Source organism: Pleurodeles waltl, chromosome 1_1 (genome assembly GCF_031143425.1).
Source record: "Pleurodeles waltl isolate 20211129_DDA chromosome 1_1, aPleWal1.hap1.20221129, whole genome shotgun sequence".
NCBI lineage: Eukaryota > Metazoa > Chordata > Amphibia > Caudata > Salamandridae > Pleurodeles > Pleurodeles waltl.
In genome coordinates, this window is record NC_090436.1 from 990,091,006 (window position 1) to 990,163,094 (window position 72,089).

The 72,089-nt window shown below is 45.9% G+C and overlaps 1 protein-coding gene across 1 annotated transcript; it reads right to left on the minus strand.

The window, feature by feature from the left end:
* Window positions 1-9,653: 9,653 nt before the first annotated feature.
* On the minus strand, window positions 9,654-34,161 carry LOC138290871 (dentin matrix acidic phosphoprotein 1-like). The gene is made up of 7 exons (XM_069230276.1): window positions 34,046-34,161; window positions 21,435-21,503; window positions 21,269-21,316; window positions 19,996-20,037; window positions 18,872-18,919; window positions 16,140-16,568; window positions 9,654-15,259 (listed from the first exon to the last, which is right to left on the minus strand). The coding sequence occupies exons 2-7, from the start codon at window positions 21,486-21,488 to the stop codon at window positions 13,163-13,165; spliced, it is 2,718 nt and encodes a 905-aa protein (XP_069086377.1). The 5' UTR covers window positions 21,489-21,503; window positions 34,046-34,161; the 3' UTR covers window positions 9,654-13,162.
* Between the last annotated feature and the right edge of the window lie 37,928 nt (window positions 34,162-72,089).

Here is a 72,089-nt window from a genome sequence, read left to right on the forward strand (position 1 = left end):
TATTTCCCCTTTGTCCATGTGGATCCTTATCAAATCCGGGATACCTTTATACTGGTCACCTGGTACGCTGGCAGGTTGTGCTGCTATGGCTATACTTCATTATGAGATACAAAGCAATATGCTCAGTTGAACTACAGCCTTTATTTTCAAAGCCAACTGGCTTTCGGGTGTAATCCTTACATGGGTATTCACAAAAACTTTACAGATTCTTTCCCGTCCTTAATGTGCCTGCACATTTACTTCTTCAAACTATATGTGTATGAAGTTTCCAAACTACGAAAGGGAAGAAATGCCATACTATTACCAAGGATGGAGAGGAAGAAGTTTCTTCATAGAAAATATTTTTTCCTGTGAACAAAATCTTGTTAACAATTTTTTTTGCATTTACACAAATCCACCATACCTAACAACACAGAATCTGTGACAATAAATATTTAATTTGTATTCCTGAGGAATTCTGTAATTCCCCAAAAAGTCATAACTACGAGCACATTGAACATCTAAATGTATTATGTGTAGACTTTAGATTTTGAACCTAACTGTGTGTGAAGAGAACACTTTAAATGGGGGTCAGTCCCCATCATCGACAACAGATTGAGTAGGTCTCCATGAGCAGTTACTTCAAAAATGAGGGTTTGTCACGAACAAGGTTAAACTGCTCTAACCTAATCACAATGCTTGACTGCGTCGCCAATTTCACCAAAGTAAGGACTCTTTCTAAAGAATTTCTAGTGACTCACCATTGGCAAACAATGTGGCCATTACTCATCCTGGCTCCAGCTTGAACTAATTTAGTTCCGTTTACACCATTCCATGTAGGTCTTGCATGCGGTTTGTTGATTTAACTATTCTGCCCAAACACAATTTTTGTTCTAGCTACATGATTTACTTCAGAGAAATATAATGAAACAGTTTCTTTTCTTGTTGATTCATGCAATGCCTATTTAAAGTGAACCTTGTTGTCGATACTAGACAATATTTCACCGAGGAAGCTTGTAAGAAGATATACTGTGGGTCTAAGCCTGCACATAGAAATTCTCAGAGACAGATAAGTGATACTTTATGTAAATATTTTCAGATATCTGTCATCCAAAAGGGCTGGAATATGTGGGTAAAACCTAAATAATTTGCAGAACACAGTGGCAAAAAATAATTTTATTGTTTGTAACTGCATTGTCAAAAAAATCAAAATACGACAAGCTGTACTGGCTGCAAGTATTTATCTTAAGTTACTCTTTTTCATTTCCAGGGCTGCAGCACATTAAGCAAGCATTGGCAATACTAATTTAAAACAGATCTCGGCCACAGTTTTAGGCTTACTGGTGTCTTAAATAGTTGAAGAAGGAGCAGAGGTATTTTATCACATTAGACAATTCTAAATGATCATTTGTGTCTGACAATTTAAAGCAATGTGTTGATTATGGCTGTAAGCATAAAATAATTGTTGACAGTGCTGAATTGAACAGCACAACATAAAACAATAGCATAATCCATAGCAACATATCCATATAATAAAAACAGAACAGTTGAAACAGAAAAAACACAGCAACCACAGTACAACAACAAACATGTTCTCATAATCCATCAAAAAAACACAACAGTACAAAAAAACAACACAGTGCTTTCATGTTTGTATGCCTAGAAGTGTACAGTGACTTACTGAATTCATATATTGAAGGTAGAGAAAATATCCACTTGGGGGACTGAGTGACTTAGGTCTGGTGCCCACAGCTCGTCCCAGCCTGCACCTCAGTCGAGCTGGTACTAACATAAAAGAATGCTCAGCAAGTGTTTGTTATACTGAGGGTTTGTTTTACTACTTGACATTGCTGCTCTATTTCCATGGTAGCATTCATTTCACCTTTCTTTCTGATAATTGTACATGCTTTCTCTCACATTAAAAGTCTCTACAAATATTAAAAAATGTCCATACTTTGCAGAAAGCAGACAAATCAGTGTTTCTGTAGATGTGGACTGTTCCCAGTCATTGTGCTGTCATTGGAGAGGACATTGACAAAAGTGTCAGTTGATTGTTTTCTTTACATCTTTATGTAGCATTTGATACACGTCAAGCACATCGGCTTGTTGGATTGCCTGTCTAAGCATAGACTGCAGTAACTATGTTGCATATTTGTTTAAGCAATGTTTAATTTTTTGTACAGTTTTTTAACATAGATGTTAGGCTATTTTAGAATGGTATTTGCGTCCATGAATTTCCAAAGGACTTACCTGCTACTAGCACAAGAAGATCTGGCACCTGATCAAGCTCAATATGGATAAGATGGAGAATACTCTGCAGGGCAGTAATGAGTGATGTTTAAACTAGTGAGTTAGAAGCTTGTCCTGCCCCAGTAGTGTAGTAAAGTCTCTGATCTGACATCACTAAATATCGCTTTGTAAATGTCCTTGGTCTCTTCCTTCAATTTCACCTTCTCAATGCTCTACATAGAAGTCTTTCTTCTCTTCACACTTCAGACTTTATAAAGCGATTACATCTTCATTGTCAGTTTGGGTAGGTTCTGGACTTGGTCACAAGACCCCTTGTTCTCCCTGATAACAATTTTTTTTCTTCAGTTAGTACAGATGTTAGCTGCAAACTTTGCTTCTGGAACATGCTAGCATAACTTACCCACTCTTAGCTGTGAAAGCCTACATTAGTTTCATTAGTTACATATATCCTACTACATTCAATCAAAAGGCCTCTTTAACTAAGAACAAACATATTCAGTTATATCCTATCAGAAATTTCATATCCTGGGACATTGTCTCTAAATCATCGAAAAGACAAAGATGGACTGCCCTTTTTAGTTATTTCCCTCTCTCTTTGGAACCTTCTGCCTGTTCAAACTTGACTCATCTCAGAACATTTGTCCTTTCACAAGAGCTTACATTGAACTCTCATCCTGTTGATTTGGCACCTCTGCTATATTGTAGTTTGAGTTATATTCATACGTAAGAAATTTGAGTGTGTACCTGCACTCAACAATTACAAATAGGACATCATAGCATGAGATAAAAAGTTAAATTAGTTCAATGTTGAATAATGAAAGTTGAAGAGAGGTCTTCACCCTAAATGAGGATAAGGGATTATCAGTCAGTAATGGATTATTTTTTCAAGAGGGTGGGAGTAAACAAGTTAAAGCCATAAAATTGAATACCAGAAGATGTCTGAAGTTAAAATAGGTGTTTTTGTATCCTTTTTTTATAAATACGATAAAGCCTCTATTAAGATTTCTGAATCATCTTCTATTATATATCCTATTTTAATACACCCATTTTAATAAAGATATCCTTTTGGGTGATCTATTATGTTAATTGTCTAATGAGGAAATGTGTACATTTATTGGGGAATATCCAAATCTTTTTAAAAATAGAAATTATTTTTACATCCATTAAGCTTATACCACCTCCCTTGCAACTTGACTGTCCAAATCCTATAGATGTTTCTTTCAATGCTCAGCTTGAACACATTGTCTACTCTGGCCATACCTGACCTCTCAGATATCCTCATGAACCTCAACGACAGCACATGGAAGTATGACATTTTCTCAGACTCTTTCACATTGTCACCTTGCAGGAGAACTCAAGCTTAGTTAATGCATTGCTCCCAATAGTCATTTACCTTAACACATGAAGGATAGGATAGATTCTCCCAGTTCTAAAATAAATAGGGCCATATTTATACTTTTTGACGCACAACTGCGCCAACGCAGTTGTGCGTCAAAAATGTTAACGCCGGCTAACGCCATTCCAAAGCACCATGCGGGCGCCTTATTTATGGAATGACGTTAGCCGGCGCAGCTGACTGGTGTGCGTCAAAAAAAATGACCCACACCAGGCAGCGCCGGCGTAGGGGAAAATGGAGCTTGGGCGTAAAAAAATGGGGCAAGTCAGGGCTGAGGCAAAATATTGGGCTCAACCCAATATGTGCCATTTTTTTTTACTCCCAACCCCCATTGAAATGACTCCTGTCTTAGCACAGACAGGAGTCATGCCCCCTTGCCCAATGGCCATGCCCAGGGGACTTATGTCCCCTGGGCTTTGTCACTGGGCATAGTGGCATGTAGGGGGGCACAAATCAGGCCCCCCTATGCCACAAAAAAAACAAAAACAAAATACTTACCTGAACTTACCTTAAGTTCCCTGGGATGGGTCCCTCCATCCTTGGGCGTCCTCCTGGGGTGGGCAAGGGTGGCAGGGGGTGTCCCTGGGGGCATGGGAGGGCACCTCTGGGCTCCTTCCAAGCCCACAGGTCCCTTAACGCCTGCCCTGGCCAGGCATTAAAAAATGACGCAAAAGCGGCTGGACGTCATTTTTTTTGACCCGCCCACTCCTGTGCGCCATTTTTGCACGGGAGTTTAAATAAGGCGCACATGCCTTGGAGTCATTTTTAGACGGGAACGCCTACCTTGCATATCATTAACGCAAGGTAGGTGTCCACGCTAAATAATGACGCAAACTCCAAGATCTTTGGCGCTAGACGGGTCTAACGCCAAAGTATAAATATGGAGTTAGCTTTGCGTCGGATTTGCGTTTAAAAAAACGACGCAATTCCGGCGCAAACAGAGTATAAATATGCCCCATAATGTTTATGTGGATGAGCTCAACATCTGTAGAACTAACACATATCTTTAATTTATCCAACACCTATTGGATAAAGACATTAAAATTCTACACCAAACTAACAATCCAACTTCAGTCCCTGTGTCACATCAAAACAGTGGCCACCCATGTAGCATTTGACTCCTTCTAGATCAGGATTACTTCAGCCTTTTGTTAATGCTGGATCTATCAGGGCCTTCAACATCACCAACCACACACTCTGAAAATATCATTGTCACCTCTTATGGTTTCAAACATTATCAAAATGTGTAATAACCCTTCTACTTTTGGATCCACCACTAGTTTTCTGCTAAAAATGTATTACAATCATAAAATTTGTAAAAGTTGTTAACACTATTTTGTTTGGGGGGGATTGGTTTAAATAAAAAATGGCTTGCTGGAGCTGAAAATTTCTTGTGTGAAACATTTTCTCTTCTAACCAGTCTCCTTGATAGCATCTCACATACTTTAAAACATGCGTTATGTCCATTCGTTTTTTAACAAAGAAATAGCAAAATGTTATTGATTGAGTTTTTCCTTTATTTCCTATCACATTCACTGCAGTGTAAAACCTACAATATGTCCTGTTAAAATAACCCTTTTTGACTTCTAAAAAACTTTTTTTATATATATTAGTAGTTCACCCCTATGTAGGCCTTGTAGCTTACCAGATAGGGTGCATGGTGTTTAAAAGTGTGACATGATGAAAGTTAATATTAACATGTCTCTACAGTGACAAGGCCCAAAAAGCTTTTTTTCACTGTGTCGGGTTTAACTGTTCTATGTAGAAACTTGATTGCAATACATATACCCTATCTAAGGAATGGGGCCAGCTTGAAAAAATAATTAAACCACTATCTTGATAGTTGTTAAAATCCAATTCAATGGTGAAGTTGGATTTTCAGTGATCATTAAGGAAACAATTTAAAGTGGGGCAGTAGACACCCTGTGGCACTACACTGTGAAATTCTGTTTGTTAGGTCTGCTGAGACACATTTAACCCATGTGAACATTTGAAAGGGAGCAAACAGGATGCCGAGACAATTCTTGTGGGTCTCTTGTTTGCTTTTTGAAGGATCCTGCTTTTGTCCTACCATACTTCTGTCTCTGGACGTGTTGTGTGTACTGTACCTGCTTCTGTAGTGAATCCTAGTTCATTTTTATGGGATAACAGGAGTTAGCTTAGCCTCTGGCTTGTAGACTCGTGCCCCCGTCACCTAGTGACTTTTAACCTACTTAGCTTGCTCTGTCTTAGCCCATTTTATTATTTATTTCTTCTAAGATGGCTGCCTTGTTTATAGTCAGGCCACTTGTTATGGGTAACATTATCAGTGTCACCGCGCCAAGGCGTCAAGATCAAGCACCAAAGACAAACAAACAGTAGGTGTTCACACTCAGGGATTTTCCTACTCTATACTTTCGAGGGATTGTTGATATTAATTGCTGTCCCAAGCATGTCTGTTATCTATTGTTTAGGAACACACCTACGTCAGGGGACCTTGTAGATCTGTATAAATACATCATACTTTAGACAGATAATCAGAGGGATTCCGACCAGAGGGTATCGCCACCATCGATGATACCGATGCTGCAGTCGCCTTGACGCTGACCCAGTCTTCGTGTCCCTGCGGAGTCTGAGATAGAGACCTCATTCCAAGGTAACGACGGTTGGGGGCTCCTCTCATGGACATGGCATTGGCAGATTAGGTTTAAGAAACCCAGCTCTCCTTTAGGTAGGAGGTTAGGCCTTTTCACATTAGGGTATTAGGGCATATTACATCTCATATATCTTTTCTATGTATTGCAAGATGGTGGGGGTCTTTGTAATAATGACTCTCGTCTTCACAATACTGTTTCTTGCTTTATTCATTATCCTAATCATTGCAGCCCATGCAACTTATCGCAAATTGCAGTTATGTTATATAAAAACTATTGTAACTTTACTGCATCTGTGTCATTGCCTGTGTTTGTATGAGACATAATGGCCCATATTTATACTTTTTGACGCAAAACTGCGCTAACGCAGTTTTGCGCCAAAAAAATTAGCGCCGGCTAACGCCATTCTGAAGCGCCATGCGGGCGCCGTATTTATTGAATGGCGTTAGCCGGCGTTAGCCGACCGGCGCTGCCTGGGGTGCGTGAAAAAAAACCACGTACACCAGGCAGCGCCGGCGTAGGGAAAAATGGCGTTTGGGCGTCTAAAAATGGGGCAAGTCAGGCTGAGGCAAAAAAAACGTCTTAACCCGATTTGCGCCATTTTTTTACGATGCCCATGCCCCATTGAAATGACTCCTGTCTTAGCAAAGACAGGAGTCATGCCCCCTTGCCCAATGGCCATGCCCAGGGGACTTCTGTCCCCTGGGCATGGTCATTGGGCATAGTGGCATGTAGGGGGGCACAAATCAGGCCCCCCTATGCCACAAAAAAATAAAAAATAAAATACTTACCACAACTTACCTTCTCTTCCCAGGGGTGGGTCCCTCCATCCTTGGGTGTCCTCCTGGGGTGGGCAAGGGTGGCAGGGGGTGTCCCTGGGAGCTTGGGAGGGCACCTTTGGGCTCATTCTGAGCCCACAGGTCCCTTAACGCCTGCCCTGACCCAGGCGCTAAAATCCGGCGCAAATGAGGGTTTTTTTGACCCGCCCACTCCCGGGCGTCATTTTTGCCCGGGAGTATAAATCCGACGCAATAGCATCGCAGTCATTTTTTTAGACGGGAACGCCTACCTTGCATATCATTAACGCAAGGAAGGTGTTCACGCAAAAAAATGACGCTAACTCCATGAACTTTGGCGCTAGAAGCGTCTAACGCCAAAGTATAAATATGGAGTTAGTTTTGCGTCGAATTTGCGTAGAAAAAAACGGCGCAAACGGAGTATAAATATGCCCCAATATATCTGTGAGAAAAGGGTAATCTCCCTTTAACCACGACACTCCCTGAGATAACTTATTTTCGAGTCCATGTGTAAACGGCTGCCATAAATCACCGTTTACTATTGTGTTTCTGGTGAGGTGCTGCTAGTGAGCCGGTAAGGTTGGGACAACAGTTGCGACTTGTTGTAGGAAAGACGCAGTCGCCTACAAACAAAAGTAATGTTATCCTTAAACTTAAACCAGCAGTCTTGCTCAGAGCAAGAGTCTAAACTACGACACTTCAGACTGGATTTTAGTGTTAGATGATGGAGAAAACTAGGATTACCATAGTACACTCCCCACACACACAACCCACCTTAAAAGCTCAGGATTAATGTAGCTTAAGACTTCACCATTTTGAAAATGACATGGCATTTTTGGCATGTTTGCAGTAAGGTAAACAGGAACTGCTTTAACAGTGGTTACAGCTAACCCTGGGAAATGTTCCATCATTGGCTAGGGAGGAGTCAGGAGTGGCAACCACCCACTATCTTATGCAAGGCATTAATGTGTCATTTCCAGGCACCCATGTTAAATCTCTTTCTGGACCTGTAAAAGATCAGAAAAGGACTGAACCTGCCGTCTGGGTCCTGAGAAGAGTTCTGAAGCACTGGAGCTACTCCCTTTTGTAATCTGAACAACAAAGTGGACTCTACTGGTCAGTTGACTGACCTACTGTGGCCACAGGGAGACAACAAGCTGCAAGGAGTCTTTTCCAGGACGTACCCAGGTGATCAGTGACAACTGGACCTAGACAAGACCCTACGGTTGGGCTCTGCCTGACACTCTGTGTGTGTCCAACCTGCACTCTATTGTGGTCAGTAGGAAATTGCCCCTAGGTCCCTTCTACAATGACCATAGACTACCATAGAAGCCTAGCATTTTTGGTGCTATTCGCTCTTAAACATTAAAAAGTCATACCTCAGGTTCCCCTTATTGGATTTTTCTCAATTTGTTTATTAAGCTTTTTCCTATTCAGTTTAGGATATTTATTGTTTGGCATGTTGACTTTATTACTATTTTGATACTTCATCAATACTTTACATATTGCCCTGTATTGAGCCTCTCTGCACTGTACAATAGTTACCTGGAAATTGAGTTCAGGTTTAATTTCACAACTTGGGGTGTTCATCACGGAAAAGTTTTGATTATTCCTTGAAGTGGGCAGTCACCCACCCAAAATAATAATCCAATTTCTTACATTGACACATTATTGTAGAATTCTTTGTGAATTCTGTGGTTGCCTTACAGTAACTAGAATCCCAGATAAACATCCACAGGCTTAGATTTCTGAATTCTTTTTGTAAATTGGCTCCTTGGTTGTGGGTAGGCAAGAAATCTACTTACTTCAACATGACACAGATTATTAGGAGTCAACTGCCCTTGTTTCATCTATTGCTTTCAAAGACGATTAATCAAGCTCCACACATGCCTATTTTTTTTCTATCAGCGACGAGTATGCCCAGTTTTGGGTCCAGTGATCACTGTGCCACAGGACTCAAGCTATACCTCACTGATGAGACTTAAGTAAGGTAAGTAGGTCAAAATCTGTCTAGGGTTGCTTGTGGTCTCCTCTTGTGGTGGTCTGGCATGACACCTTGGATGAGCTGTTCCATTGAGGAGCAGGCATAGTACTGATATGATAAGACTGGCCTTTGTCTAAAGTGACTTGGTGGGTGAAAAACGTTGGGCTGTATTATGCCCTGAGTAATTGCCAGAGGCTGAGATTATTTGAGCTTTCCATCCATCACCTTGTGTTGTTGCAGTTTATGCAATGTAACTGGTATGCTCAGACGTGGGTGTCGTGTTCACTATGCCATAAGACTCAAACTATACCTCACTGATGAGACTTAAGTAGGCTGAAACTGGTCTGGGGTTGCTTGTGGTGCCTTCTGGAGAGGGCCTTGCCTTGCAGTTCATGACAGACTTTTTCTAATGCAGAAGGAGGGCCTCTCTCTGAGGTGGCATTGTGGGGGAAAAAACAACAGACTAGAATGCAGCCCCAAGCAACTGCTATTGGCTAAGATTCATTGAAGCATTCCATCCATCACCTTGTTGTTGTTCCAATCATGCTAAGGAGAGACATAGACATTTATATCCTTGATGATTGAATGAATGATTGAAAGTGAATATGAACATATTCTTGTTTCATTGTTTTATTTTTCAAAATAAATAATATTATTACACATTGTGTACATTTATTACAAAGTCACATTAACAATTCTGTAATGAGGTAATACTTCTTAAAAACTCTATACAGCCAAGTGAACAATAAAACCATACTCATTACTTTGCAACTGCTCTGGAGTTGAAAATGAAAAATGCAACCTCATCATTCCTGTATGTCCAAGTTGAAGCGTCATTAAAAATAACCTTGAACACGTGTCAAAAGTGATAGCAACACAGCAATGTATCTTGGGATGTACAAAATCAAAACTGCTATCTGTTAATAATCCCTTAAAGTCTGTGAAGCCGGAAACACATCTCTGAGCCACTGTAAAAGTGCCCCACAATATATAATAATATATTTCCCTCAGCAGATCTAGCTTATTTATATGATAAAATCCAAAAACTTCAAGGATGATGAAGGGCAATGCTGAACAAGTGTTAACTTTCTTATCAAAGCAGAAACCTTCGACCTGAGCTAATGATGAAACAGAATGATTGGGTTGCTGTTGGCTGGCCAACAAACATATTGTTAGATTGTACTAACAAATCAGAGTCAGTATGCAAAGGGCATAGAAAAGTCACCAAGGAAAAGGTGTTTCATGGATTATGTCCAATGCCCCTTCTGATAAATTGCAAGAATATGCCATCATCAAATGCCAGCTACGAGATTATGATGAAATATATTTTTCAGTTCATACATAATCCTTATGAAATGTCACCATATCCCTCTTTTCTTGACCTTAATCAATTTCCATTTGAAATGGCTTGTAGCTGTACTGATAAAATCTGTTTTTTCAGCAGTTATACATATGGAATCAATTTCAGAATGTTTTGCTGTCTTTACAATAGAAGACACATTCTATAGTTTGCCTGATGAAACACCAGTGACCACTGAAACACAAACCATTCAACAATTCTTCTAGTGGATATGGTGGTAACGTAGTATGCACATATATAGGAGTAATAATACTCCCCCATTGCATTTTATGCTATGTTTTAATCCTCTCTTCACCAATCTACTGTTAAAGAGATTATTTTGTTTGAACAGGTAATGGAGATATTCATATTTGCTGCTTTGTCTGGATCCTTCACCTTTTATCCCTTCAAATGCCCTCAATATATTGAGGTCCTGTCCACCAAAAGAGGATTCTTTAGTGAGCGTGGGATAACTGATGATAACACATGACAACCAGGGGGTGTATGATGCTATTACTATCATTTTTAAAAATACTGAAAGGATCCAGCATTGATCAACACAAGGAACAGCTGTAGGAATAGGATTTAGTGTCTGATTTTGAGTTTGGCTATCCCTCCGTAGGACCACCAAACTCACTGGGAGGATGTCACCGCCATGGCGGTGACGTCCCCACCAAGCGTATTACAATGTTCCTGCCAGACTGACCGACAGGAACATTGTAATACGTGTTCCCACTGGTCAGTCCAGTGGGAATCATGCTAAGATATGGGACTTTGCCTGGCTTTCAATGGCCTCATAGATACGGAGTAAGGCGATGCAGGGCAAATTGTTGCATAGTCTTACTCTGCGCAAGGCAAGAGTCCCATGGGTGTTTTGGTAGGTGTTCCCACTCAACACCCATGATTTTGATGCATCCCCAGATTTACAGGGCCTTGTAAACCAGGGGATGTGGCAAAACCTTACACCTCCCTAGGGGAGGCGCAATGAGGAGAAATATCTTTATTTCTCCTTGTTTTTTATTCTTTCTATGTGTGCTGCATTCTGCAGCTCATTTAGAATGAGGAAAAAGGCTCCCATGATTGTTTTTGTGCAGCTCAGTGCCCCTTTTTGCTCAAAAGAAATTCTGCCCACAACACTGACACTCTTGCACCACGGTGCAAGAGTGTCTAGGTTGGTGCTAGGCTGCCAAAATGGCATCAGCGCAGTGGGAAAGGATAGGAAGGTGCCATTATGCTTGAATATGGCACATTCTTGCCCTTTCCCTTTCATGCAGGGCAGCACAGCAAGGCGATTTGCTGCGCTGTCCTGCGCAAAAAAGCCCATTATTATGGGCCTTATTCTTTTAAAAATTAAGCACTGGAAGCTAGTTTTGAAAGCCCGTGGTTGCTGCTGGTGTCACAGAGACTTTCCCCAGCTCCATGAGGTTAATTGCAGTAGCTGTGTGGGATTTCAAAAGAGAGAGCGGGAGATGGAGGTAGACTAGGGGAATAGAAAGAGAGGATCGATGGATGAATGATAGATGGACGGTTGGACGGACGGACTGACAGATGATGGTGGACAGAATGACTGACAGTTGGACAGATGGAAGGAGCGGGACTGGGTCAAGATGTTTCTTCTGGTTCCACAGCCTGGCCATAAGAAAGGAGTGTATATCACAAGGATTTGAGTGATTATTCAAGGAAAACATAACAGAACTACACATGACCACGAATCTGAGTAGGCAGAGAACATTAGTGAGCGGTTCCCACCACTCCCTCTGAAAGGCTGACAAAAGTAGAGAGTGCAATCTGGACAGACTCACACAGGCGTGACAAATGTAACCCCAAAGAGGTACCTAATATTTGAACTGTCTGAACTGAAAACAATTGCAACTAAAAGAATATGTGAGGTACGAGTGTAAAATATAGTCCAACAGCAGGTTGTTAATAAATAAAAAGTAGTATAATTTATCTTACAGAAAAAAAGTGTATGCATTAGTAGGTTGCTCCTGCTTCAGCTGTGCACAGCGCTACTTCTCTATTTGGTGGTTTATGTATTTGTCCTATTGCCATGCCCTACGTGGAGGGGTGGTAAGAGAAAGATTCTCGACCATTATCGTCTAAAACATTGATAGCATTTTCTTTAAAAAAATACAGACGTTGATTTAAGTTGAAACACTAAGTCGAGTATTTGCCACAATTGCGCATAGAGATTTTTGCCTGGTGTTTTATGTAGTTAAGTTGTGGATTTGCAAGTCAGTGATTTTGCATTCCACACTATGCCGTGTCGGTCACATTGGACGCCGTTTTCATAAAATGTCTTTGGAGCCACGCTGATTAGACATCAAAACCTAGCCAAACTGTGTCTCCCAAGCTCAAAGATCTCAACTTTGCAAAGGGACCAAAACAACAAAAAGAGAATGAGAAAACAAATTATTTTTTCAAGTTGCTCCGAACTGCATATTTACTCAGCTGATGCAGGCATGCTCACAAACATTTCCCTTTCCATAATATTTTTCACTGTCGCCTCTTTCTATTGAATACATGATTCAGTTTTTGCACACCCATAATCACTAAAGGAGTCTAAGTAGAGAATCAGCATTTCTATTTCTAAGGCTTCATTAAAAGTCACTCCGGAAAAAGAACAATGCACATAAGTTAAACATTATCATATTATGACTGTGATCAACACAGGTTTCTGAGAAATTAACTGTACCTTATATCTTCCATAGGATGAAAAAACTAGTACAACATACCTCCCTATTATCCGAAACATAAAATCACAACAACATTGCAAATAAAATCTCAATAACCATCTTGACAGTCATTATCATCCGCATCACCAGTGGGCCTGTTGTGGTAGACATCAAATATTAGCCTCCGGCTTTCAAATTCATTGCTTTTGGACATGCTTTCATCTTCCTCACTACTGCTTTCACTGGATTTCCTGGGCATTACTTCTGCAGATTTGCTATCACTATCTTCATCAGATTTACTCCCCTTTTCTCTCTCCTCTGCTGGCTTGGCCTGTTCTTCATTGGATGTGCTATCTGCGTCCTCTCTGGAAATGTGGGTACTCTCACTTGATGAGCTGTGGGATTTGCTTCCAAGTTCAGGGCTATCTTCCCTTGAATTAGTTTCCTCGGAAGACAAACTGTCTTGATTTAAATTAACATTGTCATCATTGTCTTCTTCCGTAGATGTATCATTTTCATTGGATGATCTGCTGCCAAGCTCATTGAATTGACTCCCCTTTACAATTGTTGTTTTGGCATTGTCATGTTCATTTGACTCCTGACTTGTTTCTTTAGATTTACTGCTAGTTTCTAGGGATTCACTGCTCATATGTGTGGATTTACTGTCCTCTTTTTCTAAATCACTGCTGTCTTCTCTGGATTTGCTTGGTTTCTTTGATTCATTGCTGTCTTCTTTGGAGTGGCTTTCAATATCTTCTAACGATGTACTATTATCTTCATTAGATTTGGATATGTCTTCGACTGATTTGCTGTGAACACTCTTCAGTTTGCTTTTATCATTTTCTTTAGATTGACTGTAATGACTTTCTGTGGAATCATTGTTATCTTCATTGGATTCACTTATATCTATAATAATGGATTTGCTTTTATTTTCCAAAGATATACTATCAACATCTGCTGATTTTGTATCATCTTCTTTTGAATTGCTGTCAGTGTTCTTTGGTTCCTTAATATTCATTTTCAGTTTGTTCTCATCAATTCCAAGCTTGCCGCTATCTTCATTGGATTTGCTATCATCTTCGATAATCTCACTTTTATCTTCGATTGATTTGCTGTGTTCTTCCATAGATTCACTGTCAATTTCTTTGGATTTAGTGCCATCTTCTGTTGACTCACTATCATGCCCATTAGACTGACTGGGTCCTTCTTTTGACTGGCTGTAATATTCCTTCGATTTGCTATGTTCCTCTGTTGATTTGCTGTTATCACTTGATTTGCCATGGCCTTCTTTTGATTTGCTGTGAGCTTTTGCTTTGCTGGAATCTTCTTCTGATTTTCCATCATCTTCAGAGGAAACAGTCTTATCTTCATGACTGTCATCATCTTTAGATGGACTCTCTTCAGTTGATAGAGTGTCACCTTGAGGGATACTCCTAATATCCTGTTTTGTTACTTTGTCAGCCTTTCTCATCAGTTTCACCTTTCTCAATGGTTTAGGTGCACTGTGAAGCAGTTGGTGTCTCTTCTTCCCTGTAATTTCATTGCTTTTTTCATTTGAGTTTGTTGAAGTGCTGTTTCTGCTTGAAAAAGCATTTGGATCATCTCCTTGTATTCCCTCTTCGCCGGATTCATTGCTGTTTTCTTGGCTGATATCACTTCCATGCTGTTTGATAGACTCTTTGTTGTCAGCAGCAGCTTGACTGTCATCATTGTTTTCTTCTTCACTGCTAGCACTCTCACTGCTACTACTGCTTCTTTTGCCTTCATCAAGAACTTTCATGCTGATATGAATTACAGGCTCATTATCAACTATAATGTGTACATCATCCCCATCTTCATTATGATTTTCATTTACATGCTCTTTATTCTCTTGCTTGTCAGCACTGCCATTATTGCTGTTTTCTTCAGTACTGCTGACTGTGTTTTGATCCAAATCATCACTTGTACTGTGTTTTTCATCTTCAGGTTCTTGAGTGCTTTCCTGACTTTCAACTTGTTCGGAGGTTGAATTCCCACTAGCTTCTGTTTCCTCAGACTGATTATCACTTGCAACCTGACCATTGTTGGAAAGGTCATCTTCATTTGATTCAGTGCTATTGCTGTCACTTTCAGCACTTTGGTCAGTGGTTTCAATGTCTCTACTATCGATGCTGTCAACGTTGACACTGCCTCTGGTATCTGGACTAGAATGTTCATCATTGTCTCCCTAATTTTCAAAGAAGGATATAAATTATTACTGTTATTGTTCCAACTTCATATCACTTGTAAACAATATGCTTAACTGTAAGGCTTGCATTATGTGAGACTGATTTGCAAATCCTGATGTCAATTATCAATTGAGGATCACTTTAACTTCAGAAGCATAAAAAACCTACTGTTCTGCTCAATTAAGATGTCTGTATTATGCTATGTTATGTGCATTTATAAAGCCCACTATCTTCTGCAAGTGTACCCTGGCATCTTTTTCTTTTGTTGTTCTGGTCAATTATTCCAGGCCAGTACCTCTAGTTTGGTATATTGTACTTCATAATTGTAAATAATATCACATACATAATTCCACAATTTGTATATCCAAACAATGCTCCCTGAAAAAGAAGATAGTACTTTTATCACTGCATTTTCCAGCTACCTAGGTTTCCCTCTTTTCTAAACCCAACAGCTTCACATTTGCTTCCAGAAAACTGTGCTTTATGATAAACTCTTAGCTCCTATGATTACAGTGGACGGTTGTTGACTTTGGGAATGAACATCCTCTGTTAGGGCTTCAGGGGATCTTTTGTCCTCTAGACAATGTTTAAACCCAGTGTTATTAAGTTCTAAATACTTCCAAAGAGATGTGGGACCTAGGAACCATCATGGAAGATATGTACCCGCATACAGTGGAGACTGGCAGTACTTTGAATTAACATGAGAAAGGTGACTTCACCATTAGAGGTGCCACTTGGCACAAGTTTTCACAGTAAAAAAGAAAATATGTGGTTGTTGCAAATGTGGAAAATATAGATGCATCTGGAACAGGCACCAGCTATTTTACAAATAGTATATTTACACAGTACATCATAAATAACAACATTTCGTATACTTACTGTGCACTGAATATGTGTGTCTTGGGGAAGTGTCTGTGCTTCTTCAGTGCTTTTATCATCGTGTTCTTCTAAATTCTCTTTAGGTGCCTCATCCTCCTTGCTAATAACCGTAGCCTCTACGCTATCTTCAGTGCTTTCACCAACCACACCATCCTCTGGAATACTCTTATCAGAAGCATGTCCGTCAGGCTCTGAGTTGCTCTTTGTAGCCTCATTGGATGAGGTGTCTTCTAAATCCACTGTCACATCATCTTGATCGCCATCATCACCATTGACTCTATTAGCACCATCAGATGATCTGACTCCAAAATATGCCTTGCTTATAAAGTCACTATCGATATCATGGCCATTATAGTCCTCATTTCTTTCACTGGTCAGTTCTACAGTGGCACTCTTTTGAGTGGCATGTTCTTCACTTGATGTATCCTGCTGAAAATATGAAACAGCAGAAGGTCACAGATTTTACTTAGTTATTCCAACTGCTTACACTTAAGGGCATTAATGTTTGCAATATCATATAGCCTTGAACTTAATTGTCTACAAAGCACATATGTATAGGTACTTGTTAAACATGAACCTGTCCGGAGGGGAAAAGAGCACTGAACACTGGAAGGAGCCATGAGTTACGATTTAGGATTTTTTATAATGACTTCAGTACCTATAGTGAGCTAATGGTGTTTCCAGGGCCAATAAGCATGATTGTTACAATTTAGTACCTTTGTGAACACCTCCCTCTTACTTTTTTGAAGATGTTACTGGGTACAGAACATGGGTGTGTGGCAATTGAGGATTTAGGTGGAAAAATGCCAGGGCCTCTTGAAAACATTGAATTGGTGTCAGATAATGTTCAAATGAACAGGAGGGAGAATAGAGGTCTTCTCCTACATGGAGACATAGGGCCCTGGCGAACTTGCCTAAATATAGCATTGCAGTGCTAGCTCCCAGAAGTAGTCATGATGGCACGAATTTCCCAGTAGGTAAAATAAATTCTGCTCATATGTATGTGTATGTATGCACATCTTGTCTCTTACTAATAGACAGTTTCAAATGTACAATTTCTGTCTAACTTGTTCAAGGGAGTGGCAATTAGAGAAATTCTACAGATGTTGGAATACTGCATGTGATCAGCATATGGTCCATCGAGGTAATAGCTAAACAAGGTGCACAGATGATGGCTCTCTTCTTAGTAGAGCTACAGATAGCACAGCAAGAATAAGGAATGTTGTTGCATTGATATTGTTGCCACTGTCTCTGTCATCACTAACCAAACAGTGATGGGCAAAAGCACTGATCATCAGTGTGCAGTGCGGCGGGGCTATGATGCGAAAAATAATTAAAATTAAACGCAGGCGTCTCTACAATTTGCAGTAAATCTGTTGGTTTTGGAATTTACAAACACCTCGAGCATACTCCAGGGGAATATATCTCTTACCCCTGCTTTCTCTCAAGCCACACCGAGGATTGTGCTGAGGGAAGACAAAACTACAAGAATAACATGGAGAGAAATAATCATTCATTCGTCCTAGCTTCTCTTTGGCTTTTCTTCACATCTAACTCCAATAACAGAGAAAGGGTGAGGGCTAATGGGGTACTTATGAAAGTTAATCACAGCACTTCCATTTACTGCTAAAGGTTTAGGATTACATTTTTATTTAGGGTGGAAAAAGCATTGTAAATCTTTGAAAATACCCACACATTTACAAAATGTTCAATGCCTTTCACTGGTACTATTTAGGAACACCATTGCACCTCTGACTGTCACAACAGCAGACGGCCTGCCTATCTGGTAGGTTTAGAGATGTTCTAGGTACAAAAGGCACATTTTTAAGGTGCCCAAATCCTTATTTTTTTATTGACCGGGATCTTACAACTGCTAGTGACACTTTTTCTGCCTACAACTCACTTGGATAGGCAAAAATGTTCTATGTATCATTAGAGGGGAGCCTATGTTGCAGACAACAACTGCGCCAGCACAGCATTCTGTAAACGTCAGTACGACCTCATACTTCTTGCGTATATGAGTGTGCTTTACTCAAGGCTACATTAGAATGGGGCTTCTGGTGTCAGATCTTACACATCTCATACAGATTTAGGGCGTATTGCTGCTTTAAGGAATTGCTTACAAACAGGGCAGGGATTGGCACAGCATACTGCCTGCCTCTGCTTTAATGGCAGCAAAACTGTAGGGATGTATCTAGCAATATCGAGGCCTGGAATATCGACTCGCACAACTACTGACTTTACAACATAAAATACAAACATATCGTCTGTACTTAAGGAAACACAGATTTGCTGTTCCTAACTTCACATAGAGTTATCTTGATGATTTGTTGGTGGTCGATTTTGTGGAGTCAATGTCTGTGCAGATCACATTTTGAACTTCATCACTGTGGTAGACATAAAATAGCAGTCCTCTTCCAGTGGTCCCAAACCCAGTGGAAAAGTATTGAAAGTGGGGGAGTATTTGATATCATACATGTCCCCAGGTCGATGCAGGTCGTAAGGAAAGAACCATGTCCACATCAGTACTCTAAATTCAGCAGGCAAATTTCTGGATGAATAATCCACATTTGAAAAACAGAGGATGGACTTTGATGAATTAAGACTACATTTATCTCCCACTGAATCTTGTAGCAAATACTGCCACCGGATCGGTTGCTGTATGATTAAATATTCCACTTTTCTAATTTTAATTTAAACAACGTTCACTGCAGACACGGACATCACATTACCTGCTCTTGCGAACTGTCGCTTTGGGATTCAACTGACTCACTGCTGACCTGTAAACACACACAGACAAAAAGCTACATTAAAGCTACATTGTTGGACCTTCTGCTCATTTTGCTCCACTTAAATAGCCTACAAATACCGTGAGGTAGGTCTGTGATGCATCCAAACGCGAATAATGTTATCAATGTGGTGTTTAAAGCGAGGTGCTGCACTGATGAGTCAAAACGTGGAAACTCGGTAAATGGCACCTAGTAGCACATGAACTTTAATGTATCGATACATATGGGTTACATTGTGTTCCTTCTAGGCCATCCAAATAGAGGTCATGCAAATAATAACTTGTTTTTATATAACGCGCAATAGCATGCTTTGTGCCACATTTAAGGACTGTAAAAAACAGGTGTTAAAATGTCATGATTGATTTGCACTGAAATGCTCGCCCTAGGTAGGATGAAAGTATGAATTGGCCTGGTCAGGTTCTAATCAGTAATCTACACACCACTCGTATGTCAGCAGCAAATAATCAGCAGTGAAGAAAGATAAACGGAGGTGGATTGCAGATTCAGATGTTGAAGAACTGACCAAGCTATCAGACAGTATTTGGGGGAGAAGTGTGTGGCAAGACATGCAACTGTGAGGGCAGACACAAGGAGAGGTGGGTATGTGGGCAATGGGAGGAGGCATACTGTGGCAGGTCTTTGTCGAACGGTGGGTGTGAAGCTGTAAGGAGGCAGGAGGGGAGGAGCCCCTTCTTCGTAGAGAAAGGGATTGCTGAGATGTACTGGGAGAAAATCATTTATAAAGGGTTCAGATAAATAGTGTTAGAATAATTTGATAGAAACGAATTTAGCGGCCATTAGGCTAGGAAGGGTTGGTCAGAATGTCATAGTCAGGAATATTTGGCTTTGGGTGCAGATTTTCTATTAACTCTAATGGGATAATCCCTTTAAAATAATATTTACAGCACAATAATTCTACCACGCGATATTCTGACTACGATGGGTGCCACACTCTATAGGGAATAAGTGATGCACTCACTAAGGGGAGAACGTACAAGAAAAAAAGATTTTTAGTGATTGATGCAATTGAAATCACACATCACTCAAAACAGGGACGCATGTCTTACCGTCGGCGGTGTTGGTATCTGGGACAAGGAAGCTCTTTCAACCTGCGTAAAAAAAGTGAAAGTATTTTAGTGCAAAGAATACTGCATGGCAGAAAAAAGTGTATATTTTTTCTCGTCTATATGTGCTTCATTGCAGTGATACTAATGGCCCGGCTCCATGGACAGGAATGGGTCTGAACCTGGTTCTCTAGTTAAAGTCGCCACCCTGCAGAATAAAGAGCCCCTGCTTCCATAAGTGAGTTAGGTGGTTCCAAGGGGGCTATTTTCTAGATTCTGCACAGTCTAAGGTTTCCTCGAGCAACATCAGTGTCCTCTGGCAGACGTTTATTCTCAGTTCAAGATCTTCATTCTCGGTATGCAATACTTCCCAAACCTTATCACTATCGAAGCTATTCTATGATGAAAAAGCTATCAGAGATCCGTTTAGCAGTATTTCTCTCACCCTTCCCTTTATCAAATATAAGTGCATTTGGAAGGTTCTTGCAAATGCAATATTGACACAGTTGCTTCCTCAGAAACCCCTGTAAATGACCCTACTACTTCCGGCCTGACATAAGAGCTGAAGGTCGCTTTCAGCCTGGACGGGAGAGCTGAACCAACCAGGAACAGTGTTGCAGGGTTAGCTACATCTGACGCTCATTTAGAGTGTTTATGGGATGCTCTCGAGGTCATTTTGAGGGGCTAAACTATTTATTTTAAATCAGAATAATCGGGAAGCACTGGGTAAAAGTTGTTGGTAATAGTCAATTTGAATCGAAGTTTATCTAATATTTCATTGCTTCATAGTCTACCTTTAAACTTTGGACGGGGACAAACAGCCCGCAGTTCTCCCTTCTGTTTGTACCATTTAGCCAGCCGAGGTTCCTCGACAAAGAGCAAAAAAGTAAAGCAAGAGAAATGTCCCTCAGTTGTCAGTTAGGGAATAGTGGGTGTGTAATTTTACCAGACTTCTGAGAATATTCTTGCTGCTTGAACATGTTAGACCCCACTGCTGTCTCTCACGACACATAATAATTCAAAACTAAAACGGTGCGCCACACACATATTTCGCTATTTTAGCAAAGTGTTTTGTTCAACGGCAAATGTTTATGTATGCTGATGACTAACTTCAAAAACGGATTTTGAAAGGCACGTTTTATCTGAAATCGTTCCATCCCTCTGTAAGAAATGAAGTAAAAGCAATGCAATGGAATAAAACATGCACGATGCAAAAATGTCAACGGTTACAATTCTTCACTCCAAAACACCTCAAATGATCTAGGATGTTCCTTACCTGGAGCTCTTCCGAACTTTGGGACTGTTCGTCCGAATGCTTGTCCACCTAAAACACCAGTAAAGATTGCAGTAGTTTAGCTTAGATAATATATTTTAAGCAGAATAGAAACAATGGCGCTATATGGTGGCTTCCATTAATTGTTGAGGTGGGTTCCAGTACTTACAGGGAACGTCAACGCAAAACTCAAGAGGCCGACAAAGAGCAACGCCACCTTCATTGCTGCTGGTGATGTCTGTCAATAAAACAAGAATGCGTCAGTCACCACACAATGTCTGAAATGTGAATGTAAACGGATTGTATTGAACTGAAATGCACTCGTCAAGCAAACTGAATCTCACCTCCCAGAATGTCACATAATTAAAAAAATAAAACATTGCACCTTTAAATCCCCAACGTATTCTAAACCATTAACATTTATGGAACTAGCAAGAATCACTTCAGTAATGAACACCACAAGGCCCACTGATCAATGCATAGTATGGCACCATCGGCAGGAGCTCGCACCTAAAATCACATTGGGTGTGCTCCACACTGTGAAAAAGGAGGATGTCTTGTAGTCCTCCTCCTGCTCAGTGGTTTGTACCTTTCTTTGCTTTTACTACTAGCGATGCCCATTTGCATGGGTCATGCAATTAACCACACCTGTAGCTGCGGCGCTTGCCACACATCTTTCAACACAGTCACTGGATTACAGATGGAAAGAGTAAACTACCATGATGATTGGCACTGGGCAGGAGGGGGGTCACTAAGGGGAGGGGGTATCTACTTTTGGTAGCTGAGTAGGCTTTATGACTGGTATCAAGACTGCATGGCTCTGGTAGAGAAATCTTGGCACAATAGATAAAAGTTGCAGTCCCATCTTTATATCAAAGTTTCTGACAATAATTGTATCCTTCAACAGACAGGTCTCATATCCTTTTTGCCTCATTTGCTTAGTCCACTCAGGCTGGTGGAGTCAAGGCCTTTGTTACAAGATGCTAGCAGAAAAATGGGGTAGAGCTGAAAGATTCTTGCAGGAGAAACCAATAACAAGGGTACAATCTGGGGATACTAACTGACTTAACTACCTATTTTCCTATGAGGGGTAGCCTTTCAAGGAACAATGGACAAGGAAAGGCAGGGTGAGGATAACAATCTAGGGCTTACTATGACAAACACTTGGCAGGGGTGCACACGCTCAGAGGCATGCTGGGAACCTTCCTCCAAGCACCACAAAATATCTAGTGTTTCTCTTACTTCCACAGAAACAGTTCTCAAGTCCTTTCTTTACTATATAGCATAGCCACGCTAGCTTGACCTATAAGAGGTCAACATCAATATTTGAAGCACATTTCACTGTTTGGGCTTTTTCTGAAACTTGTGGTGTATTGTAAGAACTGTCAGATTTCCAATAAGCAAATGTTTGTGGTCCTCATTTTTAGGGTGAGCCAACAAGATAATCAGCTGTCTGGTTGTGAAAGACATATTGTGGGCTTAGCATGGGCATAGAGGGGCTTGTAGCCCGTCAATTGCTTACGCTTCATCAGCTTTACTCTCACTCTTGTTTGCTTACTTCTTATTGGAACATTTCCAATTTACTGTTGTCCTTCTACTTCTCACTTTTAGGGGACTACGGGGCCAGATCTACAAGAAAGTGGTGCATCAGTCCTGATGCGCCATTTTTCTTGTACTGCCCTCAGTCCCCTTAACATCACCATGGTAGCGCTGTATTTACAATACAGCATACCATGGCACACATTAGCAAAATAGCGCCAGAATTTATGAAGCTATTGTGGTGCTTTGCTGGATTAGCACCATTAATTGTGGAGTTATTTATGCAAAGCACTAGGAAGGCCCATATGTTATTATGGGCCTGTCACTTTAACGCCTGTAATGGGTAGGCATTAAAAATAAAGGAAATAATGACATAGTGAAATCTTGGCGATTCCACTGTTTCATTTTTCCGACCTCCCTACGGGGGAACGCCCCCTTGCATCCATTATGTCTGGTGCATGAATAATGTGGCGCAAGGGGTTACAAAGTGGTGCAATGCAAGCATTGTGCCACTTTGTAAATATGGTGCATCAGAAATGCCTGCCTAACGGAACATTAGCAATAAAAAATGACGCTACTGTGGCGCAAGGAGGTGCAAGGGCCTTGTAAATCAGGTTGTACGTTTTTTCTTTTGCCTCAAGCACTCCATAAAAATTCATGTGTTTTCAAGCTGTCGCTCTAGTGTGCTTCTCTGCCCCCCTTCATGCTCCATGTTTCTCTCTCTCCTGCTTGCTTCTTTCCTGCATCCCTCCATGATGCACCTGCACTGGTGTGCTTCTCCTCTCTTGTTGCTTTCTCAGCCGCATGCTTCACTCCCCATCTCAACGTTGCTCTCTCCTGCTCCCTCGCATGTTTGTTTTTTTCCTCCCCAACACATGCCCCCCATGATTCAACTCGAATCGAAAAATAAAAGGGGAAACAAGTGTCAGAGTAATTTTGTAAGCGTACACATGCATGGTGCGTACGCGTTCACATGACGGAGCCCTCAAAGGTTTTTTTTTATTTTATTATTTATCAGTCTTTAGATATGCTCCACAGCATCCGGGATGCTGTGGAGCAGTGATAAAAGCAATTGGCAAAACTAATAAATCACCAAAGACAAGACCTGTTGGCTTTGCCAATGCTTATTATGCTTTGCCATAAAACAGGAAAGTATTGTTTCTCGGAGCACTTTATCCTTGAACTTCAAAGGCGTTTATAATATCCTATGTTAAACTTTAGGGAAAATATTTGCCTCTTCTAACGTGACCATATATCAAAGTATTGGGACTTGAAGTGATGGTCACTTCAAGATCAGCAGCCCTTACAATGGTCCTCTAGGGGCTGCAATGCTAAGATGTTTCCTGTCAATTCCAGTCTCATCGCATGTGCATTCAACATAAAAAACGTGGGGAAATAGACGTGTGTCCTTGTATGGTGTGCATGTAATCAACTGGTTCCTCTTAAGTCATCAGTTTGTTTATCCTGTACCTGTTCATGTATCTGTAAATCCGTCGTTTCGTATGTCCATCCATCCATGAAACCATCCATCCATCTTTGTTTTTTCGTATTTTGTTTGTGCGGCGCATAGTGCATAACTTATTTGCTGTGTTTAGAGAACATCGACAGTGCAAGCAGTTTCCATGGTCCTCTTGAGGTAACTTTGGGATTGTGAATGGTTAGGAGCTTTAGCAGTGGCACTCCATTCATTACTTTGCCAACAAGGTTAATGCGTACCAGGTCGGTCTGCCTGTCTTCCAGTCTGTTCATCTAACTTTCATTATGAGTTCCTCTTGTCACTGGAATGTCAGCACGACACAGGCCGGTGACGAGCTGTTAAGCAATAATGGGCTGGTATGCAGCTCTCTATGATGTGAAGAAGGGCTTTACAATATTATTACATAACTGCCTCCAGTGCGGCGTCTCTGCCGTGGTTTCCGGGATGTGCAGTAGCAGCGATTCACACCAGACTCCACAAAAGCGTCTTCTCGGTTGACACAAGAGGTACTGTGTGCTAAACGCGGAAAACAGTTATCATGTGGGAATTTAGTTTCCGTCGTGCCACGTATTTGCCACCACAGTTTACCACAGGGAATACCTTGTGGTAAAAGTGTTTTGCCAGTGTGCCTATGCTGAACAGTATTCTCTTTATAAAAGGGAGGTAAAAACTCACACCACGAACATGTTGATTATGTAGTAACTTCTTTCCACGTCTCAGTACAGGATACCTTTAATGTCAGTGGGAAGAGAGACCTTCAGGTAACACTAATGTATCCTTGTTACCACGCTAGTACCAGAAGCCTCGACTCAAAATAGTACCTGGCGCAGAGCGCCCATTGACACAAGCTACGCTATATTAAGGACTATTTCGAAAGACATACGCGTCCCTTCAGTACTAACGGGCTCCCTGCTGCCTGAGTCAATCAAATGTTTTACTGTTGTTATTGATGGCTGTTTTAAACTATCTCCTCCTGAAGAGTTTTCAAACCGTTGTAGGAATAATAATATAATAAAGTTATGAAATTTCAAGTTTAACACAGTGATCAGAAGTGCACTGTATTGTTCAGTAGTGTCTTCATGTGAGTTAAACATGCTACAGAAAATAGAATGGCAGAGATGTGAAAGAGATTTTCTATGCACTTACTTTTCAAAGAGGCCTTGGGAAAAGGGAAGAATCTTCCTGTTCCCAATGAGCCACAGAAACTGATGAAGGAAACAAATCATCAGACGCAGCAGAACATTCGGTCTCCTCCAATTGGCTGTTAAAAACCACAGGGAGTAACTTGCAGCACCATTAGGAGTGTGCATGCTATATGGATGGCGCTATTGTAGTGCAACAAAAACCATTGAGACTCCCTAACCACCATTAAGTTGGAGTTTGAATATTTGCAGGTTGTCTGTATGGGGAGGGTGTTTTACATTGTACAGGCAGAGTAACAATTAGGAGAAGTATTTCAGATGTTAAATAATTAAAGGATCACTTGGAAGACCTTTCAATGTTTAGGGATGTGGACTGGCATCTGACATGGATTTCCATATCTGAGACGGGTGGATTTGGCTTTGAGGAGCAGATGAATTTATGTAGTGTAGGTGGCCACTCTGCTATTGAGGGACCAAGCTGGACATTTGGTCTAGGCATGGTAATGAGTTCAACAGAATATTGATGGCCGTGAGGCCTGACAGAGACCTAGGTTTCCAATAAGGTTTAGGGAGGACGGAACACTTTAATAATTCGTGCAACTTCTCCCCTTTAAAATAAAATTGCTGGGGGCTCTAATAATTTCCAAGGGATTGATAGCATGGATTGTAAATCCCTCGGGAACAACACTCGGGTATCAGAATTGGTGTGCCAATTCCTGCATGATTTTCAATAGTGCTCGACAAAGGGCTTGGTCTGCATGCCAAATGTGAAATCTCCAGGTGAGACACAGCCCACAGCAGTTTCTACTGAAGTTAGAATTTCAATATGGCATGATAACTATCGTTAGTGGGCCTATCCAGGGATGTTTTAAGGCATGAACAAAGTGGGCAATTTCCCAGGGTCCCCACTTTCCAAGACGCCTCCTTGTAAAATGGACTGTCTCTCTGTGCCACCTCAGACTATTTCTGTCTGTCAACATTTCTCATTTCTGCCCACTTCTACCTCTACCTCTTTTTGTCCATTATAATGTTAAGGATTTTCAGAGACCTGGGCAAGTCCTATTTCTTTGTGTTTTTTCTTATTAAAACACTTTTTATTGGGTTAACTTATCAGCAAAAGGAACAATAATCATGTTATACTTATAAGGGCAAGGAAGAGTTCAGCTTTTTTTGAGTGAGCCCATTTCTGAATGTTTGCATGGCTTCACGTGAGCTTGAATTAGCAGAAAATCGGCAATAAATGTCAAAGTTCTACCAACGAAGGCCCCCAAAGTATGTGTGGACCTGCCCAAAAAATTTCATACGACAATACTGAACCCATCAGAATTAACAGGCCACTAGAAATTAGGACCTTAGTGTGACCGTTAATTCCAATACTTTTTCTATATCACCAATGCTGTTTAATATTGAATTCGTTTTTCCACTACTACCTAGAGACGTTAAAGCCAGGGACGGATTGATAAGGTGGGTAATCAGGCAATGGGTTGGTATCTGAGTTACAGCTGTGGAACACATTGGGTATCATGGAGGTCAATTTGGACTGTGTTTGCTGTTTAGATGACGCCAGCAGGCTTACCGGAGGTAGATGGGCCTCTATTACCTTCCTCTTACCAGGAGGGCAGGGGTTTCATTCTCAAATTGAGCAGAAGGGGCCTCACTTATATTCAGGTGTGGTTCACCAGTGTGAATTAATCTGTGCATAGAGTGTCTTGGAGGCATTTGTGTTTTCTTTTTATCACAGTGAAGTTATGAAAAAAGACTATTTTAGATAACCCTCCCCCCCTCTTTTTATAATGCTTAAAACACTCAAGCAGTGTTTTGCGAAAAGGCGCAATCCGCAAATGTGGGCCACTTTTTTTTGCAGGGTGCCCGAGCCAATTTTGCATCCCAATCCAACCCTGCTTAAAGTATGCAATTGTAGTCTATATTTTGGATAACCGTAAGCTAGAGCTGCTTATTTTCTTCAAATGAGCTCAACCACTTGCCGTAATGATGCCCTCCAAGTTAAAAACGGCACCTCATTACCCTAGTAAATTTGTCACGTGTGCCGAGAGGCCGCGAGGAGGACCCTGACGAGATCTGCTCGAGACAGCATCAGGTGTGGTACACACAGCGCCACGGTGCTGGACACACACGGCAGCTGGACGAAAACACTTCGAAGAAGGAAAGCTGTAAATACTTTGGTGTTGACATGGACACTGCGTTCCCCTGAAATGATAGTGATGGAAGTTGCTTGGGGCTATTTCTGCTGTAATTTTCCAGAAATTACAGGCCTTGGTTGCACTAGCTGCGGTTAGAGGTAGCATGGGAACTCCCTTGCGGCCCCTCAAGTCTTGGCACGCGCTCCGGGCCAACTTTTCAAACCATATTTCTATATACACAGCACTCTTTTCAAATTGAATAACCAGCCGCGTTAATAATTGTAAGCTTGTCAGAATGCAGCCAAATCGACATTTCAGTTAAATATAAGATACAGTGGGGGCTGTGGGGTGTGGCTGCATAAACTAGTCAACATTAATTTCGACTCGTGACTCCAAATACAGAGCTGCGGTCAACTAGAGCTATAAAGGCAAACTTCCGTGCACTTCGCTAGTCTATAGTTAAAGGAGAGGAGTACCAAAGGAGAGCAAGAAGCAGAGAAAGAAAAGAAAGGGGCTAAGAGGCATAAAATTAATAAAATGATCTGGCCACGATACTCAAATGATCCAAGTGTAAAACGGATTATCATATTTTTAATATCTCCAGATGTCCATCAGAATCATTCCTTCGGACCATCCTCAATTATAAATTTTAATTCCATCTTCTGAAACTCTTCATAAAACTCGACTCTGATTGACTTTGGGTGCCCAACCGGGGATAATGACAGAAATTACTTCATCACCAGGATTGCAAGTTGTGGTATGTCAGCAGCTGAGATCTTCAGTTGAAATACAGGGACCAAATTCGGGGGCAAGAGGGGAGCGGTTTATAAATGTGCTCCTTTTTTGCAGTCCAGTGCCACTGTAGTATTGCAGAAGAGGTTGCACATGATTTTACTGCCCCTTCTGTAATACAGATAGCGCCAGCGCACGTTTAGTGGTGGCATTGTTTTAACAAGGTGTTCCCTTTTTTGCATGAGCGTGGCTCTCTGCAAATTAATGAAAAATCTTGGCCTCTGAACTTTTTCCATTTTATAGATGTGGGTGCAGAGGCAAACAGGCTGTCGGGAGGCACAGTGACTGTGACCAGAAAAAGGTGGTGCTGTCCACTGAAGGTGAAAAAGAGGGTCTCATGGATCCCCCCTCAGACACTTCCCTGCTGGCCCAGTGCAGTCACTCACTGCACCCGCCTACAAGGGGATCCTATGTCCCCGTCTGAAGTGCAGGTGGGTGACACCAACACATTGAAAAATAGTGCGGCTGCTTTCACCTGCCACACCGTCTTTCACTAATGTGCTGCCCTCAGGGCAGGCACGAGTTTGCTGCTGCCCTGAGAGCAGTGCATTATCTGTAATGGGGCCCGGGACTCTCTTTGTATTACGACCCCAGGAGAAAACATGTGAGAATTCAAACAGAAACGCCTATTTACACATTTTGGGGCATATTTATACTCCGTTTGCACCGAATTTTCGTCGTTTTTTTCGACGCAAATTCGACGCAAAACTAACTCCATATTTATACTTTGGCATTAGACGCGTCTAGCGCCAAAGTTCATGGAGTTAGCGTCATTTTTGGGCGTGAACACCTTCCTTGCGTTAATGAGATGCAAGGTAGGCGTTCCCGTCTTAAAAAATGACTCCCAGGCATGTGCGTGGTATTTATACTCCCGGGCAAAAATCACGCCCGGGAGTGGGCGGGTCAAAAAACCCCGCATTTGCGCCTCTTTTTAACGCCTGGGTAAGGGCTGGCGTTAAGGGTACTGTGGGATCAGAATGAGCCCAGAGGTGCCCTCCCCTGCCCCCAGGGACACCCCCTGCCACCCTTGCCCCCCCCAGGAGGACACCCAAGGATGGAGGGACCCATCCCAGGGAAGAAAAGGTAAGTTGTGGTAAGTATTTTTTTTATTTTTTTTTTGTGGCATAGGGGGGCCTGATTTGTGCCCCCTTACATGCCACTATGCCCAATGACCATGCCCAGGGGACATAAGTCCCCTGGGCATGGCCATTGGGCAAGGGGGCATGACTCCTGCTTTTGCTAAGACAGGAGTCATGTTAATGGCGTCTGGGCGCTAAAAAAAAATGGCGCAAATCGGGTTAAGACGATTTTTTTGCCTCAGCCTGACTTGCCCCATTTTGGGACGCCCAAACACCATTTTTACCTACGCCGGCGCTGCCTGGTGTACGTGGTTTTTTTTCACGCACACCAGGCAGCGCCGGTTGGCTAACGCCGGCTAACGCCATTCAATAAATACGGCGCCCGCATGGTGCTTCAGAATGGCGTTAGCCGGCGCTAATTTGTTTGGCGCAAAACTGCGTTGGCGCAGTTTTGTGTCAAAAAGTATAAATATGGCCCTTTATTTCCTTAAATCCTGCTATTAAGAGTATTTTTGCTGCCCTGGAGTTGCAGAAGCCCCCAGTATTTGTAACTGTGGTGTAGGAGGTTAAATACCCGACACGGTTCAGCCGCGGTCAGATGCGGGAAACCGGCGGTCTCCCGCCGGTTTCCCGCTGCCCTGCAGAATCCTCCATGGCGGCGGAGCGCGCTCCGCCGCCATGGGGATTCTGACACCCCCTACCGCCATCCTGTTCCTGGCGGGTCTCCCGCCAGGAACAGGATGGTGGTAGGGGGTGCCGCCGGGCCCCTGGGGGCCCCTGCAGTGCCCATGCCAATGGCATGGGCACTGCAGGGGCCCCCGTAAGAGGGCCCCACAAAGTATTTCAATGTCTGCTATGCAGACACTGAAATACGCGACGGGTGCCACTGCACCCGTCGCACCTTCCCACTACGCCGGCTCAATTCTGAGCCGGCGTCCTCGTGGGAAGGTTGATTTGCCCTGGGCTGGTGGGTGGCCTTTTGGCGGCCGCCCGCCAGCCCAGGGCAAATCCCAAAATACCCTCAGCGGTCTTTCCACCGCGGAGCGGTATTTTGGTGGGGGAACTTTGGCGGGCGGCCTCCGCCGCCCGCCGAAGTTAGAATCACCCCCTTAGTAATTGAGGGCTTCGGGGCAAGTTCATCAGTGCATTTCCATTCTCATGACAATTTGGGACATACCCACACCAAAATGGAAATCGAACACTTCTGAAACCACTTTTTCGAGGAAGGAGAGAATGGACATAAAGTTTATTGTAAGTGGGCTGCCCTTCTTCAGGTCATTCATTAAGCATATTTAATAGTGTACTTTTCAAAAGGGTAGAAATGGGATTTGAGGATCATGTTGAATTAAATTCAATCAAGGTTCCCTGAAAAAAGAAAGAAATCACATACAACCCATAGCCTTAAATAATGAAAATGCATCATTTTGTGAACATCAGTGGGGTATTCGACGTGATCAACCAGGAGAAGCTCCTGACTTCTTGAGTAGCTATGACATAAAGGGAAATAAAAGGCTCTTGGTGCTATTGCATTATTCACTATAGCTCATGTGTGGTTGAAATAACAGTATCAGCATCATCATTTGCTGCTTCTTCAAATCCGTGGGTCCTTACAAAAAATGTAACACCAAAGGACGGTGGAAGTCTTTTGACACTGAAACTCCGTCCCATCTAAGCTTGTGTTTAATTCAGCACCTTTAGACGTGGGCAGTTATAACTGAAGCAATGTGAATGGCTTGACCTTTAGCCATGGCCTTTTGGTCATGCATTCCTCTATGCCTAGAGTGGCTCCTTCTACTGTTGTATTGTATTGTTTGGGCCATGCTGATAGTATGGGAGAGCTCCTGCCACCTCTTTCACAATGACATGTTGCAATGCTAAACTGGACGGGGAATTAATTATACATTTTCCTCATATGCTGTGACCCTTGAAGTCCACTGTGCACAGAAGGATGAATTATGGCCATATATAGATTAGATACCATGCTATCAGTAGTAATGCTTTTGTGTCGTTGGCCAGACTCGGGAATTGTAGCAGCTTATGTTAGGCAGTGCTTAAGTGGTAATTAATAAATAAATGAATAACGAAAAATAAAATAATTTCAGGGGTTCCAAGATTTTCTTAGGAGACGGTTGCCTGTGCTGCTGAAAGCCAGGCTTGCTAAATACCAAGCCCACGTAATTCCAGTTCCACTTGATGTCTCTTTCTTCCACCACCATAAACCTCCTGTCTCTCTATCTTACCCTTGGAAGTCTTTTGTACAAACCGGATTTCTCTCTATGGCACTGTTTTGCTCTCTCCTTGTTTCTTTCTTTTATGCCTTTCAGTAAATGTCTGACGATAAAAAATATGTGCCAAAAACTGCGTGTCACTGCCCACAATCTACACCCACCAGCACAAATTAAGCACTTGTGTAATGGAGAAGTGGTCAGAATAAGCTAGAAGGCCATTGAACTTTATATATTTAACAATCTTCAAATCCCGTATTATTTGTTGTTTCGTGCCCTAAATTAGATGATTTATCCTGATTAGTGTTTTAATACCGGCACAGTCCTAAACCTATGCAGTAGTGCATCACAAGTGACGTGGAACAGCAGCAAGGCTTGGAATGACAGTAATGCGGACATTAAACAAGAGAGGGGCGAATTGAAAACGTTTTTTCTACACCAGGTTGGATCCCACAGCAGTAATGATCACCAGTCCTGTAGCGAATACACGCAAAGTATGATTGGCATGCTTTGAAAAAAGCAACAAATGCCAGGCAGATTAAGTTTGAGCTCTAAATAAAAGTTAGCTGTTTTTATTGTCTAACAGCAGGTGTTGTTAATCTCCAGAAATTGGACATTGTAGTAAAGAGAGAATAGTTACTAAAATATATAAAATGGCACGTGGGACAGACAAACTAAACAATAATCCGTTTTTGAGTTAAATATGGTTATAATTATCATTTAAACACTACTTCCATCCACAGGTTTGCAGACTCAAAGAGCTGCACTACACCAACAAACGGCAATCAACTTGTCAACTGAGCCAGCGAAGGAATGTGAAGACCATCAGAATTTTAACCTGTGTCTACCCAATTTAAGACACCCAACTCACTGATTTATATGACCAGAAACACTTCAATCCAAGTGTTCCAGGTCAAGCATGAATAGCACTTTATTCAGTGAAACACACAGTAGTAGCTATGATGTCTGTTGTCCATAATCTAAGGCATTCGTTTTACAACTGGTCCTCCATGGATCGGGAGTTAAGAATACTATTACTCCTGTGACATTCTCGCTAGATGCCTGGGTACCCCGGGGCATGATCTAGTGGGCTCTCAAATAGAACTCAACACAACAGTGGTGGAAAAATGTTTCTATCCCAGATTATCGACACGTCACGCTACCAAACTGCTGTTGGAGTGAATGGTGCACTGTCATCTTTATAGTACTTTACAAAGATAAAGCAAATATTTGGGAAATTGGTCATAGAAATGTACAGTCAAGCAAATTAATCCCAGTCAGAGCCACTAAAACATGGCGCATGCCATGTGACTCTATCTGGCTTTCCGTTTTATTCTTGGGCAAGAAACACTTTTTAAGTACTATTGAGACCCAATAGGAATGTATACATATTCCAAATTGACTTTTGGGCAGATAACAAGAAAGGCCCTTAAAGTGCTACTCTGCATTAATCCCAAACAATGAACGCTTTTTATTTGTATACATAGGTGATTACCGTATCTATAGAGCAGTATTTTGTTTTAAGGTGCATTAATGTAGTTTATGCAAACGTTTTATTAGATAAAACTACCAAAAAAATCAAACTACAGTAACTGACCTCAGTTATGATGGCATACTATAATTTCTGATCATATGCTCCGACTTTATGCGTGTTTGTAGCAACTGATCTCACTTAGGATGAAGACAGAGGTCTTGGCAGCGAGAAAATACTTAAACATGACTTTCAGTGGTTGTAACGGAGAATGGTGCCTTTGCCGCGGTCTTTTGTGAGGGAAAGAAAGAGGCCTTGGCTGTGAGCGCTTTGGATTAATCGCTGACACTGTCCCATCCCTTGGAATCGCCATCCAGGTTAATCCGCAGGTGGGGGAATTGCGGGGAGTGAAGGTTTTTATGGAAAAATAATATCTTAAATGTGTAAGATTATAATTTGGCCTAAAGGTTTCATTTTTTATGAAGTTGCACTTTGTAGCCTTTGTAAAACTTCTACTGCAAATGCTGTTTTCATGCAGAAATATTTTACAGGAGAATTCTTCTGCGAAGAAGTAGTCTTGACTTTTTTACGGCAAAAACTCTTTTTGTGTGTGTGTGCATTTTAGCCTGACAGGTGCTTTATACAATTACACCAAGAGCTTGCTATTTCAGAGTTAAAAAAACAACAATGGTAACAAAAACAAATTCGCTGCTTTAACTCAGGCCCAGTATATCAGATTGACCAGTGAATCAATCAGTCCATATGCTGATCAGACTTGCGCACACTTGTTGCACCTATCTGCACGCTCTCTTTTTACAAAACCCAATCACCTCTTTCCAGATGCATTAACAAGGCCCTGACTTTCGCTTAAGTCACACACTGAACAATGAACCATAAAATCAGTGAAGTTTTACCTCTTGTGCCAAACTCACTGGATCTTGCTGCAGGTTCCACTCCAGCAGTTTTCTTTTTGACGCTTGTCAGAGTCCTGTATAGCAAACTGGGTTTGGTATTTTAGAATTTAGCAAACACTGCTTGAATTTAAACTCTACTTCTGATAGCCAGCAGCCAATCAGCGCGCTGATGTGTAGGAACGACGTCACAAAATGTCAGCAGGAAACTTTCACACCCACGCTTCCTCTCCTCAGAGGAGTTTTACACCTAAAATGCTTCTGTGGTTGAGAATTGACTAGACATGTTTGTATTTAATGAGAGCCCTGGTCGAGGCTTTATTTTCCCTTCTAAATTTATTCTCTTCCTATACATGTAGCATTTAAACAATTATATCCCACGCAACAGGAATCTGTCGTGACCAGGATGGTGGGCCTACCGTTTCCTGTCAAGGCATGTGTTTAACCTATCCACTGGAATAAGATGGTGTGTAAACACTCCCCGGCGTCTGACCCGCTCGTAAACCCCAAATCGCCTCAATTGTGAGCAGTGCTTATACCTTGGGATGTTTTGTGAATGTGGCTGCATGGAGCCTGGAAAAGAGCACGGAGATTATAATTAAGTATACTCTGGTGAAAGGCAAGGAAGTTATATTACGGAAGCTTTTGGTTATGTCTGTGTGTGGGAATTTCACTTTATGCTATATTTCCGTAGCATGAACTTTCCTCTCAGTTGACATTACTCATTTATCAAACACATATCGGACAAGTCTCAGTGCTTATTGGATAAAACCTGAAGACACCGCTGGAGCATGGCTACTCATAACACTTAGTAGGTCTGCATGGATCATAGAGTTTCAGGTTGGAAAAAGAAGCCACTCTAACCACTAATGGAATCATTGTTTCTTAAATGTGTCCCCTAGTTAGAGAATTTAGATGCAGTCACATTGCAGCCACTCCTCCCCTGCTCTCGCTGACACCTTTTCAGGTTGATGTAGGGGATTATGATGATTACATCTATCATCAAATTCATGGACTTTTGTACTGTGTAATCATGTGGTCCTATCTCTTTACAACAAAAGGGTATATTTACAAGAAAGTCCCGATGTGCCACTTTTCTTGCGTCCCCCTGTTCCCCACTAACAACACAATGGTTGAACCGTATTCACAATTCAGTTCACCACAGCGGTCGTTACCACAACAGCGTCAACATTTTTGGCGCTGTTTTGTGGCGCTTTGTTGCATTAGTGCCAAAAATGTTGTCACTAGTGCAGCAAGGCCAAATACAGGAGCATCACTTTAAGGCCTGCCTCGGACAGGCTTTAAAAATGATGGAAAAAATGGTGCAGTGAAATCTTGTAAATTTCACTGCACCATTTTTGCAGTCCTCCCTTTAGGGGAACGCTCCTTTGCATGTATTATGCCTGGGACAGGCATAATGTGGTGCAAGGGTTTACAAAGTGGTGCCATCCATGTATTGTGCCACTTTTGAAATATGGCGTGGGGGAATGGCTTCCTTAACAAAAAATGATGCTAGGGCCACGCAAGGCGGCGGTAGGGGCTTGCAAATTTACCCCAAAGTGTTTTGATCTGTAGATCAAGTCACGTTCATGGACACTCAGGTTGATGTTGGGATGCTCAAGTGGGTTTGTGATGCAGCAGGTAATAGGTAAAGAAAATTGCCAGATTGCCCAATTGCGTGTCAACCATTCTTTTCTTTTCCATTTGGAAGACAAATGAACGAAAATATGCGAATCGTGAAGATTCAAATATATTTATTGATGTATTTATATATTTATAAAATGTGTATAGCCCACACTTCATAACAGGATACCTCCTATGTGATAAGAAGAGGGTGGGGTGTGATTGGAACTGCCTTAGTAACAAAGAGAGATTCAAAATGACAATTTTTTGAATGTGAAGAAATTGCTGGTGTTGTGTAGTTGCTGAGGGAGGTTGCTCCACAGGCAATGTCCTGCTGCTTATATTTCTCTGTATCATGATACTTGAGTTTTGTTTGAGGGGCTAAGAGGAGATTGAGGTCGTTCAACCTTAGAAGCCTGAAAAGAGTGTATTTCTTGATTTTGCTTCACAGTTTTGGTGGTTAGACATTTAGGCGGGAGGGAGAGATTTTTGGTAGTGACTGTCGTTTACCACCAGCCATTGTACAATTTTGCGATGCTGAGTGATGTTTTTGGTTTTACCCAGTCCATAGGTGAGGCATACAGTTGAAGTTTGCACATTGTGAAGGCTGATGGTTTGCTAGAAAGGTAAATGGTTGCAGAGTAAGGCCCTCATAATGGAGATGGTGGGATGCCCCGCCACCAACCATGCCGGCGGTCAACAAAAGACCGGCATCCCACCAAATAATGACGCATGGTGGCTCACCGCCATTGATGGTGGTGAGGCCCACCATGTGCCATGCTGGCGCTCCTTAGCTGGGGTGGATGCTACTCAACCCTCACCGACACATCACTCCCTACACTGCCACGCCTATTATGAAGCAGTTTTAGGCGTGGCGGTGTATGGCGAGGCGGCGATTGTGGCGGAGCAGCATCCAGGGAGCCCGTTCCCTCCCAGAGCATCACGATGGATAAGGTAAGTGCTGTCCAAGATGGAAGGGGTGAGGGGAGGTGTGTGTGTGAGTGTGTGGGTGCATGGGGGTTTGCATGGGTGTCTGTAGGGGGGGGGTGTGTGTCTGGGTGCATGTATGCATGTGTGCATGTCCGTGAATGGGTGAATGTGGATGTGGGGGTTTGGGGTTTGGGGGGACCTGTATGTAGGGGTGGGGGGGTGGGGGATGATCAGGGTCGGGGTGGAGGGGACCTACATAGGGTTTTGGGGGTGGAGGATTGGGAGGTTGGTTTTTGTGGTTCTGGGGGTGGGGGGTGGCGGCTGTTCTAGAGGTTTGGGGGGTGGGTAGGTGTAGTGGGAAGGGGCCAGGCATGTCACATACTGGTGACAGGAATGATTATTCCTGTCACCTGTATGCATTCTTCCAGGGATTCCCTGGCACACTAATTCGCCAGGGAATCCGTTGTGGAATAGGGATTGCAATCCCACCGCCTGTCCCGTGTCCACCATCGGGCCGAATGTTCTCGGCAGTGGACTGTGGCCTGGCGGTGGATGGTAGTGAACTGGCTGCTTTGCAGCCAGTTCACTATGTTCAGAATATGGCAGCCTGAGCCGCCATGCCGTTGGCGGTAATGATCGGCACCGGCGGCGTGGTGGTCCAGACCACCATGTTCATAATGACCACCTAAGTTTTAGCAGTCTAAGCGTGACTTTCTAAGGGTCCGACGACTGAGGTGGATATTCTTTACGTTTGAATGGTAACATTTGTTTGAGCAGTTCATTTGGTGAACGGAGGATTAACTAGAGCTCCAAAGTGAATGAAGTCTGATGTCAGTGTCTCTGAGTGTGCCTAGGCTTGTAGCCATTATTTTAATGGGCAGTTTGGCTGAAAAGTCACCTCTACCTCAGGGTAGGTTCAAGTAATTTGCTAAGTGCTGCTTAACGTGGAAGAGAGTATTACTGGAATAAAATAAAAAAAAGCTGATGAATACGACAATAAGTGACTTGGGTAAAGGGTAACTGTACTCATGCCAGTGACTGTCATGTCGCATTTTACCTCAAGGAAATCTGATGTGAAAACATTTATTTTTCTGTGCCTTTTGAGTTCAGTACCCCTTCACAAGATCCGAGCATGTTAGAGCACAACACACAAAAGTCAATTGCGCACTGCGTCATAACAAAGGCCCCACAGCCACCAGTGGTGCAGGGAAAGGGGGGCTGCAAGCTTCAGGGGGCCCCCTGAGAACAGGACCTGGCCTGAGTGAGTTCGGAGGGGGGCCCCCTTCATGTTCTTTGCAAGGCGGGGGGGGGCTCCAGTTTCGTTATGCCACTAATGGCAAATGTTCTGATGAGGAGAAAGAGCAGTGGTAGTGGGGTGTGTAGATATTCCCAATGACATATCCATCAGACTTTCACTGTCCCAGATATATATCCTAATACTCAACCTAAGGCAGCATTAAAGAATTGGAGCTTGATGAGTGAGACTAAATTTAACTTTGATAATGCTTAGGGTCCTTTTCATCGGTTTGCATGCCCACTATCAGGGATATATGAGTGAGTAGTAGGCAGCTCATGGAAGAAGTATTTTTGAATGCCCTGTTAGCAAGATAAGGCCAGATGTAGAAAGCCATGTAGCAGTCACAAAGCACGTGATCTGCAAAATCATAGGGTTAATGTCTGGTAAATGATTTTTTAGTATGCATGAAACCAATTGTGCAATTCAATAATGGTTACCACATCACAGAATAGGTTTGGAAAGGCATAGCAAATCTCTATTTTGAAGGGGCATGTTTATAGGGTACTTCCTAAGTAGTGATTCTTCATAGCATGTATCAATATTTTGCGTCCAAAATCTGGTTGCAAAACATTGAAAAGTTACAGGCTCCCAATTTGAGGTAGAGACGCATTTGCAAAAGGGATGCCTTCCTCTTTGTGAATGTAAAAAATGTTTGTTGGTGAGTTGACAGTGGTCAGGGGACCACAATCAACTTTATTATGTTATGTTATATTGATTTGTATGGTGCACTAACTATCCAAGAGGGTATCTAGGTACTTGGGCTTGAGTGTAGTTCTGTGGTCCCCAAGGTGCTTATTTGAAGAGCCAAATCTTCAGCTTCTTGCATGAGTCAAGAAGTGAGGAGGAGGCTCTTGTGAGTAGAGAGAGGTTGTTCCATGTCTTGATTGCAATGTAAGAGAATGAGTGACCTCCGGTTTTGATTTTGCGGACGTGGGAATGTGTGCGAGTAAGAGTGAGGCACAGCATAGTTGTTAGAAATGGGGCCTTTAATTGGCAGTCAGGTTACCCCCTGTCCAAGCAAGGACCCTCACTCTAGTCAGGGTAAGTCACACACAATCCAATCCAAATTATCCTTTGCCTACCCTCGGGTAGCTTGGCACTGAGCAATCAGGCTTAACTTAGAAGGTAATGTGTAAAGTATTTGTGCAATAAATCATAAAATAACACCATATAGCACCACAAAAATACAGTGTTTAGAAAAATATATAATATTTATCTGGATAAATGCAGGTCAAAACAATTAAAATGCAATAAGTAAATATTGAGATATCACTGAAAAGTGATAAAAAGTGTCTCAAGTCTTTTAAAAGCAAACAAAGTCTCTTTCAAGCACAAAGTACTTGGTTCGTGTGAAAAATATCCGCAAAGGGCCGCAGAGGAGCAGAAGCGTGAACACAAAGGGGTGTGCTTCGATTTCTCGGGCTGCGCACAGTGATGCGTCATTTAGTTTCAACGCAGGGATGGCTGTGCATTCATTTCCGGTGCTCGGTCGTGGATCCTCTTCGGGTTGGGGGGTTTTCAGATGCCCCGGGGACAGTGCGTGGATTTCCTGCGCTGGCAGGAGGAAGTCACAGGAGCAGCATCCATCTGGTGGGCGTGGCGTCAAATTTTCTAGCGCATGGCAGGCGCTGCGTGGATTCCTTTCTGGAAGTTGGGCTGCGTCGTTCCGGCTCGGCTATGTGTCAATCCAGTGGGCCGTGCATCAAATTTCCAGTCACTACGCTGGTGTGCCTCGTTCTTCTCGTTGCAAAGTCGGGCTGCGTACAATGAAATTTTGTGCGCCGGTTCTGACAGGCTGTGCAGCGAATTTCACCGCTCTAGGAGTCCTTCTTGAAGAGACTATGGCCCTCATTACAACCCTGGTGGTCAGTGTAAAAGTGGTGGTAATACCGCCAACAGGCCGGCGGAAAAAAATGAAACCACAACCTTGGCAGAAACCGCCAACATAGACAGCCACTTTAACACTCCGACCGCCACAGCGGTAGAAACAAACACCGCAGCGGTAACCGCCAACAGACAGGCGGAAGACAAAGTACCGCCCACCGTATCACAACAGGCCTATCCGCCACCTTTTCCGGGGAGGAACCAATGCTATCAAAAGCACAGCGGAAACAGTACACAGAAGGGAAACCACTCACCTCTCGACACCCAACGAGGAACCAGGAAGCCATGGAGCCAGAACTACACGTACTGCCTATGCTGGTCTTCCTCCTGCTCTATCAGGAGCAAGACAGACGCCGTCGACGACCACGGTGAGTACTGTACCTGCAACATAGGGGGGGGGGAGGGAAAAGAGAGTGACACACACACAACACCCCCACCCCCACCCTCACCCACAACAACATACACACAAATACATGCAGCAACATTACATATACACCCCCTGGAAGAGCGCAAGGACAAAATTAAATGATTGTAACGATTGTAATCATGAAAAATCAGATTGTGAAAGTTCAAAATTCAGTATATACAAATATGTACACCAACTACACAAGTCCGGATAGTGTACCAATCATTGTCCGTGGACCAGTGGTCCCAAAATGCATGGGCGAATCCCACACAAGATACCTGACTTGAAACGGAGAGAACACTGCAGGGGCATTAGATCGAAAATAAACAGGCAACTCAGGGGGAAGGGAAGGGGGGCACCTCAGCTGGATATACGCACGACACTACTGCTGCACGAGGGGGCTCCATGCCCACTGCTTTATCCTGGGGAGTGCAAAGCCACAGTCTCTCAAGCCTTTACAGTGGGTGGTTTGCCCACTGCTTTATCCTGGGGAGTGCAAAGCCACAGTCTCTCAAGTCTTTACAGTGGGTAGTTTACCCACTGCATTATCCAGGGGAGTGCAAAGCCACAGTCTCTCAAGTCTCTCCAGTGGGTGGTTTGCCTACTGCATTATCCTGGGGAGTGCAACGCCACAGTCTCTGAAGTCTCTCCAGTGGGTGGTTTGCCCACTGTTTTATCCTGGGGAGTGCAAAGCCACAGTCTCTCAAGTCTCTCCAGTGGGTGGTTTGTCCACTGCTTTATCCTGGGGAGTGCAAAGCCACAGTCTCTAAAGTGGATAACCATCTCCACTGGTTCTGGAGGGGGCCTGGTGCCCAGACTGCTTCATCCTGCCAAGGACTGAGGTAGTGGATGTGATTCTCCACTGGTTTTGGAGTGGGCCTTGTGGCCAGAGTGCTTCATCCTGCCAAGGACTGAGGTAGGGGATGCCTTTCTCCACTGGTTCTGGAGGGGGCCTGGTGCCCAGAGTGCTTCATTCTGCCAAGGACTGATGTAGTGGATGTGATTCTCCACTGGTTCTGGAGGGGGCCTTGTGCCCAGAGTGCTTCATCCTGCCAAGGACTGAGGTAGTGGATGTGATTCTCTACTGGTTCTGGAGGGGACCTGGTGCCCAGAGTGCTTCATCCTGCCACGGACTGAGGTAGTGGATGTGATTCTCCACTGGTTCTGGAGGGGGTCTTGTGCCCAGAGTGCTTCATCCTGCCAAGGACTGAGGTAGTGGATGTGATTCTCCACTGGTTCTGGAGGGGGCCTGGTGCCCAGAGTGCTTCATCCTGCCAAAGACGGAGGTAGTGGATGCCTTTCTCCACTGGTTCTGGAGTGCCTGGTGCCCAGAGTGCTTCATCCTGCCAAGGACTGAGGTAGTGGATGTGATTCTCCACTGGTTCTGGAGGGGGCCTTGTGCCCAGAGTGCTTTATCCTGCCAAGGACTGAGGTAGTGGATGCCTTTCTCCACTGGTTCTGGAGGGAGCATTTTGCCCAGAGTGCTCCACATGCTGTGTGGCTGGTCCCATTCCCTCACCTGGGTGTGTGTGCCTCGAGATTGCCTAGGAACAGGTAGCATGATACGTCATGGAGCAGAGGCATACCCCACACTGCTGCGGCTTCGCCTTCTACCTGCAGGTGCAAACAGTGATGGAAGTCATGTCTCATGGAAGCTGGGCAGGGTCCAGGAAGTCTCCCCCAGCCTCGACGACTGACCACTGGGGATGGTAGCCATGTCAGCAGTGGTGCCACTGTCTGAGCCTGTCGTGGGGCTGGTGGAGGTGCCTGCGGCGGTGTCTGTGGCGGCGGTGCTGGTGGTGGTGCATGGGTCAGCACCTGTTGAGGGACACAGCAGGACGTCTCCTGCAGCCTTGGACATCTGCCCACTGCTGAAGATGCTGGGGACTGTCGATGAGGCTGCAGACGTGCCGGTGGTGGTGCAGGTGGCTGTGCAGGTGGCGGTGCTGGTGGCGGTGCAGGTGGCAATGCTGGTGGCGGGGCAGCTTGCGGTGTTCGCCGCCGTACAGGTTGGAGTAGTCGTGGACAGAAGGGGTGACACTAGTCCCTCAGTTGGTGCCACCGTGCCCTGTCCTGACCTGCTCTCCTGCTTTTGTCCCTTCCCCACCTTTGATGGTGCCGCAGGTGTCTTGCCACTATCCCCTTTTTTTTTTTGGTGTAGCCCTTAGTGGCTGGTAGGTGCGGCTTCTCCCTCCGGGATGTGGGCACCTTCTTCACCTTGGCAGGTGGCGGAATGTCCTTGCCCTCGCTACGTGGCACACTGGTAGCCCTGATGGGTGGCGCACTCCATGACCCCACAGTTACTGGCACCACATTGCCTGGGGATTTGGTGGCTGAGGTGCTGGGTTGGGACCTTGAAAGCCTGGCCCTAGGGGAAGGACAGGGGGGGAGGTGAAGGGAAGAGGTCAAGGTTTGCCAGAAAATATTTTTGGACACACTGGGACGGGAAGATGGAGTGGGTTTGGGAGTGGAGGAAGAGGTAGTGGTTGTAGGAGGTGTACGTTTGCTGAATTTGGGTGAAGGTGCATGGGCCGGAGGCTGTTGTGAGGTGGATGGCTGTTGGGTGGGTGTGTGCCTGCGTTTGTGTACTTTGGGAGGAGGGCTCACAGACACACTGGGAGAGGACACTGGGGATGTGTGCATGGTAGTGGGGGTGGTGATTGCACATGAGCGGTGTGGTGAGGGCGTGCTGGTGATGGAGGTAGTGGCTGAGGATGTGTCAAGGAGACCAGATCCTCTGGGCTTGCGCATGTTCCCAACATGTCCACCTCTTGGCAGCTCCAAACTCCACTAGTTATTATAGCACAGAGTTAAAGAATGGCCATGTGGGGGAATGGGTTTTTGGGTTGGGAACAACGGGGAATGAGACCTGTGGAAGCAAGAGTTAAACAACACAATGCAAGATTAATCACAATGACTTTCAATAAGTATTGTTTCAAATAACACATATACTGAAAACATGAATGGCCTAAAGCTTCATTATAACTAGGCCTCAGGAATCTAGGTACCTGGAAATCAAGAAAGGTTTTGCAGAGTTTCATATGAACATTCCAGAATTAACATATCATATTTTGAACAATGAACGCTCTCCAAATAGTTCTTAGAATAATCACTGCATTACAACAAAAATCAAAGAGCACCTGGTTTTCTCTGCATCAATGAACTGTACTAGAATGATGAATAACACTGCTACGTCACACTCTGATTAAGAGTCCCAAGACTCAAATGTTCAGGAATTATTATGCACCTTAATCAAACTGCACATCAAGATTTCAATGTCTAGAAATTATCGCGCACTCTGCCGATCTGTATTTCAAAAGTTAAAACTCAAGGAATGAATCGCGCACACTGTTGCCAATTCGAATGTCTAGAATCAAAGGCCATGAAATGATCATGCACACTGCCGATCTAGACTTCAAGAGTTAATTGCCAGAAATGAATCACGCACAATGTTGCTGATTCGAACATCAAGAATCAAGGGCCATGAAATTATCACGCACACTGCCGATCTGAATGCCAAGTGTTAAATGCCAGGAACGAATCGCGCACACTGTTGCCGATTCGAACATCAAGAATCAAAGGCCATGAAATGATCGCGCACACTTCCAATCTGAATGCCAAGAGTTAAATGCCAGAACTGAATCGCGCACACTGTTGCCGATTCGAACTTCACGATGCAAATGCCATGAAATGATCGCCCCCACTGCCGATCTGAATGGCAAGAATTAAATGCCAGGAACGAATCGCGCACACTGTTGCCAATTCGAACATTACGATGCAATTGCCATGAAATGATAGCGCACACTGCCGATCTGAATGGCAAGAATTAAATGCCAGGAATGAATCGCGCACTCTGTTGCCGATTCGAACATCACGATGCACTTACCATGAAATGATCACGCACACTGCCGACCTGAATGCCAAGAGCCAAATGCCAAGAACACAATCGCACACGCGATTTTATGATTAGGCCCAAAACTCGAATGTCACTGTCCTAACCTGACCTCCACCTTACCGCCCTGCTTGAAGATCACCAAGTAAATTAGGCCAGGCCTGGAAATGACTTGATAGGCCTCCGGAACAGGAGCTCAGGAAAATGCTGCTGCTCTGCACCGGGACCTCTGAATAGTGAGCACGTTTAAAAACCTGTGAAGACGTTTGGCGGCATTTCAAGCGACCCCTTCAGTTACATACGCTCTCTGCTGATGACGGCCGAAAGCCAGAAACACGTGTCCAGAGATACGGCACTTGCTGCACCTACCTTAGGTGAAAGACTTTCCACAGCGATACAGCACTTGCTGCACCTACTTAGGGTGAATAATTTTTAGAAAAATTCTCTCTATTTCTATTCAAATGACTGCATTTACCATGATGCCTTGGGGCTATTTTTCGCTTGAATGCAAGGCAGTGTGCTGCCTTTTTCTTTTTGGATGTCTAAATGCCGGCTCCCGTGAGCCTCTTGCTGACGAGCACTGGCAATGCACCTGTGCGCCTACTGAGTTGTACAAAAACCTGTGAAGATGTTTGGCGACATTTCAAGCGACCCCTTCAGTTACATACGCTCTCTGCTGATGACGGCTGAAAGCCAGAAAGACGTGTCCAGAGATACAGCACTCACTGCACCTACCTTAGGTGAAAGACTTTCTACAGCAATACAGCACTTGCTGCACCTACTTAGGGTGAATAATTTTTTGAAAAATTCTCACTATTTATATTTAAATGACTGCATTTACCATGATGCCGTGGGGCTATTTTCCGCTTGAATGCAAGGCAGTGTGCTCCCTTTTTCTTTTTGGATGTGTAAATGACGGCTCCCGTGAGCCTCTTGCTGACGAGCACTGGCGATGCATCTGTGTGCCTACTGAGTGGTACAAAAACCTGTGAAGATGTTTGGCGGCATTTCAAGCGACCGCTTCAGTTACATACGCTCTCTGCTGATGACAACCAAAAGCCAGAAACACGTGTCCAGAGATGCAGCACTTGCTGCACCTACCTTAGGTGAAAGACTTTCTACAGCGATACAGCACATGCTGTACCTACTTAGGGTGAATAATTTTTTGAAAAATTCTCGCTATTTATATTGAAATGACTGCATTTACCATGATGCCTTGAGGCAATTTTCCGCTTGAATGCAAGGCATTGTGCTCCCTTTTTCTTTTTAGTGAGCACGTGGAGCTGGGCTGGCTCCCTTATATAGAGCCAACCCCTTCCCACAAGCCACACCCAACCATGCTGCAGGAAAGGCTTCTAGAATGTCTAAGAATAAGGACCACACCCTGTAATCCTGCAAACAAGCCTTGCAAATGAACAATGTATTACAAACAGCATTAATGACTTTTCAAGGTAAAAGCTCTGCAATGCAAAAGGTTAACATGCCACATAGAAACACAATGCATGAAATATGCCCTTGCATAAGGACTGGGGTTTTGCATTTACGTCGCCCGTAGAGCACGCACTGTCCAGATGTTGACAGGATGTAGTGCTTGCAGGTGTGAGTGGAGATGAGACAGGGAGGGAGGAGGAGGACGTGGAGGAGGGGGACACAGTGGAGGCACTTGATGTTGGTGTGTCTGCATTGGGATGGTGCTTGTGTGAGTGCTTGTGGGATGTGTGGTGCTTATGTTTGCCATGTCCACTCTTATGTGTTGATGAGTGTGCATGCTGGTCTGATGGTGTGCTTGGGATAGGCTGAGGTACAGGGGATTGGGTCGGTGGAGGAAGTTGGAGGGGGGAGGCTGGACACAGGGACAATGGCTGCCATCAGTGCTGAGGCCAGAGCCTGAAATGCTCTCTGTTGGACTGCCTGCCCAGAATGAATGCCCTCAAGGTATGCATTTGCTTGTTGCAAATGCCTCTCAACACCCTGGATGGCATTCAAAATGGTAGATTGCCCAACAGTGAGGGATCTCAGGAGGTCAATAGCCTCCTCACTGAGGGCAGCAGGGCTGACTGAGGCAGGGCCTGAGGTGCCTGGGGCGAAGGAGATGCCCACCCTCCTGGGTGAGCGGGCACGGGACACACGCTGAGGGGCTGCTGGGAGGGCGGTGCTGGTAGGCGGGGTGGCGGCTGTACCTGTTGATGCGGTGGGCACAGAGGTGCCCGCCACCGCAAGGGAGCTCCCATCAGAGGAGGAGTCGCTGTCACTGGTGTATGCTCCTGTCCCTGTCGTGGAGCTCCCCTCGCCCTCCGTCCCTCTGGTGGCTTCAGACTCCGTTGCTTCACCCTCCAGGGCCAAGTGGGTTGCAGCTCCCTCCTGCTCTGGTGCCACTGCTCCTCCGCCAGATGATGCTATTGCACACAAGAACAGGGTGACAAAACAAAAAGGGGGGAAAGACAGAAGAAACAAATGTTCAGTGCATGCAACACCACTACTGTTGGTGGACAAAACACACAGGCAGCAGCCCTCTGCACTACGCCATGCACTAACAGTTCCTAGCAAATTCACATGCCCATGGGGTACGAGGCCTAAGCCCAACTGCTTCACACCTGGAAGTCACAGGAGCCTGACTAGGTGTAGATGGCTATTACCACTAGTGGGGTTGGGGTGCCACAGAGCCTGCCTCACAAGGGACCTTGCCTACCAAGTTCGCCCTGGCCTAGGGGAACCCACTGCCCACCTCCCCCACCCAGACACATCGTAATGCGCGCTGAGTCAGCTGAATGAGAATGTACTCACCCCCTTGTGGCTTCTGTGATGCCCTCAAGCGACCATCCAACTCTGGATAGGCCACCACCAGGATTCGGTACATCAGGGGGGGTCATGGTGCGACAAGCACCCCTTCCACATTGGGAGGCCACCCCCAGCTGGGCGTCCGCCGTCTTCTTGCTCCAGCGGTGCAGGTCCTCCCATCTTTTACTGAAGTGGGTGCTCTGTCTGTGGTAGACCCCCAGGGTCCGGACGTCCTTGGCGATGGCATGCCAAATACCCTTCTTCTGGTGGGCGCTGACCAAGAGGAATGGTACAGAAGGAAAGGAAATTACTCACACATCCTGGCCGTCATACTCATTGCTCACCAGTTCCCACCCATGCCCTGACGCACATACACTCACCATCCGCACATGCAGGCCTCAGCCGCCCCCCATGTATCTTCCATCCACACCACTCAAAGCAGGCATTGCCCACGCAGCATGCTCACAGTGTACTCACCTGTTTGTCTGGAGGACCGTACAGTTGCGTGTAATGGGGGAGGACCCCATCCACTAGTTTCTCCAACTCCTCCGAAGTGATGGCAGGAGCCCTTTCCTCAGACACTGTAGCCATTGTTGCTTCCAGACACAGGTCACAGCAGCACTTGCAGTGTAGGTCCTCTCCTGTTGAAGGTCAGATCAAGTGAGTGAACAGACAGAAGTGAGTGAACAGACAGAAAATGTCAGTCACGTCCGCGGCGGTGCGTACCGTCACCGCCGGCGTACATCATCATTGGCTCCTGGGACCCATAGGGCCCAATGTTAACCAGTGCAGAATTGCGCTGCGGTCTTCGACCGCCCACCGCGACGGTGTACAATGCCAGCGCAGTTACCTCATTTCCCCTTGTTCCACCTTAAAGGTCAGGAAGCCGCCATTTCAGGGGGCCACATGGGATTGATAAAAACTAGGCCGGGAATACAGTCAGATACCGGCACATTGCAAATTACCAACGTTTCTGCAAATAACACATTGTGATACCTCAGTGTTGGATGTCTCTCTGCTCGCTGTTCTCCTCCATAGGGCATGTCTGCTGGGGCAGGTGATGAGATGGCGGCATCCTACGGTGTACAGACCCCTGGTGGACCTGTCGACAATGGAAGAGAGACACATCATAATCATATACAGACTCGATCGTGCAACAATCCTGGAACTGTGTGCCCAGTTGGAGCCAGACCTGATTTCAGCTATCCGCAATCCCACAGGAATCCCCCCTTTAGTGCAGGTTCTGTCTGTACTCCATTTCCTGGCCAGTGGGTCTTTTCAAACAACAGTGGCCACGCATCAGAGATGTCCCAGCCAATGTTCTCTAACGTGTTGTCCAGAGTGTTATCTGCCCTGCTGAAACACATGCGCAGCTACATGGTTTTCCCTCAGGTGGAGGATTTGCCCACAGTGAAAGGTGACTTCTATGCCATGGGACATATCCCCAAAATCATTGGTGCCATTGATGGGACACAGGTGGCATTTGTCGTCCCCCCCGCAGGAATGAACAGGTGTACAGAAACCGGAAAAGCTACCATTCGATGAATGTGCAGATGGTGTGTTTGGCAGACCAGTACATCTCCCATGTGAATGCTAAGTATCCTGGCTCAGTGCATGACGCTTACATTTTGAGAAGTAGCAGCATCCCTTACGTGATGGGGCAACTCCTGAGGCACCGTGTGTGGCTAATAGGTGAGGCCAAGGTCCCAACACAGTTGACATAGGTGTCTGGGTATGGGGTTGTCCCTAAGGGTTAGTGTGTGTCTAACAGTTGTCCCTCAATATTTGCAGGTGACTCTGGTTACCCCAACCTGTCATGGCTACTGACCCCAGAGAGGAATCCCAGTACACGGGCAGAGGAACGCTACAATGAGGCACATGGGCGAACTAGGAGGATTATAGAACGCACCTTCGGCCTCCTGAAGGCCAGATTCCGGTGCCTCCATTGGACAGGTGGCTCCCTATACTACTCACCGAAGAAGGTGTGCCAGATAATCGTGGCCTGCTGTATGCTGCAGAACCTGGCTTTACGATGGCAGGTGCCTTTTCTGCAGGAGGATGGGCCAGATGGTGGTCTTGTTGCAGCTGTGGAGCCTGTGGACAGTGAAGAAGATGAGGCAGAAGAAGAAGATGTCGACAACCGAAACAACATCATCATGCAATACTTCCAGTGAGACACAGGTAAGAAGATCTAACTGTTTCCCACATCTCATACTATTGTTGGAGCTAGCATAAGTCTGTCATTTTCACTCAGTGTATGGACCCTGACTTGTTACTTTGGCTTTCCATTTCACAGATCTGGGTCCCACTTGGTGCCCTCTGCTATGTTTACTGCTGGCATACAGCTGTTACATTGGTATGTGAACAAGTACATTGACATTGCTATATTCCAGAGATATTGCAATTACACATTTGTGAAAGCACAGACTGGCTCCAGATTGTTTTGTGATTCAGATGTGTTTATTTCAGTGCAAATAAGTGGAGGGGGTTGTAAAATGGGCTGGGGTGATGGTGGTGGAATGTCCATGGCAGAGTCCAGTCTATTTGTTTCACAGGTGCATTGTCCAATGGGGCATAGGAAATGGATTAATGGCAGTTTAAGGTGGACAGGGTGTCAAAGTGGGACAGAAGGGTGACATTCAGGGGGGTCTAATTTTCTGGCGTGGGTCTTGGCAATATTCTCAGTCTTGTTCCTCGATCTCAGAGACCGGTTGTGGGATGGTTTTCCATCTGCAGGGGGTGGGGTGCTGGTGGCCTACTGTTCCTGTGGCGGTGCCTCCTGTCCACTAGTGGCAGCGGAGATGGAGGGCTGTTCATCGTCCAGGCTACTGTCAGGGGCCCATTGGACGGTACTGTGCCCATGGTCTCCTGGGAATGGTGGTAAGCTCCCATGATGTTGGAGAGTGCCTTGTGGAGTGTCGGTTCCCTGGGCCTGTCCTCCCCCTGATGCACAGCAGTCCTCCCAGCTTCCCTTTTATCCTGTGCCTCTGTACCGTGTGCCCACTGCCACTGCCCCCAGGTCCCTGATCGTCCTGGGTTAGTTGGGTTGCCTGGGTTCCCTCTAGTGGTGGACACACTGCTGATTGACGTGTCCTGGGGACAGAGGGATGGGCCCGCTGGTTGGGTGCTGTGGCGGTGTTTCCTGAGGGGGGAGGTTCAGTGGTGGTTTGTGACTGTGTCAGGGGAACCGACTGTCCCGAGGTCCCTGATGGGCCAGGCTGGTCATCTTGATCTAGGTGTGTAGACCTGCTGTCGTCACTGTGGGCCTCTTCTGTGGTGGGGCTGGATATGTCTGGCACCCCCTGTCCAGTGACGTTGGGTAGGGGTCCTGTTGGGGTGTAAATGCATAGTTATTGTATCTGTGTGTGCCATCTTGTGCAATGGGTGAGTTACCCTCTACTCCTGTGCTTGCATTATTTTGCATTATTGCCGTGGCCCTTGTGTGATTGGTGATTTTGGGGCATGAGTGAGTCTCTCTACTGGACATGCTTTGGTGAGGGGTGTCCATGCATTGGTGTTACATGCAGGGCTTGGTTTTGGGATGTGTGGGTTGTATTAGTCGGGTATCTGTGGGTTGTTGGGGTGATGGGTGTGAGGGTGAGGGTGGGAGTATGTGATGGCATGCAGGTGGGGTGGGGTGATAAAGTAGTAAAGATTTGCCTTACCAGAGTCCAGTCCTCATGCTACTCCTGCAAGGTCCTCAGGATGCATGATCGCCAAGACTTTCTCCTCCCATGTTGTTAGTTGTGGGGGAGAAGGTGGGGGTCCACCACCAGTCCTCTGTATAGTAATCTGGTGTCTGGATACCACAGAACGTACCTTCCCCCATAGGTCGTTCCACCTCTTCCTGATGTCATCTCATGTTCTTGGATGCTGTCCCACTGCGTTAAACCTGTCGATAATTCTGCGCCATAGCTCCATCTTCCTTGCAATGGATGTCTGCTGGACCTGTGATCCGAATAGCTGTGGCTCGACCCGGACGATTTCCTCCACCATGACCCTGAGCTCTTCCTCAGAGAACCTGGGGTGTCTTTGAGGTGCCATGATGTGGTGTGGGTGATGTGTGAGGTGCTGTCTGTTGTGATGTGTGAGGGGATTTGTTGGTGTGTGCTGTTTGACGTGCGTGGATGTTGTATAAGTGATGGTGTTGTGTGTCTGTGGATTCTGGTGTTGTGTTAGGTAGTCTCTCTCTCTGGCCTTCTTTCAAAATTTTGGTTGTAAGGGTTTGTGGGTGATGTGGGTGTGTGCTTTATATTGGATTGGGTGTGTGGGTGTGGTGTGTGTATGTGTATCAGGTGTGTGTATTTTGAATTGTCCAATGTGGTTGTGTTTTGTTAGTGTGTGTGTATTTCGAGCGCGGAAGTGTGTACCGCCAATGGTTTACCGCGGTTGAAAGACCGCTGTGTTGATTCATGGGTCGTGATACTGTGGGTGTATTCCTGTTGGTGTGAAGGTGTGGGTTTTGGTATTGCCAGTTTATCACTTACCTTTGGTGTGGCGGACTTGTCTGGGTGTGTGTATTGTGGCGGATTCCGAGCTGTGGGTCGTAATACCTGTAGCGGAATTTCGCGGCCGCAACGGTATGTTGGTGGTCTTCTGCACGGCGGTAAGCGGGATTTACCGCCAGGGTTGTAATGAGTGCCAAAGTCTTTTTGATCCTGAGACTTCAGGGAACAGGAGGCAAGTTCTATCCAAGCCCTTGGAGAGCACGTCTTCACCTCAGCCAGAGAGCAGCAAGGCAGCAGGGCAGCAGCAAGGCAGCAGTCCTTCACAGAAAGCAGTCAGGTGAGTCCTTTAGGCAGCCAGGCAGTTCTTCTTTGCAGGATGCAGGTTCTCGTTACAAGTTTCTTCTCCAGGAAGTGTCTGAGTTGGTAGGGTCAGAGGCCCTGTTTATATACCCAAATGTGCCTTTGAATTGGAGGAGACTTCAAAGAGTGGCTTAGAAGTGCACCAGGTCCCCTTTCAGTTCAATCCTGTCTGCCAGGGTCCTAGTAGGGGCTGTGGCAGTCCTTTGTGTGAGAGCAGGCCCTCCACCCTCCCAGCCCAGGAAGACCCATTCAAAATGCAGATGTATGCAAGTGAGGCTGAGTATCCTGTATTTGGGGTGTGTCTGAGTGAATGCACAAGGAGCTGTCAACTAAAACCAGCCAGACGTGGATTGTAAGGCACAGAAAGATTTAAGAGCAGAGAAATGCTCACTTTCTAAAAGTGGCATTTCTAAAACAGTAATATTAAATCCAACTTTACCAGTCAGCAATATTTAATATCACCATTCTCCCCATACTAAATATGACCTTCCTACTCCTTTCAGATTAGCAGCTACCACTCAAACAATGTATGAGGGCAGCCCGAATGTTAGCTTATGAAGGGAACAGGCCTCACTGCAGTGTAAAAACGAATTTAGGAGTTTTACACTACCAAGACATGTAAACTACATAGGTACATGTCCTGCCTTTTGCCTACCCAGCACCCTGCCCTATGGGTTACCTAGGGCATACCTTTTGGGTGCCTTATGTGTAGGAAAAGGGGAGTTTTAGACTCAGCAAGTACTTTTAAATGCCAAGTCAAATTGGCAGCAATACTGCACACACAGGCCTTGCAAAGGCAGGCCTGAGACAAGGTTCAGGGGCTACTTAAGTGGGTGGCACAATCAGTGCTGCAGGCCCACTAGTGGCATTTAATCTACAGGCCCTGGGCACACATAGTGCACTCTACTAGGGATTTATAAGTAAATTAAGTAGTCCAATTGGGTATCCAATGCTACCATGTTTAAAGGGAGAGAGCAGATGCACTTTAGCACTGGGTAGCAGTGGTAAAGTGCGCAGAGTCTTAAAACCATCAAAAACAGTGTCTAAAAAGTGGAGGGAGGCAGGCAAAAAGTTAGGGGTGACCACTCTAAGGCTGTCAGGTCTAACATGTGTGTCCCCCAGCTGAAAGTGGGGATAGCTACCCATCCTCCATGGAGCTCTCATCGCTAAGGCATAAGTATCTGGAGAGACCATCAGCGTTGGCGTAGTCAATCCCTGGGCGATGCTCCACCGTAAAGTCCATCCCCTGTAGGGAAATAGACCACCTCACGAGTTTAGGATTCTCACACCTCATCTGCAAGAGCCATCTGAGGGGCCTGTGGTCTGTCTGAACCCTTCCGGGTATGGTCTCAGCTTCTTCAGTGTCCAGACCACAGCAAATGCTTCTCTCTCAAAAGCACTCCACCTCTATTTCCGTGGTAATAGTCTTCAGGTAATAAAGACTACTGGTTGGTCTCAGCCCTCCTCATTTAGCTGTGCTAGAACAGCCCCTATGCCATGCTCTGAAGTATCTGTCTACACAATAAATTCCTGGAAGTAGTCAGGGGCCTTGAGCATGGATACCTTCAGAGAATCAAAGGCTTTCTGACAAGCCTCTGTCCAATTCACCAACCTAGGTTGCTTTTTGGAAGTAAGTTCTGTCGAGGGTGACACAATGGTACCATAGCCCTTGACAAATCTGCAGTAGTATCCAGTGAGGCCTAAAAAGGCTCTCACTTCAGTTGGCGTAATAGGTGGTTGCCAGGCCTTGATAGACTCAATCTTGGCCTGGAGTGGCTGTACCTTGCCACCACCTACTAAGTTTCCCAAGTATACCACAGCACCCTGCCCAATCTGGCACTTACTAGCCTTGATGGTTAGGCCTGCCTGTTGCATTGCCTGAAGCACCTCCTTGAGGTGGAGCAGGTGTTCCTCCCAGCTGGAACTATAGACAGCTATGTCATCTAGGTAGGCTGCGCAGTAGGCATCCTTGCCAACTAGGACCCCGTTAACCAACCGTTGGAAGGTAGCGGGGGCATTTTTCAACCCAAAGGGCATCATCCGGAACTGGTAATGGCCGTCAGGTGTGGAAAATGAATATCTCGCTTTAGCCCCCTCAGTCAGGGTGATCTGCTAGTACCCTGATGTAAGATTAAACGTACTCAGGAACTTGGCAGCACCTAGCCTGTCAACGAGCTCATCAGCTCAGGGATGGGGTGAGCGTCAGTCCGTGTGACTGAGTTGAGACCACGGTAGTCCACACAGAACTGGAGTTCTGGCTTCGCACCGGGGGCAGCAGCCTTAGGAACCAGCACCACAGGGTTGGCCCAGGGACTACTGGATTTCTCAATAACCCCAAAGGTCAACATCTTGGGGACCTCCTCCTTGATGCTGGCCTTTACCTTATCTGATAACCTGTAAATTTTATTCTTCACAGGGGCACTGTCTCCCATGTCAATATCATGGGCACATAGATGGGTAAGTCCAGGAGTAAGGGAAACAGGGAAAATAACTGCTCCAACAACTCATAGCAGTCTCCTCTCTGGTCTAGAGTCAAGGAGTCAAAGTGAATGACACCCTCCACTGACCCATCACCATATTTGGCAGAGAGGAGGTCGAGGAGCGGTTCACTCTCCTCTTCCATGCCCTCATCTGTGACTAGAAGCATACTGACCTCAGACCTCTCACACTGAGGTTTGAGTCCATTGTGATGGAGGACCTTATAGGGTGCTTAGGGGTCTTGAGGTCCACTAGGTAAGTGGCCTCTCCATTACGCTTCCTAATCTCAAATGGGCCAGACCACGGGTCCTGGAGAGCACTAGGCTCTACTGGCTCCATCACCCAAACATTGTCTCCAGGTGAGAACTCAACCAGAGTGGTCTTCCGGTCGTACCACTCCTTCATCACCTCTTGACTGGCCTTAAAGTTACTTTTGGCCTGCTTCCAGAAGTGTTGGGTTTGGTTGTGGAGGGCCAGCATGTAGCTGACCACATCCGGGGGAGGTGTCTTGGGAGCTTTCTCCCAGTTCAAAGGGGCTGAACCCCGCCCCTTTCTGGGGCACCTCCCTGTAAGTAAACAGCAGGCATGGTAAGAGGACGTCCCACTTATGCATCATGGCTTCAGTCAGGCCATTAATCATGCCTTTAAGGGTCTTGTTGAATCTCTCAACAAGCCCATTGGATTGAGGATGATAAGGTGTGGTAAACCGGTAGGTCACCCGACACTCATCCCACATGGACTTCATGTACACAGACATGAAATTTGTACCCCTGTCAGACACAACTTCCTTAGGGAATCCCACACGGGTAAATATTCCCAGCAGGGCTCTGGTCACCACAGGCGCAGTCACTGTTCACAGAGGGATTGCTTCTGGATAGTGGGTGGCATGGTCCACCAAAACCAGGATAAACCTGTTGCCAAGGCAGTTTTGGGGTCCAAGGGACGAACAATGTCAATGCCCACCCTTTCAAACGAGGTGCCAGTGACGGGTAGTGGGATCAGGGGAGCTTTAAACTTTTCCCCTGTCTTCCCACTAGCCTGACAGGTGGGGCAAGCTCTGCAGAAATTATCTGAGGCTAACCTCATTCTGGGCCAATGGAAGTGGGTGACAAGCCTGTTAAAGGTCTTGTCTTGGCCCAGATATCCTGCCAGGGGAATGTCGTGAGCCAGACCCAGTAGGAAGGCTCAGTAACACCGGGGACAACCAGCACACATGCTGCCCCAGGGCCCGGAACCTTAGGCTCACTGTAAAGGCGATCATTCTCCCAGTAGATATGATGAGTGCCAGAGGCGTCACCTGCTGCTTGGGCTGTGGCCTGTTGCCTCAGACCCTCAAGGGTGGGGCATTCCTTCTGCGCCTTGCAGAATTCTGCCCTGGTTGGCCCACCCTCTACTTGCCAGCCAGCAAGTTCTGGTAGGTTGGCCAGGTCAGCTATGTCCTCCCCAGATGGCTCAGGGGCCTCCTCCTCAGGGGCCCTGTCCACCACCGTGGGAACATCTGAGGCGGGTTTCCCGCCCCTCTTACCCTTCCTCTTTAAAGCTGTCTGGGCCATTGTTCCAGGCCCCAGATGCCCTTGACACCCTTCCCGGGAAGCCATGGACCTTGTGGTCATGCAGACCAACTCAGGCAAACCTAACATCTCCAGATGGGATCTGAGCTCTGCCTCCTTCCAGGCAGTATGCTCAAGATCATTGCCTAACAGTCAATCTACAGGCATGGCAGGACTCACAGCTACTTTCAGAGTACCAGGGACCCCCCCACACTCAAAGGGAACCAGAGCCACTGGTAGGTGACTCTCACGATTGTCAGCAACTATGACCTGTAGGAATGTATTAGGGCAGTGGTTCCCAACCTTTTGACTTCTGTGGACCCCCACTTTATCATTAAAGGAACCCAGGGACCTCCACTGAATCATCATTGGAATCCGGGGACCCCCGCTGAGTCATTTCTGGAAGCATGGGCCCTAATTTGTCAATATTTGTTAATATTTTTTAATTTTCTAAGTAGTCGCGGACCCCCTGAGAAGGCTTCGCAGACCCCCAGGGGTCCCCGGACCACAGGTTGGGAACCAATGTATTAGGGACTATCTGCTCTGCTGACACCAGCTGACTCTTCACAGTAGTCATACTGGCTCCTGTGTCACGCAGAGCCTCCACCCTTTGCCCATCAATGGTGACCCACTGCCTATACATGGAAGTCTTTTCTGGCATGGGGGCTTTAGGCACCATCTCTCTTTTTCCCAGGGACACTGGGAAACCTCTGCCTGCCCCCCGAAGCTAACTGGGACTGTCTCCCCCCGAGCGCTACACTAGTCAACCCAGGTGTCTGTCCAGTGGTGGACTGTGCTCTCTTGGAACACTGGGAGTCACACTTAGTGTGTCCATGCTGGCAGCACTCTAAGCATTTGGGGATGAATTTCCTTAATGTTCTATCAAAGTACTCTGGCTCCTTCCCAAATCTAGAAGAGGAATGGTTACCACCCCCCTTGGGAATTCTTTTGCGGGCCTTTTGAGAAGTCCTTATCTTTAAGTTTTTCTTCCCCCTCTTTCTTCTGTTGGGAACCCTGACCACCATTGTGGGTGTCCCCCCCAGTTGCCTTCTAGGACCCTCTGGTGCTAACCCAGAGGTCCGCCTCCTCAGCAAGCTTCCTGGGATCAGTCGGCCTACTATCTACTAAATGCTGGCACAACTCTGTAAAAGAAATACTGAGCATATGCTCTCTCAGAATCAAGTCATGATAACCCTTTGAAATCATCTACTTTGCTGCCCCGCACCCATCCATTCAGCGCCTTATTGGAGAAATCAACACAATCTACCCAAGTTTGTGTGGAAGGTTTGGTGCTGTCTCTAAACATCTGACGGTATTGCTCAGGGGTTAGTCCAAACTTGGCCAGTAAAGTGGCTTTCATGAGTGCATAGACATTCTGATCACGTGGAGCTAGTGTAAGAAGTGTGTCCCTCCCCACTGCCGGAATATAAAACCACAAGGCTGCCCCCCTTGGTCCTCAGAGGTCCCTTGGGCTCTTAATGCAACTTTATAGGCAGTCAACCACTTGTAAATGTCATCCACCACCACATAACTTGGCACCACATTCTTGGGTATACAAACCTTTTTCTATCCAACAGGTCCTGCATGTATGCTGCCACCATCACTGCTGGACTCACACTGTCTTACCTTGATCTTCAGCATCTTGAGACTCAGTTCATGCGCCAACAAAAGTTTTTTTTTACGCAGCCAAGGCTCTCTCAGCTGCACCTTCAGCTCTCTCAGCTTCAATCTGTTTGGCTGCTCTTTCAGCCTCAGCTTGCTTGGCTTCTCTCTCTGCTCTCCTTTCCTCCTGTGGAGCCTCAATTTTTAGCCTTGCCATCTGCAATTGAAACTCTCTCTCCTCTCTCCTTTCCTCTGCGGTCAGACCTTGATCAGAGACACTGCTCCCTAGTTTCGCAGGGGGTTCAATTTCAGTGGTAACATCATCCACTGATGCCAAAAAATCCTCTGGGGACTCATCTTCTGGCTCCTCCTCCTCAGCATCCTTCTCTGAATGGGCTTCTGCCCAGGACCTCAGTGCACTTGAAATTCCTCCTTTCTGGAGACTCCTTGGGTGGGTACTCCCATATCCCTGCAGAACCCTTTCAGCTGTTTTACAGTGTATGTCTCCAACAGGGCCAGGTCAAAATCTCCTGCTTGAGACCCAACCTGACACATGTTGAGTGAGGATTTTGGTCAAAAAATTTACAGGAAAAACAAAACTGCAGAAAAAGATTTAAAAAATCAAGTTGACCTTCATCTGTGGGTAGGTAGTGAAATACTTAGCTACTGTATGTCACTGCACAAATACAAGTCCTATCCTCACCACCTATCACCATTGTTAGAAATGGGGTCTTTGGTTGGCAGTCAGGTTACCCCCTGTCCAAGCAAGAACCCTCACTCTAGTCAGGGTAAGTCACACACAATCCAAATCATCCTGTGCCCACCCTCGGGTAGCTTGAAACTGAGCAGTCAGGCTTAACTTAGAAGGCAATGTGTAAAGTATTTGTGCAATAAATCATGCTATAACACCATATAGCACCACAAAAATACACCACACAGTGTCTAGAAAAATATATAACATTCATCTGAATAAATGCAAGTCAAAACGATTAAAATGCAATAAGTAAATGTTGAGATATCACTGAAAAGTGATATAACGTGTCTCAAGTCTTTTAAAAGCAAACAAAGGGGGTCATTCCGACCGCCAAAAGACCGTACCGCGGTCAAATGACCGCGGCGGTCATTTTGACTTTCCCGCTGGGCAGGCGGGCGACCGCCAAAAGGCCGCCCGCCCGCCCAGCGGGAAAGCTCCAGCAACGAAGAAGCCGGCTCCGAATGGAGCCGGCGGAGTTGCTGGTGTGCGACGGGTGCAGTGGCACCGGTTGCGATTTTCAGTGTCTGCCTTGCAGACACTGAAAATCTTAAGGGGGCCCTGTTAGGGGGCCCCTGCACTGCCCATGCCTGTGGCATGGGCAGTGTAGGGGCCCCCAGGGGCCCCACGACACCCGTTCCCGCCATCCTGTTCCTGGCGGTTTTTACCGCCAGGACCAGGATGGCGGGAAGGGGGTCGGAATCCCCATGGAGGATTCTCTGGGGCAGGGGAAAACCGTCGGGAAACCGCTGGTTCCCCTTTTCTGACCGCAGCTTTACCGCTGCGGTCAGAATTGCCCCTGAAGCACCGCCAGCCTGTTGGCGGTGCTTCCTCCGTCCCCGGCCCTGGCGGGACCCCCAAAGTCTCTTTCAAGCACAAAGTACCTGGTTCATGTGAAAAATCTCTGCAAAGGGCCCCAGAGAAGAAGCGTGGAAACAACGAGGTGTGCGTTGATTTCTGGGCAGCACACGGCGATGCATCATTTAGTTCCCACGCATGGATGGCTGTGCGTCGATTTCCGGTGCTCCTTGATGCCCCGGGGATGGTGCGCGGATTTCCTGCTCTGGCAGTATGAAGTCATTGGAGCTGCGTCGATCCAGTGGGCATTGCATCAAATTTTCCACTGCAGGGCAGGCACAGCATCGATTCCTCTCTGGAAGTCGGGCTGCATCGTTCCGGCTCGGCTATGCGTCGATCGAGTGGGCCGTGCGTCGAATTTCTGTTTGCTATGCTGGCACTGTGTTGATCTTCTCGTTGCGAAGTCGGGCTGTGTTGTTCCAGTTCGGCGTGCGCAGTGCCGCCTGGGCGATGCTTCTGGCAGGCTGTGCGGCCAATTTCGCCGCACAAGGAGTCCTTCTTGAAAAGATGAAGTCCTTTTGTTCCTAAGATTTTCACCTCAGCTAGCGAGCAGGTGTATTGAGGTGTATTTTATACATATCTCAAGCTGTTCTTCATTATTATTCGTTTTACAGCAGGATCTTTAGAGATGATGTACCATTCATATCGACTTACACTTATTGTACTTTAATTCCTATGCTAATGAATTATACATTCAACTGATGTGTGATATACCACTTATACTGACATGAGTTTAGTGAATTTTGTTTTTCCCTATTTCTGTCATCTACAGGTCATTACGTGTTCTGTATTCTGTGTCTTTTGTACTGCCATAATAAACGTAACTTTTTAGGGGTATTTAGAGGTGCGGTTTTGTGTATTTTGTGATAGTTTAGATTCCCAGGTCACTTTGTTTTTATTTGATTGGCCGTAATGCCTTGGGTATTGAGGCACTTGGAGATTTTTGGTGATATTTTGTAGGCGTCAGTAGTTTTTTGGTTTGTTTTTCCTGTTAAATCATGATGGCCGATTTGATTTTTACCGTTTTTATTTTAGACTCATTGAGTCCTTTGTTTATATCGGGCTTTCCTCGAGGTACATATATATGGTTACAGTGTTTTCCCTCAAATTATAAATATGACTAGCATGTTCACATTGTGTAATTTATTTTTCACCATGCCGTCAGTTTTCTCATGTGGTGCACTTTCGGGTGAGTGCAGATCCTGCAGATATTCACAGTGTTAATTTTTTGGTTCTGGGTGCTAGATTTCCCTTGTTTAATCATGGCAGCCTTAGTATGCCTTAGTGGTTTTATTTTGTTGCACACTCAGACTCGCTGAATCCCTTGCCTATTTTGGGTTTCCCTTACAGTACAAATATGGCTACCAAGTTGAATGCCAACACATTGGCTAACTTAATTTTCTTCCTGCCGTCGGTTTTCACATTTTGCATACTTTTGGTTGAGTCAAAGATTCCATGGATATTGATTGCGTATATTTCCACTATGGACTGTTGGTGCCAGATGTAAGTTTTGTGTCAGTTTGCTTACCTCTATTAGACTGTCATGTTTTCAGAGTTGCTTCATTTGGTGTCATAAGGCATCACATCTTTCAATAGTGCCCTTGAATCAATTACCATTGATTCAAAACGATCTTCTCAGAATATTGTTGTTCCGTTTTTACTTTGATCTTACTGACATTTCCATTGTTTAGAATTCAGTTATTTAATCTTTTGTAAGGTTTTGATGTTTGTGATACATATTATGGAGTGTAATTCTCACATGATGATTTTCATATGTGCTTGTATTGATTTTTAATCCTGCTTCCAGTTTGGTTTCAGAATAATTTCCCTTGATGAAGGGCCATGCCCGAAATGCATTGGGATTAAGTTCATTGTGGTATTTAACATTCACAACTGGCAATGTTGTGAGCTAATCATGTAATTTGCATAAATGGATATTGTTAGAAATGGGGTTTTTGGTTGGCAGTCAGGTTGCCCTCTGTCCAAGCAAGAACCCTCACTCTAGTCAGGGTAAGTCACACACAATCCAAAATCAGCCTGTGCTCACCCTCCGGTAGCTTGGCACGAGCAGTCAGGCTTAACTTAGAAGGCAATGTGTAAAGCATTTGTGCAATAAATCATACAACACCATAGTATAACACCACAAAAATACACCACACAGTGTTTAGAAAAATATAGAATATTTATCTGGGTAATTGTAGGTCAAAACGATCAAAGTTGCAATACGAATTTGTAAAGATATCACTGAAAAGCGATATTAAGTGTCTTTAAGTCTTTAAAAAGCAATAAAGTGTCTTTCAAGCACAGAGTACCTGGTTTCTGGTGGGAAATCTCCTCAGAGGGCCACAGGAGAAGAGATGCGTGGAAAAAGGGGTGTGTGCGTCGATTTCCTCTCAGCACACACAGACTTGCGTCGTTCTTTTCCACGCGGGGAAGTCGGGCGTCGTTTTCCGGCGCGCAGACAGTCTCTTTTTGTGGATCGCGGGGATTACCAGATGTCCCGGGTCTGTGCGTGGATTCTCCTGCTTATTTTCCGGCTGCGCGTCGTTCTGCGGGGCTGCGCGTCGAAGTTTCGATCTCACGGTAGGCGTCGCGTCGATTTCTCCTTGGAAGTCGGGCGGCGTTGTCCTTGCGAGGCCGTGCGTCTAAATTTTGGTCTCACGGCAGGCGTCGCGTCGATTTCTCCTTGGAAGTCGGGCGGCGTTGTCCTTGCGAGGCCGTGCGTCAAAGTTTCGCACTCACGGTAGGCGTCGCGTCGATTTCCCCTGGAAAGTCGGGCGGCTTTGTCCTTGCGAGGTTGTGCATCGAAGTCTCGATCGTCCCGAGGGCGTCACGTCGATCAGCGTCGGTGTGCGGCGTTTTTCTCGCCGCGAAACAAGCTGTGCGTCGAAATTTTCGGCGCACGGAGCGTCCAAGTGAAAGGAAGAAGTCTTTTTGGTCCTGAGACTTCAAGGAACAGGAGGCAAGCTCTATCCAAGCCCTTGGAGAGCACTTTCACAGCCAGACAAGAGTTCAGCAAGGCAGCAGGGCAACAGCAAGACAGCAGTCCTTTGTAGAAAGCAGATAGGTGAGTCCTTTGAGCAGCCAGGCAATTCTTCTTGGCAGGATGTAGTTTCTGGTTCAGGTTTCTTCTCCAGCAAGTGTCTGATGAGGTAGGGCAGAGGCCCTGTTTTATACTAAGTTGTGCCTTTGAAGTGGGGGTGACTTCAAAGAGTGCCTAAGAAATGCACCAAGTTCCCTTTCAGCTCAATCCTGTCTGCCAGAGTCCCAGTAGGGGGTGTGGCAGTCCTTTGTGTGAGGGCAGGCCCTCCACCCTCCCAGCCCAGGAAGACCCATTCAAAATGTAGATGTATGCAAGTGAGGCTGAGTACCCTGTGTTTGGGGTGTGTCTGAGTGAATGCACAAGGAGCTGTCAACTAAACCTAGCCAGACGTGGATTGAAGGGCACAACAAGATTTTAGGGCAAAGAAATGCTCACTTTCTAAAAGTGGCATTTCTAGAATAGTAATATTAAATCCGACTTCACCAGTCAGCAGGATTTTGTATTACCATTCTGGCCATACTAAATATGACCTTCCTGCTCCTTTCAGATCAGCAGCTGCCACTTCAACAGTGTATGAGGGCAGCCCCAATGTTAGCCTATGAAAGGAGCAGGCCTCACAGTAGTGTAAAAACGAATTTAGGAGTTTCACACTACCAGGACATATAACTACACAGGTACATGTCCTGCCTTTTACCTACACCGCACCCTGCTCTAGGGGTTACCTAGGGCACACATTAGGGATGACTTATATGTAGTAAAAAGGGAGTTCTAGGCTTGGCAAGTACTTTTAAATGCCAAGTCGAAGTGGCAGTGAAACTGCACACACAGGCCTTGCAATGGCAGGCCTGAGACAGAGTTAAGGGGCTACTGAGGTGGGTGGCACAACCAGTGCTGCAGGCCCACTAGTAGCATTTAATCTACCTGCCCTAGGCACATGTAGTGCACTCTACCAGGGACTTACAAGTAAATTAAATAGTCAATCATGGATAAACCAATCAGTAGTACAATTTACCCAGAGAGCATATGCACTTTAGCACTGGTTAGCAGTGGTAAAGTGCCCAGAGGTCAAAAGCCAACAACAACAGGTCAGAAAAAATAGGAGGAAGGAGGCAAAAAGTTTGGGGATGTCCCTGTCAAAAAGCCAGGTCCAACAGATATCTACTACTTATACCTATATTCAAATGGAAAATAAATGAGATGAATTGAATTCATGAACCACAGACTCACATTGATTAAATTAAACAAACGTGGAGCATTGACGACAATAACACTCATTGTAACACTGGAAGTTGTGCACTTAGGGGATGCATTCCCCAATCTAGGGAAGCACTATTGTCAAATTCAGTGATGTCACGTCCTGTGTAGGTGGTTGATGGGAGATCCAGTGACTCTCAGACAAACGTAAAAACATTATTTTTCAATGCTGCTAATTTAGTTTAAGCTAAAGGAAAAATGTTTACTTTTTTTAAATGCAATTAGAAACATGGTGGTCATCTGAGCCCCATCATCAAATTCGAGTAAATCTCAATTTGCAAACTACCTCTTGACGATTGATGACATTGTTTGGATTGTGACCCACTTTTATTCGTATTTTATGAACTGACCTATGGTTACATAAGTCGGTATGCAAATTTCTTTTCTTTTCAGAAAAATTTGGTGCGCAATTTGCAATTAATTTTGCGAATGGAAATTTCATAATCTGGCCCATAGTTGCTCAGTTGTTCTGAATGAATAACTTTTTCAGATATTTCACTGAATATATTCTATTGTAGGCTAGCTCATGTTCTGTTTGTTGGACATTGTTGTCTTCATGTTGCTACCCAACTATGAACTTGAAGTGCGCATGTGCATTCCATTCCGTGTACAAACACCTGTTTGCTCAGAGATCAGAACTAACAGTTGTGTGCAAATATCCCACCCCTTGCAACTTTTCCCAGGTAAAGTTCGGCAGATCAAACCTACTAGGCTTCTCAAGTTGAAAAATGCCCAGTAAATTTAAATACACACACACTTTAATGCAGAACACATTTTCAGTAGGAAAACGTGAAACTGGATATATTTACTACACCTTTTAAATACCTCATCTATTTGTGTTGGCATTTGTTAGGTGCATTAAATACCTCGCCTCCATTGGGGCATTCATAGTAAGAGCAATATGTGGGATATTTGTGTTGTACTGGAAATATGTACAATGTTCAGTCTACTGTGTGCAATTGGAAATTCTGCATGTGACCATTAAAATGTGGGCCATATTTAGGAAAAGTTTGCACCGCCATTATGCCATTTTTTAAATGCAAAAGACTTGTCTGGCGCCACTTTCCCTTGGCTTGGGTCATTTTTTTAGGACATCCCTTTACCTTGTGGTGTTTATTGACAATGATATGCAAGGTAGGAGTTCTCCTCTGAAAAATTACGCTAACCCACAAGCTCCATATTTATGAGCCTTCTGAAAAAATGACGCACGCCTAGGATCACCTAGGAAAAATGGCACAGACTCTGATTTGCGTCAAAATGTTAATGCCTGGTCGGACCAGGCATTAAAAGGGCACACAGCCATATATATATAAGGAACGCTCACAGAAAGCACTTTGGCAAACAATAGGGCAACTTGTACCTTTTATTGCTACAGCTTGGCACTCAGAGACGACAACAGCGACGATGCCAAGTGCCACCACCACCACTGCAGCACCCTCAACCACCACAACAGCAGCCACAAAGGCAGCGCAGAAGGAGACAGGGAATATTTTGTCAACACACCTCCATCCTTAGCCTCAGGGAACAAGAGGTCATCATACACTACCGTCTGAAGCAGGAGTTCATAGTACACCAGCTCCACCAAATTGCTGCTAACATCACAACAAGAGTGGAAAGTCCAACAACCATACCACCCATGACCAAGTTTCTGGCTGTGCTCCATATGTTGGCCTCTGGCTCATTTCAGCCACTGCAGCACGAGTGGGTGGTATCTTTTAACCATACATTTCTGCCCTATGGTACTGGACGCCATCATCCACCTCACTCCCCACCACACCCTATTCCCCAACACCCAACAACTGCAGAAGGAGACAAAACAAGGATTCTTACAGATCTCTGGGTTCCTGTATGTGCTGTTTCAATGGATTGTACACATGTCCAACTTGCCCCTCCTGCTGCAACTGAACACCTTTATAGGAACAGGAAGCAGACACACTGTATAAACATTTGGGCCACTGTGGACCATTGCAGATTATTCACCAACATCCTCGCTAAATATCCTGGCAGCGTGCATGATGCCTACATATTAAGGCGCTCAATAATAAATCAACGCTTCCAGGATAGACAATATGGCAATGGCCTACTCTTAAGTAAGCAAGCAGCAACTATATAACACACACAAAACATATGGGGCCAACAATATACACACCACACTTCACACACATGGACAGGGAAGCATAGGTGACAGCGGAGCAACACATATGCAGCATGCATTACTCCACACATCCAATGCACATCACCCTCACATACAGCCACATGTACAAGCCCCTTGCACCACCAGACTGTTACTTTTAACAATGCTCTGGTGGAACAATACCCTTTTTGCATTTATAAGGTGGTGTCAAACTACTACTTGTGTCCTAACGATGCTTAGAAAATACGGCCCTTTCACACCCATCGCTTAGTGTGGAAGTGGTCTGCAATGCGGTTTGCAGAGGGCATGCCAATGTAACACACCTTGCATTTTGGTACTGCCTCACATTTAGAACCATCTGTAAACCTGAGGTAGCACCAACAGATAATGGCACCCCATTGTCCTATGAAGACAAATACTTGATACTCTCATTGTCGATACTTCTCCCATGAGTGGTGCATACTGCAGCACACATAGAAAGAGGGAATTGCCATAATTGATTGTTCATGTGCAGGAAGGGATACCTTACTCCACAGAAACTATTAACCCTGCAAAGCAGGCATCTCTATACCATGTTGCAAGGGTGCCTACATTGGAGCTTGGCAGCTGGTTTACTGCCAGCACACTGGTAGAGGACAGAAATGCACCATATCTTGGAGATATAGCACATTGCCTGCCTTTACTAATGGTGCAGGGCATTGCAGAAAAATACTCAATGCCCTGTTGTGTGCCACAGGGGCTTGAAAAGTAGTCATATACAAGGTAATACATCTCAATCCACTATGCCACACTGTGCATGATGTCTACAAACGCACATGCATACTAGCCAGGAAGTATCGATAACAGTTCTGTGTGCAAGGGAAGTGTACCATATCAAAGAGGGGGTCACATGCAACACACAGGGTACAACACCTGCCTCATGGCACACACCACACAAAATAGGTCCTAACTCACACTATATGTGCAAGTCATACGTTATAGGACAAATGCACAATAATCTGCAACATCACACATATCCTGCACGGGTGAACTTTCATGCCACACAAAGTACACAATCACCATGCTCCTGAAGCTCTACCCTTGACTGGAAAGTGTACCACCACATAACAATACAATCCTGCATGGAAACAGGAACCCACACAATGCCAGAAGGAAGTCTGATTATCTACTCCATTGACAAATACTATGCGAGCCCAGTAAGAAAGAAAGACAAGTGCAAGTCTGACACTGGCTCTCCTCTTCCATTTCAGCAGACCAAGGTTACAGCATCCAGCAATGGGTCATGACCCCATATGGAAACCTACATACTGATGCCAAGAAGGCTTACAATGACGCACACAAAAAGAGCAGAGATGTGGTGGAGAGGACATTCGGCATCCTGAAATCAAGGTTCAGGTGCCTTGATGTATCTGGAGGAAGACTTTTATATGCACCAGCCTTTATGAGCAAAATATTACTAGTCTGAGCAATTTTGCACAACATCTGTGTTTGCACCAATGTCCCATGGGAGGAACAGGTGGAGGCCCCCATGGAGGAGGATGCGGGCAATGACGTACAACAAGAGGATGGGGAAGCACAAAACTCTGCTGCTAGAGCATGCAGAAGGGGCAATATTGTTCAGAACTTCTTCACTTAGAGACTGTCTTTTATTCATCACTGAGCACACATTTTTAAATAAAACTCTTGAACACAGATTTGTCATGGAGTACTTTTGTCACATTCAAATGAGTATCAACTCACCCATAACTTGAAAAGCATAACTAGGTCACAACAGTTGGAAATCTATTAGGAGCACACTAAGAAAGACCAAGCTACTACGCACAATGCACTAATACATGAATGTGCAGGTGCAATGTATGCATTGCCTGTTGAACATACATTTAATATAGCAACACACATATCACACAAGTCTGTGTGGTTGACATTTGAAGGCAGCCAAATTTAAAAAACATGTAATGACTGTTGTTCAGATATCTGGCCTAGGTAGGACAAGATTAGTCAGTACCTAGAACTGTAAGTCATTGTCTGGTATGTAACAACTCAATGACTGAATGTTATAATCACAGGTGACAACTTACAGCATGCCCCTCAGTGGCACTCACATGCATGACTAATAGTGGGTTACATATAGAGGGCAATGCACCTATATGTCTAGGGCTGTCAGACACAAATCTGTTGTTATCTTGCATTCATGTCAAGCAATGACATAGCAAGTCACAAACCCTTGGCAAACTGTCTATGTGAATAAGGACACAGGCATGTTGAAACATGCATGTTCTACTCATAGCTGTCAGGACGATTCACAAAATCCAACCACCGTTATAGTGCATGTGACAAAGTATGGTGAATGCAGCTGTGTGTGACTGTTCAGTGTGGAAGGACAGCTGAGACACTCCTCTACTTTACTTTGTCGGCCATTATGTAGAGGTGACTGACCACACAAGTGCCGTGGCTGGAGCTCAGAGATGTGTGGGTGTGAGACACTCATCTTGCAAGCAATGAAAATGGTATGGCAAATATTGTTTAGCCTGTAGAAGAAGCATTGTCCTTTGGTAAATGTCACATATATGAAATACCATGATGTGCATGGTGGACTGGAGGGTGAGGATAAGGAAGATGAGGAACAAGGACAATTTGCGCAAACTGTGCCAGCAAAATTGCCCTAGAAGCCTACAGTACACAATCTGGCTTCAATGTGTTGGAATGATTATACATTGTCAAAAACTCACTTCACAAAATAACATACACATAATCATACACTTTGGGGGTGATTCTAACCCTGGCGGTCGGTGATAAAGCGGCGGCCAACCCGCCAACAGGCCGGCGGTCCAAAAAATGGAATTCTGACCCTGGCGGGAACCGCCAACACAGCCCGCCACTTTAACACTCCGACCGCCACGGCGGGACAAACAAACAGCACGGCGGTCACCACCAACAGACAGGCGGCAGACAATGTACCGCCCACACTATCACAACTCACCAATCCGCCACCTTTTCCGGGGCGGGAGCACCGCCGATAAAAACACGGCGGAAACAGACTACGAACGGGAAAACGCTCACCTCTACGCACTCCACGAGGAAGGAGGACAGCAAGGAACCCGAATTAAACATACTACCTGCTCTCGTCTACCTGCTCATTTACCACGAGTACGAACGGCGGCGCAGACGACAACGGTGAGTACCGCACCTACGACACAGGGGAGGGGGGAGGAGGAAAGGTTACGGCACACACATATGCGACCCCCACCCCTCCAAACTATGTACACACCAATGCAGAGCAACAAGTCACAGTGACACCACCCAAACCCCCGTTGAAAAATGCAAAGACATAATTAAATTGTGAATCAAAATTTATGTAAAAATAGCCTCTGATAAGTCATGGTCAAATAGCAATAAAAATTTAAATAATTCAATTCAATATTTAGTGCAATCGATAAACCGAGGCAATTAGTCCTGCACATTTAACGAAATTCCAAGTGTCCGTGGGCCAAAGTGTATCAACACAAGGGCAAAGCCCACACAGGAGACCTGAGTCTTTGGAGAGAACACTGCAGGGGCATCTGATGACAAAACTACAGGCACCTCAGGGGGAAGGGGGGGGCACCACAGCCACATGAGTCCACGATGCCAGATCCACGAAGGGGCCACCATGCCCACTGTGCCATCCTGGGTAGTGCAAAGCCACAGTCTCTCAAGTCTCTACAGTGGGTGGGTTGCCCACTGTGCCATCCTGGGGAGTGGAAAGCCACAGTCCATCAGGTGGATAACAGTCACCACTGGTCAAGGAGGAGGCATGGTGGGCACAGTGAACCGTGAACAGTAGCTCGACACAGATCCGGCACTGTCATTGTGCCAGTGGTGCTTGAGACGGCGGGGCCCAGCGGAGCGGTGCTTGACAGGAAGGGCCCAGCGGAGCGGTGCTTGAGACGGCGGGGCCCAGCGGAGCGGTGCTTGAGACGGCGGGGCCCAGCGGAGCAGTGCTTGACAGGAAGGGCCCAGCGGAGCGGTGCTTGACAGGAAGGGCCCAGCGGAGCGGTGCTTGAGACGGCGGGGCCCAGCGGAGCGGTGCTTGACAGGAAGGGCCCAGCGGAGCGGTGCTTGACAGGAAGGGCCCAGCGAAGCGGTGCTTGACAGGAAGGGCCCAGCAGAGCGGTGCTTGAGACGGCGGGGCCCAGCGGAGCGGTGCTTGACAGGAAGGGCCCAGCGGAGCAGTGCTTGACAGGAAGGGCCCAGCGGAGCGGTGCTTGACAGGACGGGCCCAGCGGAGCGGTGCTTGAGATGGCGGGGCCCAGCGGAGCGGTGCTTGACAGGAAGGGCCCAGCGGAGCGGTGCTTGAGACGGCGGGGCCCTGTTCAGCGGTGCTCTTCTGCACGGCGGGGCCCTGTTCAGCGGTGCTCTTCTGCACGGCGGGGCCCTGTTCAGCGGTGCTCTTCTGCACGGCGGGGCCCTGTTCAGCGGTGCTCTTCTGCACGGCGGGCCCTGTTCAGCGGTGCTCTTCTGCAAGGCGGGCCCTGTTCAGCGGTGCTCTTCTGCACGGCGGGGCCCTGTTCAGCGGTGCTCTTGTGCACGGCGGGGCCCTGTTCAGCGGTGCTCTTCTGCACGGCGGGGCCCTGTTCAGCGGTGCTCTTCTGCACGGTGGGGCCCTGTTCAGCGGTGCTCTTCTGCACGGCGGGGCCCTGTTCAGCGGTGCTTGTCCAGTAATTCACGGGAGCCAGACCTGGCCTGGACTCCCTGCTCAGTCGCCCTCCGACCGTGCAGTTGCTGGACCCTTCGGTGACTGAGTCCTGGGCCCTTTGGTGTCCTCCCTTACAGCCGGGATGGGGCTTGTGGGTCCCTCCTGCTCCGCGCTCCTGCTGGCTGACTTCTCCGCCCTGCTGCCCTTTCGCTCCTTAGAAGAGGCTCTCTGGCCCTTGCCTCCCCTGGATGTTGTGGCAGGTGAAGTGGCCGAACTTTGGTCCTTGGGGGCAGCCGTGGCACTCCTCTCACGGCGGCCCTTGAGTTTCCGGGTCCTCTTGCCTGGGGTGGGGCTGGCTGTCCCCTTGCTGCTGATGGAAGTGGCACTGCTGCCAAAGGGTGGGCTCCAGAACCCATGCACCACAGTGACACTCGAAGCTGGGCTGGTGGTGGCTGAGGTGCTCTTGGGGCTCTTAGCAGATGGAGGGGGTGGGTCAGGGGAGGGAAAGAGGTCAAGATTAGAGAGGTAAAAATTTTTAGGACCAAGGTAAAGGGTGGGAGTAGTGATGATGGGAGTTTAGGAAGAGGATGTGGTTGTAGGAGAGTGAGGTGTGCTGTCTTTGGGTGCAGGTGATTGTGACGTAGGCTGTCGTGAGGTGGATAGCTGTTGGGTGGGTGGCTGCCTGCGTTTGTGTGTCTTGGAAGAGGGGGTGACAGACACAGTGGGAGAGGACACAGGGGACGTGTAAATGGCAGTGGGGGTGGTGACTGCACGTGTGTGTACTGGACTGGAGGGTGTGCTGGTGATGGAAGCACTGGCTGATGGTGGTGTGCATGCAGGTGTGAGTGTAGACGTCACAGGGAGGGAGGAGGGAGACAAGGAGGAGGGGGACACAGAGGTGGTAGTGACTGTTGGCATGTCTGCATCTGGGTGTTGCTTGGGTGAGTGTTTGTGGGATCTGTGGTGCTTGTGTGTGGATGAGCTGCCCTTGGGTGTTGAGGTGTGTGCAGGCTGGTCTGATGGTGTGGATGGGATAGGCAGAGGAACAGGAGACAGAGACAGGGTGGAGGCAGTTAGAAGAGGGAGGCTGGAAACAGGGACAATGGCTGCCGTCAGTGCTGAGGCCAGAGCATTGAACGATCGTTGATGGGCAGCCTGACCCGAATGAATGCCCTCCAGGTAGGCATTGCTCCGATGCACCTCCCTTTCTACCCCCTGGATGGCATTCAAAAGGGTAGTCTGCCCAACAATGATGGTCTGAAGGAGGTCAATGACCTCCTCACTGAGGGCAGCAGGGGTGACAGGGGCAGGGGCTGAGGTGCCTGGGGCGAAGGAGATGCCCGCCTTCTTGGGCGAGCGGGCACGGAGCGTAGGCTGAGGGGCTGCTGGGAGGGCGGGGCTGGTGCGCTGGGTGGCGGCTGTACCTGTAGAGGCGGGGGGCCCGGATGTTGCCGCCACCGCTAGGGAGCTCCCATCCGAGGACGTGTCGGTGTCGCTGGTGTCACCACCGATCCCCGTTGTGGTGCTCCCCTCGCCCTCCGTATCACTGGTGCCCTCGGTGTCTGTACCACGGCCCACCAGGGCCTTGTGACTTGCAGCTCCCTCGTGCTCCGATGCCAAATCTCCTCCGCCTGATGATGCTAATGCACAAGCAGATTAAGAAAAAGGGGGGGGGGAGAAATAATAAAACAGGTTGAGTGCATGCAATGTCAACACCGTTGGCGGAGAGGACAGACACAGGAGCCTCATGCACTACGCTGCGCAATCGGGGTATACTACTCAGTACTTGTGACCAGGCCTACAAGTCTATGCACAACAAATACACACCTGGATGATGCAGGACCATGGATAGCTGTACTTGGCACCCTACAGAGGTGGGGGGTGGGGGCACAGGGCCATGCCTAAAGGAGAGGACTACACTACAGGAAACGCCCTGGCCTAATGTCACCCACAACCCTCCTCCCCCACCCACACGCCTCCACTGCGCATAAAGATAGCAGAATGTGCTGATACTCACCCCCTTGTGTCTGCTGTGATGTCCTCATGCGCCCATCCAAATCAGGGTAGGCCACCGCCAGGATCCG

Excerpts from the sequence above, each read along its gene's own strand:
- LOC138290871 (XM_069230276.1), bottom strand. The coding sequence starts at position 21,488 with ATGAAGGTGGCGTTGCTCTTTGTCGGCCTCTTGAGTTTTGCGTTGACG. Across the intron at positions 21,317-21,434 it reads GTTTTGCGTTGACGTTCCCT|GTGGACAAGCATTCGGACGA; the intron begins GTAAGTACTGGA and ends CTGGTGTTTTAG. Across the intron at positions 16,569-18,871 it reads GCGACAGTTCGCAAGAGCAG|CAGGATACATCAAGTGAAGA; the intron begins GTAATGTGATGT and ends TCATATTTTCAG.